Genomic DNA, 70,735 nt, shown 5'->3' on the forward strand with positions numbered 1-70,735 from the left:
CACTGGTGTGGGAAGGGGACAGTGGAAGCTCTGGCTAGGCCTGACCATGACATGCAAAGGAAATACCCACTGCGTGCTGGGGAAAAACCATGCCCTCATTCTCCCTGCCTGCATTGCCCCAAACATATTATAAAGCCAAGACAAACAGGGCAAGTGGAGCAGTCCAAGCCCTTCCTCTTGCCTGCACACAAACTGGCTGGGACACAGGTTCCAACCTCCCTCTCTGCTACCCCCACCCACGGCTGTTTTTGTCAGGCTGGCTGCCCCAGCCCAGCCCCAGTCCTGGGCACAGTGGTGGGCAAAGGCTGCCAGCAGGGCTGGAAGATGGCTCCCCACCCACCGCTGCTCTAAAGCAACTCAGCTGCAGATTCAGTCCCCTGAGTGGCAGCAAAAGGGAGAATCCCCGCTGCCACAGCCAGCTTGGGCTGAGAGATGTTGGGCCATGAGATGCCAGGAGCGGGAGCACAGCCCTGTGTAGGCTCACCTGCAAAGTGAGTGTAGGCTGTGTCTTGCAGGTAGGTGCCACAGCCAAAGTCAATCAGCTTTGCCTGCCCGGTGGCCAGGTCAACCAGGATGTTCGCTGGTTTGATGTCGCGGTGCAGGACCCCGCAGCTGGTGCAGTGCCGCACGGCCTCCAGCACCTGGCGGAACAGCGGCTGCGCCACCTCCTCGCGCAGGAACCCCCGTGCCCGAATGAAATGCAGGAGGTCCTGAGACTGCTCTGGCCGCTCCAGCACCATCACTATGTCGCTGGGGAGCTCAAGCCACTCCAGCAGCTTTACGACACCGGGGAAGCCAGTGGACACCTTGTCCTGCAGCACAACCTCCAGGGGAGCGCTGGTGCCGTCGGGCTGCGGGAGGAGCACGATGCCGTCAGTGGGGCCGATGCCGGGCCAGGGCTGGGCAACCCCTCAGCCAGCCCGGGATGCTCTGCGCCCTGCGCTGGCCCCACGCCCGCTCCCCCTCGAGACGTCCTGGCGGCTTCCACCATGCCGGGGCTCGGCTCACCCACGCTTGGCACGGCCCGGCTTCTCCCGCGGTCCCGGCTCACTCACCAGCTCGCTCCAGTGCCGGATGCGGTTCCGTGGCACCCTTTTGATGGCGACCTGCAAGCCAAGGGGAGCAGTGGGCTCAGCTCAACGCCCGCCCTGCCCAGCCCCATCTTCCTCCTCCTCCTCCTGCACCCCCTCCTCCTCCGCCCGCCGCCGGCCCCGCCGCTCACCGGGGCGCCGTCCGAGAGCCGCGTTGCCGAGCAGACGCTGCCGAATCCTCCGCGCCCCAGCAGGGAACCCAGGCGGTACCGCTCCTGCAGGGCCTCCTGCGCCTTCCCTGCGGGCGGGACGCGGCTGTCAGCGCTCGGCCCGGGGCCAGCAACGGCCCCCGAGCGCCCCTCACCCGCCCCGGCCCGGCCATCCCCCGGCGTTCGGTTTTTGGAACGCGACACGGGAGGCTCGGGGCCGGCGGCTGCGCTGCCGAGCGGCGGAGCTCGGGCCGGGCAAGCCGCAGCGGAGGCGGCGGGAGAGGCAACGCCGCCTGTGTCCTCCGCGGGCCCCGGGAGGAGCCGGGGCCGGGGCCGGGCTCGGGGCCGGGGCCGGGGCCGGGGCCGGGGCCGGGGCCGGGCCAGGCGGAGCCAAAAGCCGGCGAAACTGCCCCAGCCCCAGGCATTGATGCCCGCCCAGCAGCGCCAGCGCCAGCACGGCCAGAGCCGGGCTGAGGCCAGGCGGCGGCGGGACGGCCGGGGGCGGGCACGGGGCAGCCCCGCCCGGGGCCGGGGGCGGGCCGGGGGCATGGCCCAGCCCGGCACGGGGAGAGGGAGGCGGGGAGAGGAGAGGGACGGCGGGAAAGGGAGAGCGGGAGAGGTACGGGGCAGCGGGAGAGGGAGAGGAGAAGAGACTCTAAAGTTTCTTCTGTCGCTGCTGCTGCTGCCGCTGCTGCTGCCGCTGCTGCTGCCGCTGCTGCAACTGAAGCTCCGGGGCCGTTTGTCCCCGTGTCCGTTTGTCCGTTGCCCGCTCGCCCCCGCCCCGAGCCCCACGTTCCCCGAGGGCAGCCCCTGAGCCTGTCCAAACACTGGAACTTTGCCGAGTTCAGCCAAGAGCCAGAGTCTGGACTCCTGCACAGTGGCTCAGGAATCCCCTCGGTCACTCCTGTGCGTTGTCCCTGCTGAGGGTCAAACACTCTCAGAGCGCATTCCCTGAATGCAGAATTTGTACCTGACCCAAGCACTGCACTTACCTCTCCAGCATTGATTTCCAAGAAAAACAGGGGAAGCCAAAGTGTGTCTAGGTCATGGTATCTTAAAATGTCTAAAACTTGCCAACTCATGGATCTTAGAAGTGATCTTAGAAGTGAGATCTGTTTGGAATTAATGGGATGGACAACTAGTGCAAGATGGAAAAGGGGAGCATAAAAACAAATCGAGAAAAACGTCTTGAATTGTTTCAATTTTCATTTAATTTCTTAAAAGCTCTTTCAGTTTTTCCAGAATCTTCTCCTCAGTCCTGTTTGCTTTTTCCAAGAACCTTTCCCGGAGAACGAGGTGCAGCTTGTGTCACAAGGTGTGCCACCAACTGCAGCTTTCCACACTGTGGGTGCAGCACAACACTTGCAGCAAAGCAGGAGAAATATTTGAAGAATTTGACAGCTTGTTCTTTTCTTTTCCTTGTGGGCTGGGCAGTTGTGCCATTGGTAAGGTTTTCATTGTTACTGTTCTACCCTAAGAAAACATGACAGGCTACCAAGAACTCCTGGGGAATGCAAGCCTGACTGAATGCAGAGAAACAATCTGCAGAGCCTGCAGCCAGAAGTGGAGAGCTGTGTGATCATCATTCCAACACCCCCAAGGACATCTTGAAAATGATCTAGAAGATGAAAATGGGCTGACAGGGAGTTTGTTTCTGTCTTCAGTCCAGATTCTTCTACATCTGAAAACAATTCCACAGTCTCCATCTAAATCAAGAGTACAATCAGTTCATAAAAAGCACCAGAACAAACTGTAGCTCTCAGGAGATGACTGAAAGAATCTGAAAAGGGAAAATGCAGGAGAAATGTATTTCTCAGCACTGCAGTACTTGCCTACCTGAAACCCTCCTCCATTTCCTCTGCATGCCTGGATCTGTTGGTGTCAGTTCTGTATTCGCTGGTGCCTCCAGCCCTGAATCCCCTCATCTACAGCCTGAGGAACCAGGAGCTCAAGGCTGCAGTGAGGAGACTGATCACTGGACATCTTAGGAACCATTAAAGTGATTGCCAGTTTCGGCAAATCACTTGTAATAAAAGTCATCTTTTCTAGCTCTTTTGGTTTGGTTCTTTGATTTCCCTGTTGTTTTCCTTTTTAAATATTCTTCCTAAAGCTAGACGATTGTTTCTGCCATCTCTGACTTTGTTTCTCTCCACCTTCCCTGTGGCCACAGACTGTGCCAATGAGGGGCTGCAGTCTCAAAGGTTTTAAAGGAATTAAAGGATATCCCAGCAAAGTTTTCTGCAGAGATCCCTCTATTCTTGCCTTCTCTGGAGCTGCAGCAGCAATGTCGGTGTGCAGAGCTGGGGCAGATCAGTGCTGGCACAGCAGCTGTGCCCAGCAGCAGCAGCAGCAGCACTTGGTGTTGCCAGTGCTGCTGCCGTGGCCCTGCCCCGCTGCCCTGGTGGCCCTGGTGTTGCTGCAGGGCCTGAGTGCTCTCGGGGCCGGGCACAGTCCTGGGGGTGGCAGTGCCGGGGCTGCAGCAGGGACAGGCCATGGGCACTGCTGGGGCAGCGCTGACGCCTCAGGCCAGGCCCTGGGGGCTCCAGGCTCCTTGCCCAGGCTCTCTCAAGAACACGGCCAGGCCAATGCTCAGCACAGAAAAGCCCCAGGGTGAGCAGCCCCAGGCTGGCCGTGGGCAGGCTGGGGGCAAACAGCATGGCTGGGGCTCTGCAAGGGCCCTGGGGGAGACGGGAAGGAGCAGCAGAGCAGGGGCTGATCCATCCCCAGTGTGCTGCACAGCCCAGGGCAGCATCCCAGAGCATCCTCATGGAGCTGCCAACAACATCCCCCCTCTGCAGCCCTGGCCTCTCCCCCAGCTCACAGAGGTGCTGCATCCTTGCAGGCACAGCCACGGCAGCACTGGCTCAGGAGCCCCTGTTTGCATTGCACAGAGCAGGCAGGAGCACCCCCATGCTGCTGCTGTGGGGACATGAACCTGAGGGAGCACAAATGCCATCAGCCCCTGGGGCCAGCAAGGGTGGGGGACCCCAGGGAAACCACTCAGCTTTGTCCTGGCCTCTGCAGTCAGCCAGAAAGTTTGTTCCCATTAGCTGGGAGATTCCTGTCCCACTGCAGATGCTGTTGCTCAGAGCCAGGGCTGCCTGACAGCCACCCCCAAACTGCCCTGAGCATTTCCTTGGCTTCAGCTTTGCTTTTTTCCCCCTTTTTTTGGTACAAATTTCTTCCTGTTGCCCACCCCTGTTCTCTCCCCTGCAAACAGCCCATCCCCGTTTGCCCTTTCCTCTCTGGCCCCACTCCCCATTGCAGTTCCTGACTTGGCACCATGGGAACGTCCCTTGGGGAGCAGGATCATCCCCCAGGTGCTGCAGGAATTGTCTGCAGGCTCCTGCAGTGCCTGGTGCTGCTCCCTTGCCAGAGGCACCCCAAGCCAGGGGGGCACATCTGGGCTGCTGTGTCTGCCTGTGGGGCTCCCTGTTCTGGGCAATGAGGAGGAGCTGCAGAGGCTCTGAGGACTGACAGGATGGGCTTTGGGCCTGGGAGGAGAAGCTGAGGGACCTGGGCTGCTGGAGCTTCTGAAGAGGAGGCCCAGGGCTCATTGTGCAACTGCTGCAAGGGTGGTTTCAGAGAATCCCAGAATCAGCAAGGTTGGAAAAGTCCTTGGAGATCATCAAGTCCAACCTGTGCCCTGACACCACCTTGTCTCCCCCGGGCCTCCTCTTCTCCAGGATAAACAACCCCAGCTCCCTCAGCCTCTCTTCACAGGATTTTTGCTCCAGACCCTTCACCAGCCTTGTTGCTCTTCTCTGGACACACTCCAGCCCCTCCAATTCTTGCTAAATTTGGGGTCCCAGAACTGGACACAGCATCCGAGGTGCTGCCCAACCAGCGCCCAGCACAAGGGAAGAATTGCTGTCCTGGTCCTGCTGGTGACACCATTCCTGGTCCATAGGAGTGCCAGGGGTTGGATGAGGGAAATGGTCGGGAGGGGGCAGGAGACACAGTCTGATTGACTCTCAGCCATGAAGGGTCTTGATTTTCATAGCTATTCAGTCTGCATTAGAAGGTGCTGGGGCTCAATATCAACTGGACATTGCTGATATCAATCTATAAACAGGAAAAAAATTAAACAGAACAAACTGTTCTCTCTGCATTGTTTTCAAGACAGTATATACACTTTGAATACACTTCAGATATCTGTCTAATTAATTAGAGAAAACTTGAAAACTTCTGTTATTCCAAATGGCTTTTCTTCTTTGGGCATGTTGAACAAATGTTTATGAGCTTTTGTCACTGAATTCCTGAACTGAAGAGCTCAAGAAAGAAGAGGCCTTGGGAGTAGGAAAATTCATCATCAACCTCCAAGTGGCTGAGGATCCATCCCCATCAGAGCAGCAATGAACAGAAATGGGCACAGCTTTGTGGCTGCCCCAGCTTTGGGATAGGCCCTGGGCCTGGAGCAGGAGCAGCTCTTGAGGGCCCCAAGGCCGGGGCTTTTGTGCTGCCCTGGGCACATGGGATGGCAGCAGGGGCTGCAGAGCTCTCAGCACCTGAGCCAGAGGGGAGCAGGGCAGCCAGGGAGCCTCCTTTGGCCTTGGCCCAGCACCTTCCGCCATGGCTGGGGCTGAGTCCTGTGTGAGCTGCAGCTGCTGCTGTGCCCTTGGCAGGGGCTGAGGCCGTGGGGCCAGTGGCCAGAGCAGCCTGGCCTGAGCAGAGCTGTGGGGCCAGAGCCGGCTGGGCTGGGCTGGGGAGGGGCCCTTGGTGCTGCCCAGAGCTCAGGGCAGCTGGCAGAGCTTGCAGGGAGCTGGGCTGGGCTCAGAGAGCCTGCCCCAGAAACCATCAGTGTCCATCTCAGCCTGGCTGAGCGTGCAGGGGCAGGACTCAGGCCAGGCCTTGTGGGGCAGGGCCAGCGCCTGTGCAAGGCATTGCAAACAGGCAAGTGCCCCAGAGAGGAGGCTGCTCTGTGCCCTTGGGGGCACGGACAGAGCAGGGAGGGAGCCCAGGACATTTGTCACCGCCAGGCTCTGTGCTCAGCCCTTGGCAGCCCTGGCTGCTGAGCCCAGCTTTGCCCTGGGCTGAGTTTGGCTGTGGCCCAGCTCCATCCTCCTGCGGGGCTCAGGGCCTGTTCCCGGCCATGGCCAGCCCTGGCCGGCCTCTCTGCTGGCCCAGAGGCCGGCAGAGCCCGGGGCAGGGCTGTCTGTGCAGGCCCACAGGTGCCTGGGGCTGTGCAGGAGCTGGCAGAGGCTGCCCAGCAGGGAGGCCATGGGGCACAGAGCCCCAAGGCTGCTGTGGGCACCACGGCACAGGGGCCGTTCCCAGCCTCAATGCTCCTGGCCTGGGCTGGGCCTGCACAGGGGCTGGGCCACCATGGCTGGGCCAGCACAGGGCCACCAAGGGGCCACGCATCCGCTGCCGAGGCTGACAGCAAGGCCAGGTACACACAAGAAATTGCTGAGCATCGCCTGTGCTGGCCAGGGCTGACTGTGCCACAGGCAGAGCTCAGCTGCCCTGGGGGGCTGCAGGAAGAGTCAGGAGCCCAAAGAGCCTCCATGGCTGTGTTGGAGACCAAGGCTGGAGCAGGGAAATGCAGGGCTGCTGCAGGATGGGGAGAGCATGGAATTCCAGCACACACCTCAGCTCTCTGATGATCCCAGCACCATGCTGGGCCCTGTTTCAGACTGGAGCAGAGCAGATGTTAATGGGACAGGAGCCCTGCAGGGCTCTCAGGGACCTGCAGCTTGCAAGGTGCTCTGCTCTCCCTCAGGTGCTCTCAGAGAGATCCAATCCCAGCTGGGCACCTCAGGGTACAAGTGGCACTGCCTGTTTATGGGCACACAGCTGATGTCTGCCTGGAAAGGGGCACAGGTTTTAACACTTGTTACTTTCATAATAAACAAGTGAATCTTTATTATCTGGGTCACTTGAGTGCTTTGAAGAAATGGCAAAGTATTCCCACCATGAGCAGGAATTTCCTGGATCTACTGGATTCTTCAACTGATGGCAGGAGAAGAAATTCTGATCTTCCCTTCTACGTGAGCCACCAATATTCAGTCTAATATTTCATGACCCTGTCCTTCAGGTGTTTGCAGCTCTCCTGTTAAAATGGCCGTGTCTAAGGACATCTCTTCATTAGGGCAGCTGGATCTATGCCCTTGCCTTGCTCCCAGATTATTTCCTGCAGCTGTTCTCAGGTCATTCCAATGTGCATCCCAGGCTTCATGCTTCGAGCTTCAGGGACTTGCCCAATTTCTCTGAAGTTTAAATACCTCTCTAGTCAGCATCTTAGTTGTAGTTTTATCTTTTCTATCACCTCTTCTTAAGTCTCTGTCTAAAATCCTTCCTGTATGGCAATCCCTTGTGGATGGTGGACATGTCAGATGTTGCTGGGATATCACAAGGTAGTTAGGGAAGGGGTTTGATATTTCTTAAATTTTATCATGTTCATATTTTTTATATTGGCCATGAAGAGAAACCCTTCTGTGCCTCTGAGTCTCACCAATTCCTGGTCCCTCAAAGGGCACAAACCTGATGAGTTGTGGTTCCCACTCCAGTGGCTGCACTTGGACCTCCCTCCATAGCCAAAGCAGAGCTCCCTTGTCCCAGAAAGTGCCTGACAATGCAGGGATGAAGGAAACAGGACAGGGATGAAGGAAACAGGACAGGCTGCGGGAATCAGGGGCAGGGCAGAGCCAGGGAGAAGAATGACTTTTGCATTTGATGGAGCTGTGCCTTCTCTTGGCTTTGTTGGCTGACAATAAATGAACATCCCTCTGTGTCTCAGGCAGATCCTTCTCCAAGGAAAGCAGGTGGGAGTTGGAGCCAAGGAGCTGAAAGCTGCAGGTGCAGCCTGGGCTGGAGGGAGCTCAGATTTGCACAAGGCTGCTCTGAGTGCCAGGGCTTGGATGGGGGAAATGGTGGGGAGGGGGTAGGGACAGAGTCTGATTGATTTTCAGCCATGAAGGGTGTTTGCTATATCTATTCATATCTATTCAAACTGCATGAGGAGGTACTTGGATTCAGTGCCAATTGGAGATTGCAGATATCAATTTATGATCAGGAAAAAAAATAGGACCTAAAAAATGTAAATATTCTTTGTAATATTGTAAATATTCTCTCTTTGTAAATATTCATTCAATTATACATTCACTTTGAATACACTTATGAAATGTGTTGAATTAACCACACAAGATTTGAAAGCTAAAATCAAATTATTCCCAAAGGCTTGGCTTGTTAAGGTGTTTTCAATGTTAATGAGCCCTGGGACACTGAATTCCTGCACTGAAGAGCTGCAGGCTGAACAAGCCTCTGGAGCAGTGAAATCCAGCAGCAGCCTCCAAGTTGCTGAAGATGTCAGCAGCCCCGACTGAGGCCATCCCTGCCCAGAGACCGTGGGGGAATGGGCAGACAAGGAGAGCGTCCCTGGGGCTGGGCCAGCAGAACTCAGAAGCACCAGCGGCTCCAGCTGGGAAATGGAGTGTGGAATGTGGATGGGAAAGCCCTGCCTGTGCTGTGCCAAGCAGGACAGACAAGCCCTGACTCCCATCCCCCAAACAACTGTCTCAAGGAGACATTTAAAAGGAATTACAATTGTTTGTGTCCTCTGAGTTGGAGGCACTGGAGAAATACCAGTACAAGAGATTCTGAGGAGCTCAAAGCAGCTTTTATTGGCAACTCTAGAAAATCAGAGAAACTATGGCAAAAGGTTTAATATGACATTCAATCAACAAAAAAACATTTCTGAAGCATTAACTTGGCCATTCCACTTGACAAACTCTAAGCCTGATAAACTTTAAGTTCATCAAAATTCGACAGAGGAGAGAAATAGAAGTCGACATAGAAAGAGAGAAAAATAAGATTTAAGAAGCACACACAGAGATACCAACTCCTGGATTCCAGCAGCGTTCAGACAGAAATTCCAAGAGGCTGCAGAGTCAAGATGTGTGCTTGCCTTGTGGTCAGCCTTCAATACCCCTTGGTCTTGCTGGGCCCTTCCCCCAGGTGGGACTTGGGCTCATTTGGTCACTCAGGAGCTGGGCTGGAGCTCCAGAGGTGGCTGTGGAGCATTGCCTGTGCTGTGCCAGGGACTGGCAGCCACAGCTGGGCTGGGATAAAGGCACTGGGGGGATTGGGGTTCCAGGGCAGGGCAGCGCTGGGGTTCTGGGGCAGGGCAAGGCAGGACCTGCTTCTTCCTCCCCCACACACAAGATGTTTCCAGCCAACAATCTCCTCCAGCCTGTCACAACAGGGAATGTTGGAGGTGAAACTTCAATTTTGGCAATGATCACCTGGCCAAGAGGGACAGTTCTTTTCCACAGGATTGAAAACCACCTTTTCCATAGGATTTGTTACTCATTTCTGGTTTGATTGCCTGGGTTTGGTTTGGTATGGTATGGTTTTGTTGTTGGATTGTTTCCTCTGTGTGCCTGAAGTGTCCAGTCAGGAGCAGAGTGACTCTTGCCGAGGAATTTTTGTGGTGCTGTCACTTAATATCAAATATGTTTTTTGCTGATATCTTTCCTGGGATTTTTTCAGTGCTCTCAAGCCCTCGTTTGTAACAGGATGAAGGAGCCCTGCCCAGGCTCTGGCCCTGGGGGATACAGGGACGCTGCCGGGGGTCCCTGTCCCCCTGTCCCACCCCCCAGGGCCTCGGCCCCCCGTCCCCGTGTCAGGCTCTGGGGTCGATCTCGTGGAACATCCTCTGGGGGAGGCTGCGGCGCTGGGGGTGGGGAGACAGGGGTCTATTGAGAGTCTCTTGTATCATGTGGTGGAAACCCAGAAAAATAACGATCAGGAGAAGCAGGGTTTATTGAGAACATTCCTGCATAGCAGACAAGATATAGCCTTGTGCAAATGACTCCATGCAGCATTCACATATTTATTTCCTTCTTTTCCTCTTCCAGGGGAAGCAGAGTTGCTTTATTTACTCCAAGCAATATTTTCTCCCTCCTCCCTGGCAAAGAACAAGCTCCCATCCTGACAAGTGCTCACAGGTTTACTTAAGGCTCGTCACACCCATGCTCAAGAGAGTGAAGCAGCTTAATTTATCACTTGTTCCAATGATTAACTTGCCCAGCTGCCAGGTTCAAGAGCCCCAGAGTGCTGCCTCAGGTTGTACAGGATCACAGAAGGAAAAGCTCCATGGAATTAAGCTGCTGCCACACTGGCCCTCTTTGCCTGTCAAACCCATTCAGCTGCTCTTGCTCTGCCCTGTCAAAATCCTCCATAAAATACAAGTGAAAATCCCTCCTCACCTGTGAGAAAACACAGTTGGGTTCTGCTCAGGGCATTTCAAATTAGTTGGGGTAGTTGTGACCTCCCCTTGCAAAGGCAGCATTTCAGGAAAACCAAAAGTTTCTTTTCAGGGACTCACCAGGCTCAGGACACCTTCCGCTAACAAGGTTGCTCCAAGCCCCATCCAACCTGGCCCTGAACACTTCCAAAGGTGACACAACCACAGCTTCTCTGGAACCTGTTTTGCTCCTCCCAGCTCTAAAATCGCACTCAACTTAGCAGCCTCAGAGATAGATTTCTATTCAATAGCTGCATTTTTCTAGGAAGGAAATATGGCAAACCTTGTTTGCATCTGACTTGGCAAAATCAACACAAGCTCTGAAGAAAGGGCTGCGGCCCACTTTTCTTCCTTTTCCCCATTTGGTGGAACATTTTCATTCTGTTGTTGTTTGGAGCATCATTTTAATCGATCTGGCTGAGGCCGCTGAAAATAGTACAGCAAGTTACTTGTGTGAGGGGTGGAAAACTGAGCTCTTGCACATCCAGTGTTTCTGTTGTTGGAAGTCTTCAATCCCACCTCTCGCTGGGATGAAATAGGTGCTACTCATCCAATTTCTAAAGTATCACGCATCGAGCTGACACTATTTGAAGACTTAAAAATAAGCGCAAATTTAAACAAACCTCTGATCCCTTCCATTTCCTCTGTTCCACAGTTGATGACAAAAGACAGGAGAGAAAGATTGTTTTGGGAACAATGTTTTCAGGAGTCTAAAAAGAATATCAAACCTGCTCTGCCACACTCTCAGCTGTTACAGCCCCAAAAAGCACCGGTTGTCTTTGCTCACAGAGTCATAATTGTGATGGGATTTCTACCACACCACAGGACAGCCAATTTTTTTTTTGTTTTTTTTTGTTTTTTTTTTTCCTGGGAATAACTACAGCACTTCTGGGTAGCAAGGCAGACATGTGCCTCTTCTAATGGCCCTTGAAAGTGGATGTGTGAAATGAGGTAGACAAAGCCAAAGGCCAGCTGAACCTGGGATCTCTGAATGGGTCTTAACATTCTTCCCAGGAAGATGAGTGGCAATCACTGTTCTGCCAGGGAAACGGCATCTGCTGGCAATGTGGTCTAGAAAATATGCTTTCTGCTCCTCTCAGAGCCAAAATTCCTACCCATTTCTTCGAAGTCCTTCTTAGACAAGGACCATGTTCAGCTGAGTGACAGTGAAGCAAAATGGCAAGCCAGGAGTACATTGCCCTGCACACAACATCCTCCATTCCCATGGATGGTTTCTCACTGGCGCACAGGAGGAAGGGAAACCCAAATGCATCGTTGTACACCAAGTCAGACGTGTTGAGGGATGAACAGATCTCACGGGGATATGGAAACCTCCCCTGAAAAGCAGTTCAGAGAAATCCTGAGCTGTTTTGTGCTGCTAGGCATGAAGATGCTCAGGATCTTCCACAGGTGCTCAGCAGGCAGCAGGATTGTGCCTGGATGTCACTCTGGAAATGCCAGTGGCTCAGCTGAGAGCTCTGGCAGTGACTGACACTGCATTGAGAGGGGCCACAGTCCTGCAAGGGTCTTTCATCAGGAGCAAAGAGCAGCCTGGAGGGTGGGCAATGCTGGATCTGTACCACTGCGTGCTCATCCTTCACCTGAATGTGGAGCTGCCCCCAAAGTTGCCATGGATCACTTTTTCTTTTTCTCCTCTTGGGTATATTTTGGAGCAGCTGTTCTATGTGGCTTCTGATGATGATCCTGTGGGAAGCAGCCATTTGCCTGCTGTGCTATCCTCACAACTAGTACTAACTCTTCATTCCCTTTGGTTTTATTTGGGGTTTTTTTATCTAGTTGTTTGATTGGTTTGCTGCATGGGTTTGTTTGTTTGTTTGTGTTTATGTCTGATTTGGCTTGAGTTTTTTGTTTGCTTTTTCATAAATGACTGGTGAAGTTGGCAAAGCCAAACTCAAGATAATGTAAACCAGGATCAGCTTTTCAGAAATTCCTTTTGGCTGGGTTTAGCTGCATCCCCTAGGCTCAGGATCACTAGTATATTTTCAGGTTTTGCTCTGCATCATCAGCCTGCCCAGACTCCGGTTGGTGTTTCACAAATGGAGAAGACAATGGACATTGTGCCAAGCTTCCTTTGCAACAGAAAAACCTGGGTCAGCATGACAGAAAAGAAGAAAAATAAATCACCAGTTAGAACAGAACCAGTGTCCCACCATCTTCCCATCCACTGTTATTAATTTTGTACATTTAGAGACAAAGCTGGGTCTAAAGCTTGCATCTCTCAGTTCCTGATGCTATTTGCTACCCTTCAGCCTTGACTGGCCCTGATGTGACTGACTGCTGGGCAAGTGGGGCTGGGGATGCTCAGCCTGGAGAGAGGAGACACTGGGAGGCCTCCCTGTGGCTGTGCAGGACTGGAACGCTCCCACAGGAAAGAAGGGGACAGAGTGTTCAGCAGGGCCTGTGCTGACAGGACAAGGGGGATGGCTTTCAACTGCAGGAGGTTGATGGAAGCTGCATCTAAGGAAGCTGCTCTTTTCCACTGGGGGTGGTGGGGCACTGGCCCAGGCTGTGCACAGAGGCTGTGCATGCCCCATCCTTGGGAACAGGGCTCTCAGCAGCCTGCTCTGGGGGAAGATTGCTCAGCTTGGAACAAGATGTTTCTTCAGGCTCCCTTCCAAGCCCAACTGTTCAGGGACTCCATCATTCCATGGTCTCCACTGTCCACTTCAGATGGAGCCTGGGAACTGTGATGTCACAGCCCACGCTCCAGCTGGAACGTCCAGCGCCCAGCAAAGGGCACAACACAACCGTTGGCCGCTGTGTTGACACGCTCTGCACCCTGCTCCTGCCCTCGCCTTTCACTCTTCTTATCCCCCCGATACCCCGATCATTCCTGACAGCTCCTGAGTGCCTGGATTTCATCATCCAGCCCTGCAGGATGCTCCCATTTGTCCTGAGGAAGGTATGGTGCCATTCCATGGAGGTGGACACCCCCCACCTGCCCAGGTGGGCTGGAGCTCTGTGGGGATGGAGTGGGACAGGGAGCCCACTCTGAGGTTTTGCTACCTCTGCAGGCTGCCCCAGACGGAGAGGAGGAGATGGAGGTGGATACAAAGATTGATATGGATGAGGAGATGGAAATTGACGGAGAAGACTCTGGAGAGGAAGAGATGGAAGTGGATGTGGATGAGGAAGAGGAGATGGATGTTGATATGGAAGAGTCCATTGAGGACATGGACATTGATTGAAAAGGTGAGGAAGAGGTCGTGATCTTGGGCTGAAGAGCAATGCCAGCAGCAGGACAGGCAGAGTGGGTCTCCTGCTGCCAGGCTGGGGCTGGGCTGGGTGCTCCCTGCTCAGGGACATTGTAGCCAGGGCACTGGATTCTGGTGGCCATCCACAGCCTGTCCTGTGCCTGCTTTGCTCCGCACAAGCTCCATCCCAGACCCAGCCAGGCTCAGTTCTGGTAGCAGAGTCCTGCTGCTGTGCCAGTGTCTGCCAGCCTGGGGGCACATGCAAGAACCCTCTGTGCCTGACTGGAGTGACCGTGGCACTTGCTTTTCTTCCAGGAACAGTGGACATCACAGACAGGGACACCTGCAATCAATAAAAGGTTTTTTTCCATTTTCTCAAGCCATGCGTTGGGCGCCACTAACTGTATTTGTCCTGGTTTAGGGCAAGTTTGGGAGATAACCCCCAAAGGGGCTTCTCTACAAAAGCAGATTCAATTGCCCCTCCCCCCTCCAACCAGTTCAGGAGAAAATATCTCCTTGCAGAAAAATGGAAAGAAACCTGTTGATTAAACAATAGAAACCAAACAATATTAAGCAATAAAACTTCTCACTGATCCAAGGAAAGCAAACTCAGAATAGTCCCCTCCCCGGGTTGCAGCTTGGCTCACTCAGTCTTTGATCAGTCTCTCTGGTGCTGGAAATGCTGCTGCCCAGGCCCGGCCAGGGGCCACAGGTGGAGCTGCCGGTGCTCTTCTGGGTGTTCAGTGCAGAGCAGGCTTGAACAGGTCCAAGAAAAAAGGAAAAAATCACAATCCGGAGAACTTCCTTGCCTCAGCTAGCTAAAACTAACTAAAAGCAAGAAAAAGGGAAAAAAGGAGCTCTGTCCGGCTGTCTGTCCATCCGCAGACAACACAGTCCAGGAGCAGGAATGTGGAGGACTGAGAGCAGTCTGAAAACAAACTGTGCGCTTCTACCCTGCCCTCCTCACTGTTTGGAAGAGAGTCTTAAAGGTGTAAAAATTATTCTTCAGTATAAAGAGAACAAGACGATTGGGGATTAAAGCGTCATATAGTCAACCCAGGACATTCCACCCCTTATCCTCATATCGTCACCTTACTACTAAAACTAATATATATTTTAAGTCTACAAACACATACATTATACATCTAATATACAGCTATAGACAGACAATGGTGGCAACATTCAGCAAACAGTGATATTTATACATGGTTCTCACCCAACAATCAGATCTCCCTGAGGTACACATCGTGTTCTTCCATCTTTTTGCATTATCCACCATGTGCAACCTGGTCCCTGAGCAAAAACAACCCCGCGAATGGGTTTGTCTGTACTCGAGGCAGGATTGATCCAAACTGTCTTCCCTAACAAACCCCTGACATGTACCACTGGGACTTTGTTTCCATCTATACTGTGCAAAGGCTCATATTGGGCAGGGCCCACTCGGTTAGTAGAGCCTCGGGTATTAACTAACCAGGTGGCCTTTGCCAGATGCTGCTCCCAATTTTTGAAAGATCCCCCACCTAAGGCTTTTAAGGTGCTTTTTAGCAGCCCATTGTACCTTTCCACTTTGCCCGCAGCTGGTGCATGGTAGGGGATACGGTACACGCACTCAATGCCATATTCTCTGGTCCAGGTGCTGATAAGGCTGTTCTTGAAATGAGTCCCATTGTCTGACTCAATCCTCTCAGGGGTACCATGTCTCCACAGGACTTGCTTTTCAAGACACAGGATGGTGTTACGGGCAGTAGCATGAGGCACAGGGTAGGTCTCCAACCATCCCGTGGTGGCTTCTACCATTGTGAGCACGTAGCGCTTGCCTTGGCGTGTCTGGGGCAGTGTGATGTAGTCAATCTGCCAGGCCTCGCCATACTTGTACTTGGACCACCGCCCACCATACCATAGGGGCTTCACCCTCTTGGCCTGTTTGATGGCAGCACACGTCTCACAGTCATGGATTACCTGAGAAATACTGTCCATGGTTAAATCCACCCCTCAGTCTCGTGCCCACTTATAGGTGGCATCTCTCTGCCTTGATGACCTGAGGCATCATGGGCCCCTCGAGCTAGGAATAACTCTCCCTTGTGCTCCCAGTCTAGGTCTATCTTGGACACGCCTATCTTTGCAGCCTGGTCTATCTGCTCATTGTTTTTGTGCTCCTCATTGGCTCTACTCTTGGGGACATGGGCATCTACATGGCGGACCTTCACAGGTAGCCTCCCTACCCTGGTAGCGATGTCTTTCCACTCTTCAACAGCCCAAACTGGTTTTCCTCTACGCTGCCAATTAGCCTCTTTCCACCTCTCCAGCCATCCCCACAGAGCGTTGGCTGCCATCCATGAATCAGTGTAGAGGTAGAGCTTTGGCCACCTCTCTCTTTCAGCAATGTCTAAGGCCAGTTGAACAGCTTTGAGTTCAGCAAGTTGGCTTGATCCACCTTCTCCTTCAGTGGCCTCTGCAACTTGTCATGTGGGGCTCCATACGGCTGCTTTCCACTTCTGATTCATTCCTACCATGCGACAGGAACCATCTGTAAAAAGAGCATATTGTGTTTCTTCCGCTGGCAATTGGTTATATGGAGGAGCTTCTTCAGCACGTGTCACTTCTTGTTCCTCTTCATCAGTGAGACTGAAGTTTTCACCTTCTGCCCAGTTTGTAATTATTTCCAGAATCCCAGGGCAATTCAGCTTTCCAATACGGGCACGCTGTATTATGAGAGCAATCCACTTACTCCATGTAGCACTGGTGGCATGGTGGGTAGAGGGAACCTTTGCTTTGAACATCCACCCCAGTACTGGTAGTCGGGGTGCGAGGAGGAGTTGTGCTTTGGTGCCTATTACCTCTGAGGCAGCTTGGACTCCTTCATAGGCTGCTAAAATTTCCTTCTCTGTTGGAATATGGTTGGCTTCAGACCCTCTTTAGCTTCGACTCCAAAATCTTAGTGGTTAGCCTCGAGTCTCCCCAGGCACCTTCTGCCACAGGCTCCAGGACAAACCATGGTTCCCGGCTGCAGAGTAGACCACATTCTTCACATCTGGTCCTGTCCTGACTGGGCCAAGGGCTACCGCGTGAGCGATCTCCTGCTTAATCTGGACGAAGGCTTGTTGCTGCTCAGGGCTCCAGCGGACAATGTTCTTCTTACTGGTGACTAGATAGAGAGGGCTCACGAAATGACTGTACTCAGGAATGTGCATTCTCCAAAAACCTATGGCACCTAGGAAAGCTTGTGTTTCCTTCTTGTTGGATGGTGGAGACATTGCTGTGATCTTGTTGATGACATCAGTGGGAATCTAACGTCGTCCGTCTTGCCACTTCACTCCCAGAAACTGGATCTCTTGAGCAGGTCCCTTGACTTTGCTCTTCTTGATGGCAAAGCCGGCTTTCAGGAGAATCTGGATGATTTTCTCTCCTTTCTCAAACACTTCTGCTGCCGTCTTCCCCCATACAATGATGTCATCAATATAGTGCAGATGTTTTGGAGCTTCTCCAGGTGAAGGCAAACTGTGGCCTGCATTCTGCTGCCAGCGGAGTGGAGAAAAATGCATTGGCAATATCAATAGTTGTTGGGAGCTTTGTAACAAGCTAGCTCCGAGCTAAAGGTCGCAGTGAGATTAATTTGACCGAGATAGAGAATGAGGGGAGTTGCCATTCCAATTAAACTGTGTCCTTGGCCCACAGATGAAGAAATGCACAGAAACAGGTGGTAAAGCAAAACAGCTTGGGAAAAGTAGTGATAGTTACACCAAAACAGCACGTAGATAGCTGATAACTAATTAGCCAATGGTGAGCTGGGATTTTGCACTATGCATGAGCTAATTAAAGGGTGTATAATAATTGGTGATTCGGGAATAAAGACGAGACTTGTAGATCATCATCTGGTGAGCGAGTCTTCCTTCTCCATCAAATGGCTGACCCCGACGTGAACCCGTAAGACGACTACGGACGGACACGGCTGCCACGGATCGGGAAGTAGGAGCGGGTCCCTCTGAAGCAAGGGGGGGACGGCAAACGATCCACTGCGAGTTCACGGCCCTGGGAGCTATATAGATAGTCCCAGCCTACGTGCTGCTGGAGTCTGAAAGCCTTGCAACAGCGCTGATTAGAAATGGAAAGGCAAGCAGCATATGATTTATTTACTTGCTTTTTAAAAAAGCAGCAGATTAAGGACATAGGCTTGCAGAAAGAGCTCCCACAGTTGTTAGCTTACGAGTATGCACAAGGAGTTTCTCAAAATCCTTATATAGTACATGAATTAACAGAGTGGCGTAAGTTCGGGACCAGGAAAGCGACAGGGGCCGCGGGAGAGCCCGGGGCGGACGCGGCGGCGAGAACGCGTATGGTGGCGGCGGCATGCTCGGTGCTGGCGGCGGTCCCAGCGGTGCAGCGGAGGAGCGGACCGAGCGCTGCGGAGGCGGCATGCTCGGTGCTGGCGGCGGTTACGCGCACCGCGGGTCCAGTGACACGCACGGTGACAAAAACTCGCACGGCAGCTGTCCGTAGGGAAAGAGCACAGATCGCGAGGGAAGTGCCAGCCGGGGCCGGGCCAGCCAAGGCGAGACGCGGGGGCCGAATACGCGGCAGCGTCAAGCGCAGTGCCGGTGGTAGCGGCGGCAGACGCGCACCAGTAACGCGAAACCCGAAAGCTGGAGCTGGGAGGGCTTTTTCACTTTTTGCAAGCGCACAAAAGCACCAGCGGTGTGGGACATGCTCCCGCAGGCTGCGGGTGTTGGCGCAGAGCCAGGGGGAACCAGCCCGAGCGGAAATCCAGGCAGAGCGGAGCCCAAAGGAGATCGCGGCTGCGCGGGTCCGGGCGAGGGCGTTCCTTTCCGCACCCCCGAAGTGGCCCAGGCTGAAGCTGTGCCCAAGCAGGCGGACACGGGCGCGGGCAGACATTCCTCAGGGCACCGCCCTGTCACAGCTTCCTGGCAACCACAGCAGCCAGCCCATCGCAGCAATTCAAACAAGTGTCTGAGAAAAAACAGGTCAGGAATTTTCTTCAAGATCAGGATGGAAAACTTCTGCAAATTCACACAGTGCTTCATCATGCAGCAGATGTTATACGGGGCATTTCACCCAACTGTTCCACAGGCTTTACAGTTAGTTTACCAGTTTTTTTGAAAATGTGTTTGCTTTTCTAAAAGTGATTGAGTATTTGGGTTTGATAGCTTTAAGTTTGATGACTTCATTGCCTTTCCCTTGCCTGAAGCGGGAGCAACCTTTTAGGGGGGCAGAGTCTAAGTAAACTTCCTAGTTTCTGTTTGGACTACATGTGAGAAGATTTAAACTGTAATATTTCTGTATACTATAGTCTTTATGGTCTTTGCTCTCTTCTATTCATTAAGAGATGGCATTAGATAAATGGATGTAAATGTGCTAATTGTTTTTGTACTGTCCTTATTTTAAGTGAAATTATTTGTGTTTAAAATTATCTGTCATCTTTCTCAGTTTTGTTTTTAAATATCTATGCAAACTGTCCAGCTTTACCAGCCTGTTATCCTTCAGTTAATGATTGTTGTCAATCAGTAAGAAATCTCAGTGTAACAAAATGCCAGAGGAACTGCTTTTATTGTAAAAAATTATTCCCAGGGAAACAAAATGTCGTGTAAAGATGAAAGTATTAGTAAAGATTCAATTACCCAAGGTGTCTTGGAAGACAGAGCATTTGGAAAAGGTCAATCAGACCCTGTTATGGGGTCATCAGTCGATTCCCCAATGATTCAAAGTTTTAAGAATTATTTATATTAAGTTTATAACCTTAGTTATTTTTAGTTTTTGTAAGTAATGCTGATAGATAGTGATTGTTGTTAATATTACATGAATGCTTAGAAAAGGGGTTGTCTTAACTTCCTTGAACACTTGCTGTTGATAAGTTGATTACATTATGTGAATTCTCTGATTTTTGTGATAAGAATTATTATTAAGGTATTGTTGTAGTATTTACAGCCAGCTTTCATGTGTTTTTCTATTTTTTTTGTGTGATCACCTGCAAGACACGTGTCTCTTCAAGATCCTGTCTTTTATTTCCTAACTATTTAGATGTTTCTGAAAGTTTTTATCCAAATTGCCAGTTTTGTGGTTCTTTTAATTATTATTACAGGAATACTCCAGCAGAGAATTCAAGAAGTTTGCTGTGTTTGGAAAATCTCTGTCTTGACAGAAACTTCAGAAAGATTCAATTGTTTGATAGTTTGATTAGTTTGTAACCCTAAGGTTTCTTGTTTATAACAGTTGTTTTTAAAAAGTCCTGTTTAAAAAATGTGTTAAGTGACACTCACCAATTAGAGTTTGGGCTCTGGCCAAGCTCTAGCTCTATTTGGATGGAGTGACTGACAATCAACCCAGATGTTTTCTGCATCAAAAAGTATTCAAGTCCTTTTGACTTGGCGATTTGACCATCTATGATAGCTGAGCCATTTTCAGAGGGAGTTGGGGGAAACATGAATCCGGACATGATTTCTCCAATTCTCTGTCATTTTAAGGTTTATCAGCTGTCGCAGATTCTGGGATAAAAGTTCAGTGTTGTAGTGTTTAGTAATTTTCTGATCTTGTATGTGTTGTTGATTGTGTGTATTATCTAAATTGATTCCTAATTACTCTTATCTTAACATTTCTCTATGTAACATTGCAAAATGAAACCAGGACCCATTCTTCACCTCCAGGATTTTGAGAAGATTCTTCAGTCCTGCAGGGACGTGGGATTTGTTTGTGTTTTAACAGGTGCAAAGTCCAGATGGATTTCAATGAAGAATGTGTAACTCTATCAAGAGCAAGAGAAACGTTGACCATTCAACAAGCAAAGAAGACAGACAGATATTGGACATGCTGTCTCAAGATGTACAAAGTGTAAATCATGCAGTATTGCAGAATAGAGCAGCAATGTATGCTATAGGGATATTAGGTGTAATAGTATTGCTAATGCTTGCATTACCATGCTTGCTTAATTGCGTACAAAGAATAGTGAGTCAGATGATGGGAAGGGCTTGGAAAACAACACTTCTGGCCCAAAAAGAAAACGGGGGAAATGTTGGGAGCTTTGTAACAAGCTAGCTCCGAGCTAAAGGTCACTGTGAGATTAATTTGACCGAGATAGAGAATGAGGGGAGTTGCCATTCCAATTAAACTGTGTCCTTGGCCCACGGATGAAGAAATGCACAGACACAGGTGGTAAAGCCAAACAGCCTGGGAAAGTAGTAAGTAGTTATACCAAAACAGCACGTAGATAGCTGATAACTAATTAGCCAACGGTGAGCTGGGATTTTGCAATATGCATGAGCTAATTAGAAGGTGTATAATAATTGGCGATTTGGGAATAAAGACGAGACTTGTCGATCATCATATGGTGAGCGAGTCTTCCTTCTCCATCAGTTCTGCCCTCTTCCTGATGATGCTGTGCACGGATGGAGCCCTGCCGTGCTTTCAGGATGCTATTCTTGAAAACTTCCAGCATTCCCAGCCCCTGTGCTCTCCATGGATGCCTGCCATGGAATCCCTCTCAGCTGGGTTCAGAGCATCCTCAGATTGGCTCTTCTAAAATCAGGGGTGGCACAGTTTCTGGAGGATTCCCATGCAGAAAGACTTAATTGTACTTGTGATTGGAAATCCAGTTTTGTTTGATCAGCTGCTCTTACAAAGAATATGTACCAAACCCTGGAATGGTGAAAAGCCACTGAGCAGGAGATGCAGCATGGTGCTTCATTGGGAGGGGCAGGCAGGCCATGCACATTCAGGGCATCCCCCCCATCAGAAGGACATGAATGTTGTCCCTCTCATCCCTCCACCGCACAACCAGGCCTGACATCTCCTCCTCTGGAGTGGAGTTTTTCCTGTTATAACGTCATCTCATGCTTGGTCAGCACGTGAGAAGAGGCTGCAATGGCTTGTGATGCCACCTCCATGCCAAACACAGCTCCATTGGGTGCTGTTCCTCTTTCACAGGTTAACTTCCCATCAATTGACCAATCCATTGTCTCCTAAGGGTCACATTCCCACCAGTTCATCCATAAGGTTTCCTTCACTGTCTGTTCTTCATTGTCTTGCTGACGTGCACAGCAGCGGATCAAATGTGGCAGGGCCTTAGACACGACGTGGCTCCTGACACACAGGCTCCTTGTGCCACTGCTGGCCTTCCGTGTGCTCAGCAAGATCTGTAACTGCACAGGGTTGTGGAACTGCACCTTCAGCACAGGGACCGTGCCAGCCTGATCTGCCCTCGTTCCTGTGCACAAAACACGGCGTGGCAGAGAACGGCAGCAGGGGCCTGTGTGTCCCAGGGCCCCGGATTTGTTCTGCTGCAGCTCCACAGGGATGCAGGCAAAGTGAAGAAGCCAAACCGTTTATTAATGAAATCCAAAAACAAGGGGTGATATGGGAGGGGAAGAGGGAATGGGCGGTGTCTGAGGGCTGGAGGGAGGGAGGTATCTACAGGCAGGGAAAGGCCAGAAGCCATGCGAGCTTCCCACAGGCTCAGCTGTACCAATCATCAGCTGTGCCTGGAGCTCCAGCGGCAATGGGAGATGGTGTCCTGTTCAGTGTCTCCTGGTGCTGTTCTTGGGACACTGGTTCACCGCATCCTGAAGATGGACCTAATTCTTCAGCTCTTCTGGCAAACCGGGCGTGAATATTCAGGTTTCAGTGGGACAGACTAGTGTCTTTCCTTGGGACTGAAATGGCTGGAACAAAGAAGAGAGCCACAGTCAGCACCCACATCTGCATGAATCCTAGGAGAGCCTCCTGCCAAGGTGTGCTGCTTTGTGCACCCCAGACGTCATGTTTTGGGAGAAGCTGCTGGCAGCTTCCTCCGTGTCTGCTAGGAAACCAATCAATGGCTGCCTTTGGGAATTGATAATCTGGAAAGCTGTACACAAAAGCCTCTGTGAAAAACACATCTTAAAAACAAAAGAAACTCAGGGAACTTTCTCTTTTCCCTTCTGGCCGACAAAGAGGTAACACTGCTGGCCCAGCCAAGGCCTGGCTGAGGTCCGTGAAGAAGAAGTCCTAGATGGGAAAGATGAGGAGATGCCTTTAGTTTTAGGCCAAAATTCTCTTGTAATTCTCCTGTATATGGAGAATGATACTTTTTTCCCTATAACGCATGAAGGTATGGGGAGATGAAAGTGTTCAAATGGTAGGTATTGAGCAAAGACCTCCATGCTAAAGTCAGCAGATGTTAACATAGCTGTGATTCTTTGAGAAGTTTCAACAGAGACAGAGAGAAGAGTGATGAAGATCCTGTGTCCCCAGGAACAGAAGATCTCTCTTGCTAGAGATGAAGATGATTTTAGAGAACAAGAACTTTGCTTTTGAACAGCTCATCTTTAAAACAGTAGCCCATAAGTTGACATGCCACATAAACCCAGCTGTGGGAAAAGCTTGTGGAAAATGGGACTAATTTCAGCATTGCACATTTCCCTGGGTGGCTGCTATTCATGGAAATTGAGAGCCACGAGAGAACTGTTTTCTTATGGAGAAGTCTCCATAACATTAATAAGAGGGACTTCTCTCCTTAAGCAAAGAGACAAAAGACTATTGCAGAGGTAGTAAACTGACTCAACATTTTGGTTTGGTCTCTTTACATTGTCAGTGGGAAAGAAAAGGTTGTAGGGGGAGGAGAAGTGTTCTGAAGGTTTTGTTATGACTCTTATTACTCTTTCTTTTAGTTACTCTTAAATTGTTCTTCATACCCTTTTAAAGGCTCGAGCCTGCTTTGGCTTTCTCTTAATTCTATCTCAAAGGGGAAATGAGTAAATACATTCTGGTGAGCGAACTGCTGATTAACCAGCACTGAACCCACCACAGCAACTGGCACATTGGCCAGGAAATCCTAAATTGGCAAAGCAAAACCACTACATCAAGGGTGTCCCACTCAGCTCTTCTATCGGCCAGAAGAGAGGAGGGGCCCACGGGATCAGCCACAAGACGCTGGCCACGAATCCCCCCAGCAGTGTCCCTGCAATCGCTCTGTGTGCTCTGGCCACGCCATCCCTCATGCACACAAGGAGCGAAGCCCACCCCAGCCGGGACAGGGATGGCAGCTCCCTGCCCGGGCATTGCAGCAACAAAAGCCCTTTTATTGAGCTGACGGGAGGGCAGGGGTCTGCACCCCACCAAAATGCTTCTCTGCCATGTATAAATTTCAGTGGGTTGATGTAGGAATTGCATCAAAAATACCATCCATCTTTACCCTGCTGAGGTGATTGCATAGGCAGGGGGTTAGAAATACATTCTGTCAGATTCCTGTACTTGAAGCTGATGTGCAGGAGCTGGCCAGAGCGATCTCCATGCCCTAAAGCAGCACTTCTTCCTCATGGCTTCCCTGCACAGGGCTCATTCCCTACTTGCCCTTCCTTCTTCTGCTAGAATGTGTCTAAAGCTTTTTTCAAGTCCCTCTCCTGTCAAGTTAGGCCCGCCAGGTTTTTCTTATGCTAACTGGTGCTAAGTACTTCCCTGTGTCTGTGCTAAGTACTTGTTTGCTTAAGTGAATTGCTTGTGCTTATGTCAGACAAAGGCCTTGTTTCATCCTCCCCTTCTCTTTATCCTGATGCAAATTCTTTTGCAAGATTCCCTCCACAGTCCACAGGACATATGTACTGTTATGCTGCTCTTTTAATTTTCTACCACATCCATAGGTTCATGATGGTTAAGAGGAGGGTTCATTTTTTTTTTTTAATTAGAACTGTTTTGCTGAGGAAGCTAAAAATCTGAGGAGCTGTTGGTGATTGCAGATTTGTCCATCACAAGAAGACATCTGACTCATGATGTTTTCTATCTTTCTCTATTTTAGTGATGATTTTGGTAACTTCTTTGATACCAATTTGAGTGTCCATAAGGCTCTGTGAGATGCATTTTTGACTTCTGCCACTAGCCATTCTATATTAGGCTGGTACAGTATTTGTTTTAGAACATCAATGATCCTTCCAGTTTGGAATTTGGGTGCTTCATGATACACATCGTACGCATTCTGCATATGCTCAAGAGAAGTTATTGTGTGGTGCAGCTCAAGTCACATCCACTTTTGGTTGTGAATTACAAATAGAGAAGTTGTTACCATTAGCAATTTCATTTAATGAATCTGTTGTAATAGTTGTGCAAGCAGATCTCACCCAGGCACATCCCCTTCCCACATAACATACCTGTGACTGTGCATGGGTTATTGGGCTCATTTCACAAATACAAGGGCTGCCCTCAGTGTGCAGACACCGATCCTCTCTGTCAAGCCCTGCATTTTTGCACACAAAATTCAGTGCATCCCTTGGCACACATGCTTTGATACTAAGAGTTTGCCAGTTTCCAGTTTTCTTGTTGAAAATGGCCCAGACATTATGCTGAACGGGACTGAGAGTTACATGAGTTCTTATAGCTCCAAGGGGCAAAACTGGAATTACACAGTATTTTGTTGCATTCTTAATGGTTAATGTAAAAGACTGCAGGGTTCTGTTCATTCTATGTGAAACTGACCAATTGCCACCAAGTGTGGAAGTGTTTTTCAAATTCCTTTGTGGTTTCATTTTTAGGCATGATTTAGTTAATTCTCTTGGCAATTTCCTCAGCTCTCCTTTTTTAAGTTTTCCTGAGATTACAGACTGTAGCCACAGCTGAGCTTGTCCACACTGAAATGCTAAAGAAATGTTACCCTGTAGTTTCCCATAAAGCCAACAACTGCTGGAAACAATCCTGCTGTGTATTGTTGGCCAGGGTGGTTAATAGGTTAGCTGCCAGGCTGTGGGTTTGGGCAAGTGTTAGCAGGGCTGATCTGAGAGGAGTTTGTGTCTGTCCAATATAAGAACTCACAGTGCTTCATTTATTGGCTAAGACTTCTTGATCAATAGAATTTCATATTCCCAGTTCAGACCCAAACCGTCCCCTTAAGCCTTTTTTAGACCTATGATTTGGTGTCTGGCAATGTATCCATGTCTCCCAGCCTTTTAGGCTTTGCTGTATGAACGGGTAGTATTGCTGTTTAATTTTGGTTCTATTAGCCTGTATCTTTACATCCAGCTTTTTCAGAGAGTACTGTGGATCTAAAAGCAACAATTGTTCATTTGTTTTTCTTACCACAGAGTGAGAGACTATATTATTTCACATATGGGTCCCATGCTATGCCATTGTTTGCTCATGTAAAGTTGTTTGTTTTAATTTTAAATGCCTATTGTGTGACCCATTCTGTTTTGTTCCTTGTCGAGTACCCAAGGCATGGTAACTGGTTTCTTCAGATACATTGCCTGCCTTTAGGCAAGCGTTTCAGAAACCTTCAGAAACCTTACACTGGCCCCTGGTAGTATTACAAATTACACTTACTTTACTAAATTTCCCAGTACAAATGGCTGAGTATTCTGAGTACCTCAGCCCATAAGAGGATGTAGTTGTGCTGTCAGGATTCCATTCATATCTGGGTTGCCATCACGCGGTCATGACATTGGGCATGATATACCCTAACAGGATGATTGTGCTTCCAGCTTCCCCTCCAACTGGATTGGTGACTATTTCTGATGGCCTGCAATATGCCAAGAATGAAATTCAGTTCTCAAAAGCAGATGCTCTGTGAGACCTGTTCCATGTACTAAGCATACCAACAGGACAATTTATTATTCTAGTGGCACAAGAGCTGCCTGCTGGAAACAATATGTGTTGGGTTGCATTCCTGGCAGGCTCAATTCCTGTATCTCTGTGTGATGATGGTCCTCCCACCCCACCTGTGCCCTGCAGAAGAAGGGAACTATCTTGTGCTAGGTTATAGTCTCCCATTTTAATTTGCATAGCGCAAAATCCTGATAGGAATCACATGAGAATGGATTCACACGCTGCTTGTTAGAAAGGTCACGGATGTGCATGGTCACAGTAATAATCACAACTAAAAGAGGTTTGTGAGTTTCAAATTCACACGCCATAGAGGTCCTGCTTTCAGGTGGGACAAGAAAGGCTGGCATGGAGTCAGGTTTTCCTCAATCTTCAACTGCTCAGTCATTAATCCTTAAAATGGTGTAAAGAGTTTTTACATTATTATTCCCTTTTAGCCAATTAGGTCCTGAATATTGTTGAGTGTTTCATCTAGCAGGATCTCGCAGGCCAAGGAGATCATGATGGTAGTGACAGTCACCTACTGTGGCTTGGATTCCGATCAGAAATATCAGGAAGACAATGATGGTGTGAAGCGCATCTTGGTTTCTTCTGTTCTTTCTGAGGTCCACTTGTGTACTCCTCTTGCCTTTTGCAGAAGTCTTTTAATTCTGGAACAGTGTAGCCAAGAGGTTAACGCTTCAAGCCTAAAAGGCTGTATTAGTGATTAAAAGTACTAAATAGAGTCCTTTCCATTTTGGGATAAGAGGCTTTCCCCCAGGGGATTTGATGTATACCTGGTCCCCAGGCTGGATTTGTGGAGAGGAGCATCCTCTTGCTCATCTGCTCAAATTTGCTGCAGCTGTTGTGTCAGTTGAACAACATGGCTCTGCAGATACCCCTTCCCAACTTGTACAATGTCTTCCCCTTGACAGTTATGCTTATATGGTCTTCTGTACAGTATTTCCAAGGGATTCAGATTTTCTTATGTTCTTGGTCTTCTCAAATCCATAATAAAGCCAAAAGTAGGGCCTGGGGCCAAGGTATGTTGGCCCCTTGCCCAGTTTTGACTATTTGTTGTTTTAGCAGATAATTCCTCTTTTCCACTTGGCTGCTGGCCTGCGGCCAATACAGCATGTGTAGGTGCCAGTTGATTTGGAGCTTATTGCAAAGTTGCTGTGCAATATTTGCTAGGAAACGTGGCTCTCGATCAGAGGAGATGTCTAAAGGCACTCTGAACCAGGGCATTATGCTGTTTAACCAAATCTTGACAACTTCTTTAGCTTTATTTTTTTGGGTCGGGAATGCTTCAGGTGGCGCTGAGAAGGCATCCGTGAAAGGTGAAAGGTATTTATAGCCCCCTTTTCTTGGCAATTGGGAAAAGTCAACTTGCCAGTGCTGTCCAGGATATTGTCCCTTGTCTACTATGCCAAGCTCAACTCTAGTCCTAGTTTGTGGATTGGTTCTAAGACATCATTTCACACCCTTGGGTTACCAGCTTTCCACTAGAGTACAGGTTGCATCTTGCTCTTGTCCTTCTCAAATAATTATGTAAGGCATCCTCTTCCCAGTGTATACAATTATGTTCATCTGTAATTAATTTTCACAATGCTTTTTCAGGTATAACTGTCTATACCTGAGGAGTTGCAAAAACAATATGTTTCCTTTCTGCTCATAAATTCCTTGCTAATTCTAGATCTTTCTGATTATACGACATACATCATTGTCATATTGTTCCTTACCTTTGGGAATTAGTGCCCAAAACTCAGCATGGCTTTGTTCTGCTGCTCTTTTTGCAACCTGTTGCCCCTTTTGGGGTCTGTTTCTCCTTTCTGATGTCCTTTGCAGTGCATAACTGCAACCACTTGAGGTACCAGTACTGCCTCCAGCAATTTTAAGATTTCTTCTTGATGCTTAATTTGCTTTCCTTGAGCTGTCAATAGTCCTTTTCTTTCCAAACTGCTTCATGGCACATATTACTCTGAAGACATACTTGGAATCTGTTCATATATTGATCCTTTTTCCTCAGGCTGGTCAGAAGGTACAGCTTAAAGTGATTATCTCTGCCTTCTGAGCTGACTTGCTCTGTGCTAATTGTATATCCTGATTTTCACTGATCTGCTCTTACAAAGCCACTCCCATCTGGGTACTGAGATTCTGCTCCTGGATTTGGGCTTTCTTTAAGATCTGGGCAGCTGGAATAAAGTGGACTTCATGGTTTTGATAAGTCATGCTACAAAGGTTCCTTGTCTGTCTGGTGAGTGGCCAGGAATGCTGCTGGATTAACTAGAGAAGAGATTAGTTTGGTAATACCACATTGTTCCACCAAAATTCCCTGATGTTTAAGCAATCTGGAGGGTGAAAGCCAACGCCCACCCTTTTGCTCAAGAAGTGCTGCTACTGAATGTGAGATAAATACAATTATTTGTTGACCTCGAGTGAATTCTCAGGCTTCTTGGATGTTTGAAACAAGAGCAGCAACTGCTCACAGTCAGGCTGTCCCCTACTCACTTCATCCAGTTGTTTAGAGAAGTAGGCTATTGCTCTCTTCTATGGGCCAATTGTTTGGGCCACTACAAGGACTACAATCTCTATGCCCCCTACACAACAAACAAGGGATCAGAGGGTTACAAGGAGCATAGGGCATCAGTCACTTTGCTTTCCCTGCCACTCCCGTCATCAGAAAATGGAAATGCAGGTAGAGCTACTGCACTTGGTTCCTGTCAGCTTGTAAATCTCATTTGTGTCAGAGTCACTCTGGCCTTTCTCACCATCTACTTCTTCCTTGTCCCTCACCTGCCAAGCCCCTCTGGGTGACAATGCAAATGCAGTTCCACATATTCACACTCTTTCATACAACACAAAAGGGTACTTAGGGGCTTTCCCACAAACTAGAAAATTGTCTGAGTGCTTAAGGTGCTCCGAGCATCCAAAAGATATCATCCTATTGCTGGAAAAATTCCCAGCTAGGCTGCCAGGGACCTATGTCCTCCAGAACCTCCTCAGAGTATTTTAAGTTCTCTAGACAATCAATTTCCAATCTGCAAGACCATTGTCCTGGTTCGGGGCTTGTTTGGGACATAACCCCCAAAGGGGCTTCTCTACAAAAGCAGCTCCAATTGCCCCTCCCCCCTCCAACCAGTTTGGGAGAAAATATCCCCTTGGAGAAAAAGTGGAAAGAAACCTGTTTATTAAACAATAGAAACCAAACAATATTAAACAATAAAACTTCTCGCTACTCCAAAAAAAAAAAAAAAAGCAAACTCAGAACAGTCCCCTCCCCGGGTTGCAGCTCGGCTCACTCAGTCTCTGATCAGTCTCTCTGGTGCTGGAAACGCCACGGCCCAGGCCCGGCCAGGGGGCCACAGGTGGAGCTGCCGGTGCTCTTCTGGGAGTTCAGTGCAGAGCAGGCTTGAACAGGTCCAAGAAAAAGGAAGAATCACAGTCCAGGGAACTTCTTTGCCTCAGCTAGCTAAAACTAACTAAAAGCAAAAAAAGAAAAAAAAAAAAAAAAAAAAGGGTAAAAAGGAGCTCTGTCCGGCTGTCTGTCCATCCGCAGACAACACAGTCCAGGAGCAGGATTATGTAGGAGTGAGAGCAGTCTGAAAACAAACTGCGCGCTTCTTCCCTCCCTTCTTCACTGTCTGGAAGAGAATCTTAAAGGTGTAAAACTTATTATTCAGTATAAACAGAACAAGACGACTGGGGATAAAAGCATCATATAGTCAACCCAGGACAACCATACAACGCTGTTTCCCTCTGAGACTGTGTCTCCACTTCTTGCATTCTTAGAGATGAAACTTGGAACACACACTCAATTTTCTGACTACTTCTACTCCAATTAATAGCATTCCATCCCCAAAGGAAAAAGGTAACAGTGTTGAGCACATTCCCTTCCTTATCTTCACATAAGGAAAGAATAAACGATGTTGCATTGACAGATTTAACACATGGACACACACACGATATTATACCAGACTTAATAAACTCTCTAAACCAGCTCCCAGTCCAAATTCCAGCCACATTTAATCAGTGCCAGTTAGCATACCACTCCTGAACTCTGGGACTCTAACCCACCAAGGGGACGCTCGCCCCTGACCCGGGACCGTGTAGGTGGGACTCCCTGTGCCACCTGTGCAAGGCACCCATCAGACTTGAACCCACATGGTGTGAATGAGCTGTGTAGGCGGGGGCCTCTGTGTATGACAAACGAGTGAGTATTGCTTTATACCACGGGTAACAAAGGAACAGACAGAACAAATGCGATCGGTTAGTGATAAAGAGTTTTTCCATATGACATACTTCACATCCTTGTCTGTCCCAGCATGGATCCAGGGTCTGTGGAGGCACCAGTTTCTTGCCTGTGGAATGTTCTACCTCCCCCAAGAGGAAAGAGGCAGCTGGAGGAAGAGCTTGCCAGGCTGCTCTCCATCCTTTAGCAGCAGCCCTGGGTGAGTGGAGAAGTCCCGCCGAGCGCAAATGTGCCAAGGGAACAGCCGTGCACAGGAAGACTCGGTGGGAAGGATGATCCAGGAACCATGGGCCTGGCAGCGTGAGCTTGCTCCCGGGAAAGGCCTTGGAGCAGATCCTCCTGAGGGCCATCCCACGGCACGTGCAGGGAACCAGGGGGTCTGCTGGAGGCTGGGAAAGCTCTGCGGAGGGACAGGGACAGCTGGGGGTCCTGGCGGGGTGTTGAGGGCTCCTGTGCGGGTGTTTGGGGGGATTGGTGTTGGGGGGCAGGTTGGGGAAGGAGTTGTCTGGAAGGGGAGAGGTCTAGGCTGGAATTGGAGTCAGTTTGAAGACAGCATCTGTGGTTTGGTGGAGCATTGGTTATGGAGGGCAGAAAGAATACCTGTGACTATTTCTGTTCATGGTCCTGATTATCCTGCAGGGAAGAAGAGGACTTGCATTCTTTTAGAGCTTCTATTCCTTAAGGGAATGAGGATGTTACCATCCGTTCATTGAAAACCATTTGAAAGCAAAGAATGGCCTTCTGTTCACCTCTGGGTAGTGTGATGTTTGTAAAGTGACTCCCAATGCATGACATCAAGGCACATGAGTTGCTGCTTTGAGAGGGGAAGGCAATTTCCAACTCTCATGTTCTCAGGCCATCACAATTGATTGGGGGAGTTTGCAACTTTTTTGGAACTACTTGAGTTGAGAAATGGAAAGTAAAGCTTTCCTGAAGTGAGGAGTCTTTAATGCCAGATTCTTCTGTGTCATCACGGTAAAGAGGCTTTTGTGCTGCAGGAAATTACTTTAATGAGAAAACACTTCCAGCATGTAGTAAGAGCTTCTGACAGACACCAAGTGTTGCAGCAGAGCTCCAGGTGCTACTGCCAACAGCCCCTGCAGGGAGGAGCACAGCTCCCAGTGCACGTGGGCTTTGGCTCCCTGTGGCACAGAAGCCCCCCGGGGCACAGGTCTCTGGGGCAGGAGAGGGGCAGCAGCGCTGCCAGGGCTCGGGGGGTGGCAGCTCTGCTTGGGCGGGGACTCTGCCACACCTGCTGATGGCAGCGCTGCCCGGGCCCCAGGGCTCAGAGCAGCATTGGTGCCCTGGCCCACACGTTCCCTGTGCCTGTCACAGCCGCGGGTTTAGGATGGCCAGCAGCCAGGACGTGTCCCAAGGAGGCCGTGCCAGCTTCCGTGGAAGGCCCCGTGCCCTTGCCAGCGCGGCTGCCTCGGCAGCCCTGGCGGCTCCTTCTGCTGCCCTGAGCCCGCAGAGCAGGGCAGCGTTTGCTGATGGGCTGAGCCCTTCCTAAAGATCCTGTCGGGCTGCCTTAGACACTTGGGGCCAGGGATTCCTTCCAACCGGGGCCACTTTGGGTGGGCTGGGGGCGGCCCCAGGGCAGGTGGCAGTGTGTGCAAGGTTCCTTTGTGACACGCTGCAGCACGGTCATGGTGGCATGGAATGGAGGAGTGTGTCCTTTGTGACACGTGGTGACATAGGAGCTGGGGGTGACAAGAACACTCCACAGCGCTCGGAGCAGGCGACGGGACAGGACGGGACAGAGCGGTGCTGTGAGGAGCCCCCGCACAGCGCACTCGTTCCTGTCTGACCTGGAGCTTTTTTGAGGCGTTGTTCCTGCAGCTGACCTCAAGGCCAGACTCAGGACCTGGTGACCTGTGGCCTTCCGAGGCTTCTGTTCTGCAGGTGCCCTCGAGGGCAGAGCGTGGGACTTGGTGCTCCGGAGCTTTTCCAAGGCATCTGTCCTGCTACTAGCTCCAGTCACTGACATGGAGCAGAGACCCCCAAGAGACCCTAGGATGGCCTGGGTGGAGGAGGAGGAAGAAGGCTCTGGAGCTGACCCAGTACAGGAGACAGAAGAGGTGGTGCCATTCCATCCACCACAGGAGGGTGAGTGGCAGAGTTGGGCCACAGAACTGGAGCCTGCAGCCAGCTTGGCCCCATCCTGTGGCATATCCCATCCCATCCCATCCCATCCCATCCCATCCCATCCCATCCCATCCCATCCCATCCCGTCCAGTCCCATCCCATCCCATCCCCTGGGGAAATGCCCATGGACAGGACAGAAGAGGGCCCAGGCAGACACCCCACAGTGGCCGTGCTCCATCCCCCCGGGGCACCCCGGGGCTGTCCCTGCCTGGGGAGCGCAGGGCTGGGCTGTGTTCTCCGGCCTCTCCCGCAGCCCCTCAGCTCTGGCTGCGCTCGCTCTTTGCCAGATGCAGCCGTGGAGCGCACACAAGAGCAGCAATCCAGCCGTGGCCGCTTCCACAGAACAGCGCAGGTACCTGCAGCCATGCCCACCTGGGCTGGGCCTGCTGTCCCTGCTCAGCCGAGCACCGTGTGTGGAGCACTCCATGGAACATCCCTGGCTTCTTGCCCTTCTACAGCTCGTTTCAAAATTCATCAAGAGGATTCGGCAAGAAGAGACCATCACCAGGGTCGCTGCGTACAGACCATACTCGCCCATCTTCCAAAGCAAGACCAGTGCTGCCCTGCTGTATATGCTTGTAGAGGAAGATTGTTACCATCCAAAGCAAGTAAGCAGCCTGTGGCCAGCGTTTGATCCTCCCAGGAACTCCTTGGCCTCCCCAGCCACACCTGCTGGTCCTTGTGAGCCTTTGAGGCCATCACAGTCTGGTGGGATGGGAAGAACATCTCTGGGGAAGCTGGGGACATTGCTCCCTCTGGCAGCTTTCCAAGTTTCCCTGTGCCTTCTCCAGGTGCCCGCCATGGTGAGGTACATCCACCAGTGGCTCCTGGCCAATGATTCCGCTGAGCACAGGCTGGACATGGCCCTGCTGGATCTCACTGAAGCACTGACAAATGACGCAGTCATGACGCTCCTGCGTGTGGCCCCGTCCTGTGACAGGTAAGGGCCCAGCTGCCCAGAGGGCTCAGGGCTCCCCAGCCCATCACCCTGCACAGCCTGGCCCAGGTGTCTAAACAGCAGAGACTTCCAGGGCCCTCTGGCTGCTCCCTTTCCCAGCCCTGGCATGTCAGCCCCCAAGCCTGCTGCTGTGCTCCCTCCCTGCCCCTCAGGGCTCTGTCCCCACAGGGCTGGGCTGCCTGGCTGCTGCTGGCCAGGGGCAGAGGGCAGAGGCAGAACTGGCAGCCAGCTCAGCTCCCAGCGGTGCTGTGTCTGACACCCCCCTGAGACAGAGCTCTAACCCTGCAGAGCTGCCGCGGCCATGTGGAAAACCATCATGGGCTCAAGCAGGACTGCGGAGCTGGCACAGCTGGTGCTCCTGGATGTGCTGGGGAGCTGGCCGGAGCACAGCACGTGCACCTCCGATGGGGACAAAACGGGTGTCTTTGCCCTGGCTGTGAGTTTCTGCAAGTGGCCTTTGCTGGCCCCAAGGCTGCCACTCCAGCAGCTCTCCATCCTCCTTCCCCCACTGCATCTCCCTGCCTCAGGCACTGGCCTGAAACCTGGCCCAGGGGCAGCTTCAGGGCCACCAGGCCCCCTGCTCCCCCTGCGTCTCTCCGGGCCTCTCCCTGCCACGCTCGGGCCCTGCCACACGGACACCTCGGCACTGAGCGCTCTCTCTGGGCCTTTGTCCTTTGCAGGCAACTCTGGTGATGTGGAAGGTCCTCCAGGTGCCCTGTATCCCACGTATAATGAAGGTGTATTTCCCACACCTCTTTGTGCACCTGCTCTTCCAAGTGTTCTTCAGCACTCTGGATATGCCAGAAGAGGTGGATACCTTTTGGAAGGGATGCCAGGAAGAACACGGCCTTGCCACCAGCCCCAACAGGTGCTCCCATCCTAGAGCTCCTGACCCTGCCACGTGGCCTGGGAAGGAGCCAGTGCTCCCAGTGTGACCTGGGCTTTGCTCTGCACACAGGTTTGCAGTGCGGACCCTCAAGTCCCTGCTCTGCCTTCTCCGCTGTGAGGATGTGGTGGTGGCAATGGAACGCAAGGGTGCCTGGGACACGCTGCTCTGTGCTGACACCCACCACTATGCCGTGGGTCTGCTGGCCAGGTGAGACCCCCTTCTCCCCATTGCTCCAGCCACTTGTGCTCTGTGCCCAGGGTGCACCACACAGTCCCTGTGGCTGTGGGCCAGAGGCCCTTGTCACTGAGGGATGGCCAAGGAGACTGGAAAAGGCTGGGAGAGGAGGCTGCCCTGGAGCAACCAACTCCCAAATGGCCCAGGGCCCCTTGCTGGGAGGGTGGTGAGGAAAGATGTGAACTGTGTATGTCACTCCTGGCAGAGGTTTGCCCCACTGGCTCAGGGTCTTATTTCCTTTTTCCTCTTGTCAGAGAAATTCGCCTGTCATCCATACACTTTTGTTGTGTGATTGCATTCTACCTGCTCGGCCTGCTCAGCAAAGAGATGCCATACTGGGATTTCCCTGCCCTGGTGTTCCTTGTGGAGGTGAGCCTGAAGGCCAGCGCTGCCTGGCTGAGCTGCCTCCCAGCTCTCTGCCCTCTCGTAGCCGCAGCTGCCTGGGACGGTGCCCGTGCCCTGTGCTGCTGCCTGGGCCCAGCCCTGTGCGGTTCCGGGCTCCTGCTGGCCGGGTGCCCTGTCACTGCCCTGTGCCTTTCAGGTCCTCGAGTGCCTGGACTTGAGGGAATGCAGCGACAGTGTTCTGGAGATCATGACAAAGAACCTGCGGAGCGAGGACGGGGAGAGGCGTCACTTGGCACTCCGAGGCCTCGTGGTGCTGGGCAAGAATCCCTTGATGGTGAGAAGGGGGCAGTGGCTGAAGCCCTGCCAGCAGTGTGGGGCTGGAAAAGGCTGTCACTTGGGCTTGGCTGGGCTTTGGGCCCGGGGCAGCTGCTCCCAGCTCTCCTGCCTCCCGCTTCAGCTGCCCGAGTGCTTCGGGACGGGCTTTGGCCTCTAGGCCCTGCTGCAGCCGGGTGGCCATTCACAAACTTGTGTTCCACACAGGCCGAAAAAATGTGGATTCTGACTGAAAGTCTTGTGGAGCTCCTGGAGGAAAATGATAGTGATGTGATCAGGATGACCATTCTCCTACTCAGATATTTATTCCTGGATAATGGTACCCCAATACCCAGCTCCCTCGCCCTGCAGCTGGCTGAGGCGCTCCTGCCACTCTTTGACCGCGTAAGGCTCTGTGCCCACAGCCACGGCCACTGGCTGCTGCCCGGGCACTTGGTGCCCTGTGGAGATGCAGGCCTGTGCCCTGCTGGACCCGAAGCAGCTGATGCTGAGCTCTTTTGTTCTTGCTTTCATACAGGATGATAGCCAGGTGCAGCTGAGCTCCATGATGGTCTTTCAAGAGATGCTGGAGTTATTAACGGAAGATGGAAAACATGCCCTGAAGTCACCCGTGCACCACAGCCTGCTGCCACTCTACTTCCACTGCCATGAGGAGAATCAGATTGTTGCTGAGGTGAGGACTTGTGGCCGGCTGCTGTCTCCCTGGCAGGGGGCTGGGCTGCCTCCTGTCCTGGCGCTTTGCAGGCTGCAGCCTCCCCCAGGCTGTGGCACTGGGATGCTCCTGTGCCCTGGGCTGTGGGGCCATCTCCACGTTTCTGCTGCTCTCCAGTGTTCTCGGGAAACGCTGCTTTGTGCAGCCAAGTTCCTGAAGAGGAGGGATATAAAAAAGCTGGTGAAGGAGGAAAAACTGTGGAAGTTCAGCAAGTGCCTGGTAAGGACGACCGAGAATCCCCAACCTCAGCCTGGAGAAGGCCCCTGAGCGCGGTGCTCAGTGTGCGGGGCTGGCAGCTGTGCCCCTGCCCGCTGCTGCACCCAGAGGCCGCGCGGGCTCTTCTCCAGGCTGCTGTGGGCCCGAGCCGGGTGCCCATGGAGCCCCGGCGCGGCGGGGCTGCGGGGCGGCCCCGCGGCTCCCCGGGCAGCAGCCGGCCCTCTGCCCCCTGCGGAGCCCGGCGCCGGCGGCTGCTGGCCGCGCCTCAGGGCTGTGCGGGCAGGGGAGGCCGGGGCTGGGCGCAGGGAGCGCCCGCCACAGGGGCTGAGCCCGCGCCGAGCCTTCCCTGCTGCCGCTCTCTGCAGCTGGCAGAGGACACGAGCCGAGCGGCCGAGCAGCTGCGCCGGGCCCTGCGCTACCTGGAGAGCCCCCAGGAGCCCCTGCGAGAGGCGGCCATCAGGTTCATGGGTGAGCCCCGAGGCCGGGCTCCCTCCCCGGCCCGCCGCAGCTCGGCCCCAGCCCCGCCCGCTGCCCCGGCAGCGCCATCCGGGCCCGGCGCCGTGGAGCCCCGCCTGGCCCGGGCGCTGCTGCCGCCGTGACAGGCTCTGTGTTCACAGCGGTGGCCGGCCGGCACCTGAGGGGGCAGCCAGGAGAGCTCCTGATGATCTACACTGGTGAGTGAGGGCAGCGGGCTGACAGCAGTGGTTGGCGGGTGAAGACCTGCAAGCCCTTCCCCGGCTGTGGAGGGCTCTGCTCCCTGTGCAGAGGAAGGCTGGTCTGGGTAGAGCACACACAGATTTCAAGGCCATGTGGACGATCCGTAGCCAGCAGCTTCAGGCTGATCTCCTTGGTCCCTGCTCCCTCCTGGCCATGGCAAGAGCCGGCTGGGATGGCCCTGGCAGGGGGCTCTGCTCGCATCCCCACAGGTTCAGAATCTGACCGTGGCTCTGTTCCTTCCTCTTGCAGCCCTTGAAGAAATGGCCAATGACATCAGCCTTGGTGTTGGAAGCCTGGCCATTGAAACCTTGTGCATCCTGAGGTCAGCAGAGCGGGCTCCAATCTCCAGGTTCCAGAGGCTGCAAGATCAGCTGCGCAGGGTGTGGAAGGCTCGGCCGCGTCTCTCGCGTCTCCGCAGGCTGAGCTGCTGGAGCTCAGTGGAGAACTAATCCCAGAGGCTCTTTTTGCTGGGACCCCCTGAGTAATGGGGAATTTTTTTTTTCTTCTAAAATGTTCTCCTTTTTGTTTGCTTTTACTTTATAAATATAGAATGCGTTATAATACACAGGCTCCAGGATGTTTCTTTTGCTGCCCTGCATCCACAGGGCATAGATGAGGAGGGGGAAAATGGTGCTTGCACTCAGCCAGCTGCCCAGGCGTGCAGTGCTGCAGGGACAATGGCCAGAAGCCCCTTGGCCTGTGGTGGTTCTGCTGAAGCCTTTTTGCTGCCGGCAGAGCGGGTGGGCAGGGCTGGAGCTGCGGGGATCCCTGCTGGAGCGGTGCCTGGAGATGGCCACAAGGCCTGTGGCAGGCAGGAAGCGCCATCCGTGTCCTCCTGGCCGTGTGCTGCTGGCTGCATTGCTGAGGGCTCCCAGGTGTCCTGGCTGGGGCTCCTCTGGAGCTCCTGTGGGGCTGCGGCGCTGCTGCCGGGCAGCTTGGCCGGGCTGGGGGAGAGCCTGAGGGGCTGGGGCACTGGGAAGCCCTGAGCAATTGGGTGTCAGAGGCCATGAGCAGCCCCCTGGCAGCCGCCTTGTTCCTGACAGCCGGCTGCTCTGGCGCTTCCTCAGTGGGCATTTGGAGGGAACCCCTGGCATCAGGTGTGGAACCCTGGTCCCGGCCTTTCCGGGCTGTGAGGCCAGGAGTTGTGGGGCTGGGCGTGTGCCCTCCCTGTGCTCGAGACTGGAGCCCGCGGCCCCTCAGCCTTAGGCACTGAGCTCCAGTGCCTGCTTGCCGAGTCTTGTTCCTGTTGCCGTGGGGGAGGCCGAGCTCTCTGGCTTTAGGCAGGATTGAGCCAGAAGAGCAGCAACTCTGAGCCCAGAGGGGCTGAAGAAAGGCAAATAGAACAATTTTGGTGCCGACACCCAGGAAGGCTCTCCAAGTCCCGGGGAGATGGGTAGCCCTCAGGAAAGGAGCTCTCCACCACCAGACTTTTAAGTGGTCCTGAGACTAGACCAGTCTCCCTTGGAAAAGAGAGCCTTAATTCCAATAACGCATAAGCAAATTAGTTATTATGAGCGCGCAAATGAGGCTCCTATCAGAGTGGCGGCTTAGAGGAGAAAGGGAGTACCCATATAAAACTTCTTTGTGCACCAAGACCCTCGTGAGGAAAGGAGGCTGTGAGTATCACGAGGTTTTGGGTCTGGGGGGCTGCTGTGTGCATGTGTGAGTGTGTGTGGAGTATCTGAGACGGGGGCTGGGCAGCCTTGGACCCCCGAAGTGAGCGGGAGCTGCCGGTACCGCGTTTGCGAGATCTCCGCCAGGAGACCGGCCGAGAAAGGAAGAAAGCAAGAAGTGAACAAGGGAGGCCCCTGGGAGGGATTGACCAAGGAAGGAAGGGAGTCCCTGGTCCAAGAACCTGTGGGAAGGTCCGTGAGCAGGAGAGAGTGACTCAGTAAGGAGACTAAGGAGAAGAGTGATTGAATTAATTCAATTTGCTTTGAAGAGTTGATAGCTAGAGGTTTAGTATGTGATGAAATAGTGAGAAGAGGTAACCAGAAAAGTGTAAAATAAATGAAGAAAGGAAGGTAGAAATAGATTGAGAAAGAAGGAGAAAATTAAAAAAGAGAAGTGGAAATAGATTGAGAAAGAGAGAAAAATAAATAGGTGTAGAACAAGTAGTTTGAGAAGGTAGTGTGACAGAGGAGTAAGTGAGGCAGTGGAACCACGGGGTGAGTGTGAGAAACCAAGATTCTCCTGCTACTGGAGTTTGGTGCCGCAAGGGATAAGTCAGGGAAAAGTAAGTGCCTAAACCCAGGGGTTGCGGATTGTGTGAAAAATTCGCAGGAATTTGGAGGATCTGAGGACAGTGAAGGAAATTCTCAAGAAGAGAGCATTCCTCAAGACAGCCCGCTGGGGATGATGATACAGTTTTAAGATGAATGAGAATCCCGAAGGGGAAAAAGTAAGCAGAAAATGATTAAGTATTGTATGTTTGAATAGACAAAGGAAATGATCCAGAAAAGTAATTTCTATTGGCCTAAGTTTGGATTATTTGAGGATTGGATTTGCCAGGCTCTAGATATATATGTGAATTCCAAAGAGCCTGTTAATCAGGAAGAGAGTGAGTATGCTGCCTTACAGATCCCGGAGGGGAGAAGTGGGTTTGTTGTTCAGAAGCAAGAAGGTAAGGGTTACCCGTTGTATCCTTTATTAAGCAAAGAGCAAGTGGTCAAATGGAACAGGCAGGAGCTGTGAGACCTATTGAATCATCTCCCACCCCCCTATGGACAACCTAAGCAGCTAGCTCAGCCTCAAGTCCCTGAGGGTCCCCCTGTGAATCCAAAGGCACCTCTTATTCAAGAGGAACCAGTGGCACAGAGCACCAGAGGCAGGGGGAGGCAAGGGGAGGAGAATGATGGAGATGAGGGGGAAGAAAGGGAAAATCGATTATTACCCACATAGAGGCGTTCCAATGGCAAATGCAGGACAGGGACCACCTATTAGTTATGTGAGTGCAACCCTAAATACAGGGGATGTCAGGGAGTCTAAGAAGGAGATGGGCGAGATGCAGAGGACCCCGTTGGAGTGGCAAAATAGTTGGATGAGGTTTTGGCACCAAACACATATACCCGGGTGGAGTTGCAGTCTATCCTAGGAATTTTGTTTACCAGAGAAGAAAGAGAGATGATCTGACAGGCAGGGATGAGGATTTGGGACAGAGAACATCAGGGACCAGAGCGGGGTGATCAGAAATGGCCTGTGCAGGATCCAAATTGGAATAATCAGGATGTGGGGCATAAGCAGAATATGAGTGATCTTCGGTGGACAATTATTCGAGGAATTTGGGAGGCAGTGCCCAGGGGACAAAATATGGGAAAAGCTTTGAGTGAGCATCAAAGAAAGGATGAGTCCCCGGCAGCATGGTTAGAGAGATGAAAGGAGGACTTGCAATTATATTCAGGTATAGGTGCTGATTCTGCAGCTGGGCAGGTTCTTTTCAAACCTCGGTTTGTGGCGAAATCTTGGGGAGACATCAGAAAGAAGCTGGAGAAATGAGAAGATTGGCGGGACAGGGGGCTTCAGGAGTTCCTGAGAGAAGCACAAAAGGTGTATGTAAAGAGGGATGAGGAGAAGCAGAGGGCAGATGCAAGAATCTTGGTGGCAGCAGTTAAAGAAATGCAGGCAGCTTTGAATAGAGAAAAACCCTCAGGAAAGAACAAACAGCAGACATCAGGTCCTCTTTTTAGAAACCCAGGACCCACGTGCTTTTTCTGCCACAAGAAGGGACACTTCCAAAATTCTTGCCCTGCCTTTATGGGTACAGGACCCACCTGTTTTTATTGTCATAACAAGGGACACCTACAAAAAAGTTGTAGGAAAAAGCAGCAAGATGAGGAAAATTTTCAGGAAGATTAGGGTGGTCAGGGGCTCTATTAAATGAAGGGGACTGAAACACAACCAGAAGAGCCCTTGATAAAGTTAAAAATAGGTCCCCATAGCGAAGAAATTATATTTTTAGTGGACATGGGAGATTCTAGGTCAACAGTAAGGAAATTACCACAGGGATGTAAGATAAGTCAGGAGAAAATTCCAGTAATTGGAGTTAAGGGAGAGGCTTTTGCAGTTCCTGTATTTAAAGGGGTGCAAATAGAGACAGATGACAGATTTGGAGTGAGTGACTTATTGTTGCTCCCGGAGGCTGAGAATAATTTGTTGGGCAGAGATTCAACAATAGCCTTGGGAATACAGATAAACCCCTGTGAAGGAAAACTCAAAATCTATTCTTTAAATGAAGAGGATAATCTGGAAATTAATAATACCTTTTGGCATTCAGGTGAAGTAGGGAGGTTGAACATTCCGCCCATTCAAGTTGAAATACAAAATCCAGAAATACCAATCTGAGTGAAGCAATAAACAATATCACTGGAGGGGCGGAGGGGATTAAAACAAGTAACTGAAAATTTAATACGGCAAGGAATATTAGAACCTTGCATGCCACCCCATAATACTCCCATTTTACCGGTAAAGAAATCTGACGGGAGCTACAGACTGGTTCAAGATTTAAGGGCAATAAATCAAAGAACTATTCCTCATTTTCCCATAGTTGCTAACCCATATCCTTTGTTGAGTCAATTGCCCCCTAATTACACCTGGTACGGTGTAGTGGATTTGAAAGATGCCTTTTGGACTTGCCCTTTGGATGAGGGCAGTAGAGACTATTTTGCCTTTGAGTGGGAAGATCCGGATACAGGTAGAAGGGAACAGCTTGGGTGGATGGTGCTACTGCAAGGTTTCACGGAGTCACCCAATCTTTTTGGGAGAGCATTAGAAAATCTCTTGAAATCTTTTGAGTTGCCCAAAGGTATCTTCTTAGTCAGTGGGAATGGCCTAGAAGGGGGGGGGGGGATTCATGCTCTGACTGTGGCTCTGTTCCTCTCCGTTCCAGCCCTTCAAGCCCTGAGGAGAGATGACAGCCCTTCCCCAGCATACATGTTAGTTCAACAGATAGTCAGTGGGAGAGCTGCAGAACGGGCTCAGAAGAACCAGAGTTTGTAGAAGACCTGCAAATGCCATGGAAGATGAGACTGCCTTGAGACCAGAAGAGACCAGCTGGAGCTCCAGGCACAGCTGATGATTGGCACAGCTGAGCCTGTGGGAAACTTGCATGGCTTCAGCCCTCTCCCTGCTTATAGATAGCTCCCTCCCTCCAGCCCTCAGACTCTGCCCATCCCTTCTTTTTCCCTCCATTCTCCCTCCCTTTTCACGGCTCTTTCCCTCTAGTCCTCAGATCCTGCCCTTCCCCTTTTCCCCACCCAGCTCACTCCTTTGCTTCGCCTTCCATGAATAAACAGTTTGGCTTCTTCACTTTGCCTGCATCCCTGTGGAGCTGCAGCAGAACAAATCCGGGGCCCTGGGACACACAGGCCCCTGCTGCCGTTCTCTGCCACGCCGTGTTTTGTGCACAGACCCAGAGGAACGAGGGCAGCTCAGGCTGGCACGGTCCCTGTGCTGAAGGTGCAGTTCCACAACCCTGTGCAGGTACAGATCCTGCTGAGCACACGGAAGGCCAGCAGTGGCACAAGGAGCCTGTGTGTCAGGAGCCAAGTCGTGTCTAAGGCCCTGCCACATTTGATCTGCTGCTGTGCACGTCAGCAAGATAATGAAGAACAGACAGTGAAGGAAACCTTATGGTTGAACTGGTGGGAATGTGACCCTTGAGAGAAACAATGGATTGGTCAATTGATGGGAAGTTAACCTGTGAAAGGGGAACAGCACACAGTGGAGCTGTGGTTGGCATGGAGGTGGTATCAGAAGCCATTGCGGCCTCATCTGATGCGCTGGCCAAGTGTGAGATGACGTCCTAAGTGGAAAAACTGCAGAGGAGGAGATGTCAGGCCTGGTTCTGGTGTGGGGGGATGAAAAGGCCAAAATGCACGCCCTGTTGATGCAGGGGATGCCCTGAAGGTGGGTGGCCTGCCTGCCACTCCCACTGGAGCACCATGCTGAGATACCCTGAGAGGAGCCCAGTGCTCCTTGCTCCTCTCTGCTGACACGTGAGCCTTTGTCTGGTTTCGGGGTGGCCCTGGCTGTGTGAGGGGGGCTACGTGGGCACGAGACAGCCTGTCCTGTCCCGCTGGGTCCCAGCAGTGCCTGGCAGCTGTCCTGCATCCATGTCAGGATGCTGGCCAAGAGCGGTCCTGGAAGCAGGAGGAAGGCACAGGTCAGGGCCCATGGTGTTCCCTCAGGATACAGCAGTCCCGAGGGGTCTCCCTAATTCAAAGAAATCTGCAGACAAATGCACTGTCCACCAAAAGCCCTTTTCTTGAGCTGACGGGAGGGCAGGGGTCTGCACCCCACCAAAATGCTTCTCTGCCATGTATAAATTTCAGTGGGTTGATGTAGGAATTGCATCAAAAATACCATCCATCTTTACCCTGCTGAGGTGATTGCATAGGCAGGGGGTTAGAAATACATTCTGTCAGATTCCTGTCCTTGAAGCTGATGTGCAGGCGCTGGCCAGAGTGGTCTCCATGCCCTAAAGCAGCACTTCTTCCTCATGCCTTCCCTGCACAGGGCTCATTGCCTACTTGCTCTTCCTTCTTCTGCTAGAATGTGTCTAAAGCTTTTTTCAAGTCCCTCTCCTGTCAAGTTAGGCCCGCCAGGTTTTTCTTATGCTAACTGGTGCTAAGTACTTCCCTGTGTCTGTGCTAAGTACTTGTTTGCTTATGTGAATTGCTTGTGCTTATGTCAAACAAAGGCCTTGTTTCATCCTCCCCTTCTCTTTACCCTGATGCAAATTCTTTTGCAAGATTCCCTCCACAGTCCACAGGACATATGTACTGTTATGCTGCTCTTTTAATTTTCTACCACATCCATAGGTTCATGATGGTTTAGAGGAGGGTTATTTTTTTTTTTTTAAATTAGTACTGGTTTGCTGAGGAAGCTAAAAATCTGAGGAGCTGTTGGTGATTCCAGATTTGTCCATCACAAGAAGAAATCTGACTCATGATGTTCTCTATCTTTCTCTATTTTGGTGATGATTTTGGTAATTTCTTTGATAGCAATTTGAGTGTCCATAAGGCTCTGTGAGATGCATTTTTGACTTCTGCCACTAGCCATTCTATATTAGGCTGGTACAGTATTTGTTTTAGAACATCAATGATCCTTCCAGTTTGGAATTTGGGTGCTTCATGATACACATCGTACGCATTCTGCATATGCTCAAGAGAAGTTATTGTGTGGTGCAGCTGAAGTCACATCCACTTTTTGTTGTGAATTGCAAATAGAGACGTTATCAATAGTAGTTCCATTTAATGAATCTGTTTTAATAGTTGTGCAAGCAGATCTCACCCAGGCACATCCCCTTCCCACATAACACACCTGTGACTGTGCATGGGTTACTGGGCTCATTTCACAAATACAAGGGCTGTCCTCAGTGTGCAGACACTGATCCTCTCTGTCAAGCCCTGCATTTTTGCACACAAAATTCAGTGCATCCCTTGGCACACATGCTTTGATACTAAGAGTTTGCCAGTTCCCAGTTTTCTTGTTGAAAATGGCCCAGACATTATGCTGAATGGGACTGAGAGTTACATGAGTTCTTATAGCTCCAAGGGCCAAAATTGGAATTACACAGTATTTTGTTGCATTCTTAATGGTTAATGTAAAAGACTGCAGTATTCCGTTCATTCTATGTGAAACTGACCAATTGCCACCAAGTGTGGAAGTCTTTTTCAAATTCCTTTGCGGTTTCATTTTTAGGCATGATTTAGTTAATTCTCTTGGCAATTTCCCCAGCTCTCCTTTTTTTAAGTTTTCCTGAGATTACAGACCATAGCCACAGCTGAGCTGGTCTACATTGAAATGCTAAAGAAATGTTACCCTGTAGTTTTCCCATAAAGCCAACAACTGCTGGAAACAATCCTGCTGTGTATTGTTGGCCAGGGTGGTTAATAGGTTAGCTGCCAGGCTGTGGGTTTGGGCAAGTGTTAGCAGGGCTGATCTGAGAGGAGTTTGTGTCTGTCCAATATAAGAACTCACAGTGCTTCATTTATTGGCTAAGACTTCTTGATCAATAGAATTTCATATTCCCCGTTCAGACCCAAACCGTCCCCTTAAGCCTTTTTTAGACCTATGATTTGGTGTCTGGGAATGCATCCATGACTCACACGCTGCTTTTTAGAAAGGTCACGGATGTGCATGGTCACTGTAGTAATCTCATCTAAAAGAGGTTTGTGAGTTTCAAATATACAAGCCATAGAGATCCTGCTTTCAGGTGGGTCAAGAAAGGCTGGCATGGAGTCAGGTTTTCATCAATCTTCAACTGCTCAGTCATTGATCCTTAAAATGGTGTAAAGTGTTTTTACATTATTAATCCCTTTTAGCCAATTAGGTCCTGAATATTTTTGAGTGTTCCATCTAGCAGGATCTAGCAGGCCAAGGAGATCATGATGGTAGTGACAGTCACCTACTGTGGCTTGGATTCCGATCAGAAATATCGGGAAGATGATGACGGTGTGAAGCGCATCTTGGTTTCTTCTGTTCTTTCTGAGGTCCACTTGTGTACTCCTCTTGCCTTTTGCAGAAGTCTTTTAATTCTGGAATAGTGTAGCCAAGAGGTTAACGCTTTAAGCTTTAAAGGCTGTATAAGTGATTAAAAGTACTAATTAGAGTCCTTTCCATTTTGGGATAAGAGGCTTTCCCCCAGGGGATTTGACGTATACCTGGTCCCCAGGCTGGACTTGTGGAGAGGAGCATCCTCTTGCTCCTCTGCTCAAAATGTGTTGATTTATTTTCTGCAGCTGTTGTGTCAGTTGCACAGCATGGTTCTGCAGATACCCGTCCCCAACTTGTACAGTATCTTCCCCTTGATAGTTATGCTTATATGGTCTTCTGTACAGTATTTCCAAGGGATTCAGATTTTCTTTTGTTCTTGGTCTCCTGGAATCCATAATAAAGATAAAGTTAGGGCCTGGGTTCAAGGTATGTTGGCCCCTTGTCCAGTTTTGACTATTTGCTGTTTTAGCATATAATTCCTCTTTTCCTCTTGGCTGCTGGCCTGGGGCCAATACAGCATGTGTAGGTGCCCGTTGATTTGGAGATTATTGCAAAGTTGCTGTGCAATATTTGCTATGAAACGTGGCCCTCGATCAGAGGAGATGTCTAAAGGCACTCTGAACCAGGCCATTATGTTGTTTAACAAAATCTTGACAACTCCTTTGGCTTTATTTCTTTGGGTCGGGAATGCCTTAGGTCACACTGAGAAGGTATCAGTGAAATGTAAAAGGTATTTATAGCCCCCTTTCCTTGGCAATTCAGAAGCGTCAACTTGCCAGTGCTATCTAGGATCTTCTCCCTTGTCTACTGTGCAAGCTCAACTCTAGTCCTAGTTTGTGGATTGGTTCTGAGACATTATTTCACACCCCTGGGTTTCCTGCTTTCCACTAGAGTACAGGTTGCATCTTACTCTTGTCCTTCTCAAATAATTATGTAAGGCATCCCCTTCCCACTGTATACAATTATGTTCATCCTTAATTAATTTTCACAATGCTCTTTCAGGTATAACTGTCTATCCCTGAGGAGTTGCAAAAACAATATGTTTCTGTTCTGCTCGTAAATTCCTTGCTAATTCTAGATCTTCCTGATTATATGACATACATCATTGTCATATTGTTCCTTACCTTTGGGAATTAGTGCCTGAACCTCAGCATGGCTTTGTTCTGCTGCTCTTTTTGCAACCTGTTGCCCCTTTTGGGGTCTGATGTCCTTTGCAGTGCACATCTGCAACCTCTTGAGGTACTAGTACTGCCTCCAGCAACTTTAAGATTTCTTCTTGATGCTTAATTTGCTTTCCTTGAGCTGTCAATAGTCCTTTTCTTTCCAAACTGATTCATGGCACATATTACTCTGAAGGCATACTTGGAATCTGTTCATATAGTGATCCTTTTTCCTAAGGCTGGTCAGAAGGTACGGGTTCAAGTATCTATCTTCTATCCCCTATTGCTCCATGCTAATTGTATATCCCGATTTTCACTGATCTGCTCTTACAAAGCCTCTCCCATCTGTGTACTGAGATTCTCCTGCTGGATTTGGGCTTTCTTTAAGATCTGGGCAGCTGGAATAAAGTGGACTTCATGGTCTTGATAGAGTCATGCTACAAAGGTTCCTTGTCTGTCTGGTGAGTGGCCAGGAATGCTGCTGGATTAACTAGAGAAGAGATTAGTTTGGTAATACCACATTGTTCCACCAAAACTGCCTGATGTTTAAGCAATCTGGAGGGTGAAAGCCAACGCCCACCCTTTTGCTCAAGAAGTGCTGCTACTGAATGTGAGATAAATACAATTATTTGTTGACCTCGAGTGAATTCTCAGGCTTCTTGGATGTTTGAAACAAGAGCAGCAACTGCTCACAGTCAGGCTGTCCCCTACTCACTTCATCCAGTTGTTTAGAGAAGTAGGCTATTGCTCTCTTCTATGGGCCAATTGTTTGGGCCACTACAAGGACTACAATCTCTACACCCCCTACACAACAAACAAGAGATCAGAGGGTTACAAGGAGCATAGGGCATCAGTCACTTTGCTTTCCCTGCCACTCCCGTCATTGGAAAGTGGAAATGCAGGTAGAGCTCCTGCACTTGGTTCCTGTCAGACTGTAAGTCTCATTCGTGTCAGAGTCACTCTGGCCTTTCTCACCATCTACTTCTTCCTTGTCCCTCACCTGCCAAGCCCCTCTGGGTGACAATGCAAATGCAGTTCCACATATTCACACTCTTTCATACAACACAAAAGGGTACTTAGGGGCTTTCCCACAAACTAGAAAATTGTCTGAGTGCTTAAGGTGCTCCAAGCATCCAAAAGATATCATCCTATTGCTGGAAAAATTCCCCGCTAGGCTGCCAGGGACCTATGTCCTCCAGAACCTCCTCAGAGTATTTTAAGTTCTCTAGACAATCAATTTCAATTTCCAATCTGCAAGACCATTGTCCTGGTTCGGGGCTTGTTTGGGACATAACCCCCAAAGGGGCTTCTCTACAAAAGCAGCTCCAATTGCCCCTCCCCCCTCCAACCAGTTTGGGAGAAAATACCCCCTTGGAGAAAAAGTGGAAAGAAACCTGTTTATTAAACAATAGAACCCAAACAATATTAAACAATAAAACTTCTCGCTACTCCAAAAAAAAAAAAAAAGCAAACTCAGAACAGTCCCCTCCCCGGGTTGCAGCTCGTCTCACTCAGTCTCTGATCAGTCTCTCTGGTGCTGGAAACGCCGCGGCCCAGGCCCGGCCAGGGGGCCACAGGTGGAGCTGCCGGTGCTCTTCTGGGTGTTCAGTGCAGAGCAGGCTTGAACAGGTGCAAGAAAAAGGAAAAATCACAGTCCAGGGAACTTCTTTGCCTCAGCTAGCTAAAACTAACTAAAAGCAAAAAAAAAAAAAACAAGAAAAAAAAAAAAGAAAAAGGGGAAAAAAGGAGCTCTGTCCGTCTGTCTGTCCATCCGCAGACAACACAGTCCAGGAGCAGGATTGTGTAGGAGTGAGAGCAGTCTGAAAACAAACTGCGCGCTTCTTCCCTCCCTTCTTCGTTGTCTGGAAGAGAATCTTAAAGGTGTAAAACTTATTATTTAGTATAAACAGAACAAGACGACTGGGGATAAAAGCATCATATAGTCAACCCAGGACAACCATACAACGCTGTTTCCCTCTGAGACTGTGTCTCCACTTCTTGCATTCTTAGAGATGAAACTTGGAACACACACTCAATTTTCTGACTACTTCTACTCCAATTAATAGCATTCCATCCCCAAAGGAAAAAGGTAACAGTGTTGAGCACATTCCCTTCCTTATCTTCACATAAGGAAAGAATAAACGATGTTGCATTGACAGATTTAACACATGGACACACACACGATATTATACCAGACTTAATAAACTCTCTAAACCAGCTCCCAATCCAAATTCCAGCCACATTTAATCAATGCCAGTTAGCATACCACTCCTGAACTCTGGGACTCTAACCCACCAAGGGGACGCTCGCCCCTGACCCGGGACCCTGCAGGTGGGACTCCCTGTGCCACCTGTGCAAGGCACCCATCAGACTTGAACCCACATGGTGTGAATGAGCTGTGTAGGCGGGGGCCTCTGTGTATGACAAACGAGTGAGTATTGCTTTATACCACGGGTAACAAAGGAACAGACAGAACAAATGCGATCGGTTAGTGATAAAGAGTTTTTCCATATGACATACTTCACATCCTTGTCTGTCCCAGCATGGATCCAGGGTCTGTGGAGGCACCAGTTTCTTGCCTGTGGAATGTTCTACCTCCCCCAAGAGGAAAGAGGCAGCTGGAGGAAGAGCTTGCCAGGCTGCTCTCCATCCTTTAGCAGCAGCCCTGGGTGAGTGGAGAAGTCCCGCCGAGCGCAAATGTGCCAAGGGAACAGCCGTGCACAGGAAGACTCGGTGGGAAGGATGATCCAGGAACCATGGGCCTGGCAGCGTGAGCTTGCTCCCGGGAAAGGCCTTGGAGCAGATCCTCCTGAGGGCCATCCCACGGCACGTGCAGGGAACCAGGGGGTCTGCTGGAGGCTGGGAAAGCTCTGCGGAGGGACAGGGACAGCTGGGGGTCCTGGTGGGGTGTTGAGGGCTCCTGTGCGGGTGTTTGGGGGGATTGGTGTTGGGGGCCAGGTTGGGGAAGGAGTTGTCTGGAAGGTGAGAGGTCTAGGCTGGAATTGGAGTCACTTTGAAGACAGCATCTGTGGTTTGGTGGAGCATTGGTTATGGAGGGCAGAAAGAATACCTGTGACTATTTCTGTTCATGGTCCTGATTATCCTGCAGGGAAGAAGAGGACTTGCATTCTTTTAGAGCTTCTATTCCTTAAGGGAATGAGGATGTTACCATCCGTTCATTGAAAACCATTTGAAAGCAAAGAATGGCCTTCTGTTCACCTCTGGCTAGTGTGATGTTTGTAAAGTGACTCCCAATGCATGACATCAAGGCACATGAGTTGCTGCTTTGAGAGGGGAAGGCAATTTCCAACTCTCATGTTCTCAGGCCATCACAATTGATTGGGGGAGTTTGCAACTTTTTTGGAACTACTTGAGTTGAGAAATGGAAAGTAAAGCTTTCCTGAAGTGAGGAGTCTTTAATGCCAGATTCTTCTGTGTCATCACGGTAAAGAGGCTTTTGTGCTGCAGGAAATTACTTTAATGAGAAAACACTTCCAGCATGTAGTAAGAGCTTCTGACAGACACCAAGTGTTGCAGCAGAGCTCCAGGTGCTACTGCCAACAGCCCCTGCAGGGAGGAGCACAGCTCCCAGTGCACGTGGGCTTTGGCTCCCTGTGGCACAGAAGCCCCCCGGGGCACAGGTCTCTGGGGCAGGAGAGGGGCAGCAGCGCTGCCAGGGCTCGGGGGGTGGCAGCTCTGCTTGGGCGGGGACTCTGCCACACCTGCTGATGGCAGCGCTGCCCGGGCCCCAGGGCTCAGAGCAGCATTGGTGCCCTGGCCCACACGTTCCCTGTGCCTGTCACAGCCGCGGGTTTAGGATGGCCAGCAGCCAGGACGTGTCCCAAGGAGGCCATGCCAGCTTCCGTGGAAGGCCCCGTGCCCTTGCCAGAGCGGCTGCCTCGGCAGCCCTGGGGTTCCTTCTGCTGCCCTGAGCCCGCAGAGCAGGGCAGCGTTTGCTGATGGGCTGAGCCCTTCCTAAAGATCCTGTCGGGCTGCCTTAGACACTTGGGGCCAGGAATTCCTTCCAACCGGGGCCACTTTGGGTGGGCTGGGGGCGGCCCCAGGGCAGGTGGCAGTGTGTGCAAGGTTCCTTTGTGACATGCTGCAGCACGGTCACGGTGGCATGGAATGGAGGAGTGTGTCCTTTGTGACACGTGGTGACATAGGAGCTGGGGGTGACAAGAACACTCCACAGCGCTCGGAGCAGGCAACGGGACAGGACGGGACAGAGCGGTGCTGTGAGGAGCCCCCGCACAGCACACTCGTTCCTGTCTGACCTGGAGCTTTTCTGAGGCGTTGTTCCTGCAGCTGACCTCGAGGCCAGACTCAGGACCTGGTGACCTGTGGCCTTCCGAGGCTTCTGTTCTGCAGGTGCCCTCGAGGGCAGAGCGTGGGACTTGGTGCGCCGGAGCTTTTCCAAGGCATCTGTCCTGCTACTAGCTCCAGTCACTGACATGGAGCAGAGACCCCCAAGAGACCCTAGGATGGCCTGGGTGGAGGAGGAGGAAGAAGGCTCTGGAGCTGACCCAGGACAGGAGACAGAAGAGGTGGTGCCATTCCATCCACCACAGGAGGGTGAGTGGCAGAGTTGGGCCATAGGACTAGAGCCTGCAGCCAGCTTGGCCCCATCCTGTGGCATATCCCATCCCATCCCATCCCATCCCATCCTGTCCCATCCCGTCCAGTCCCATCCCATCCCATCCCCTGGGGAAATGCCCATGGACAGGACAGAAGAGGGCCCAGGCAGACACCCCACAGTGGCCGTGCTCCATCCCCCCGGGGCATCCCGGGGCTGTCCCTGCCTGGGGAGCGCAGGGCTGGGCAGTGTTCTCCGGCCTCTCCCGCAGCCCCTCAGCTCTGGCTGCGCTCGCTCTTTGCCAGATGCAGCCGTGGAGCGCACACAAGAGCAGCAATCCAGCCGTGGCCGCTTCCACAGAACAGCGCAGGTACCTGCAGCCATGCCCACCTGGGCTGGGCCTGCTGTCCCTGCTCAGCCGAGCACCGTGTGTGGAGCACTCCATGGAACATCCCTGGCTCCTTGCCCTTCTCCTACAGCTCGTTTGCAAATTCATCAAGAGGATTCGGCAGGAAGAGACCATCACCAGGGGCGCTGCGTACAGACCATACTCGCCCATCTTCCAAAGCAAGACCAGTGCTGCCCTGCTGTATATGCTTGTAGAGGAAGATTGTTACCATCCAAAGCAAGTAAGCAGCCTGTGGCCAGCGTTTGATCCTCCCAGGAACTCCTTGGCCTCCCCAGCCACACCTGCTGGTCCTTGTGAGCCTTTGAGGCCATCACAGTCTGGTGGGATGGGAAGAACATCTCTGGGGAAGCTGGGGACATTGCTCCCTCTGGCAGCTTTCCAAGTCTCCCTGTGCCTTCTCCAGGTGCCCGCCATGGTGAGGTACATCCACCAGTGGCTCCTGGCCAATGATTCCGCTGAGCACAGGCTGGACATGGCCCTGCTGGATCTCACTGAAGCACTGACAAATGACGCAGTCATGACGCTCCTGCGTGTGGCCCCGTCCTGTGACAGGTAAGGGCCCAGCTGCCCAGAGGGCTCAGGGCTCCCCAGCCCATCATCCTGCACAGCCTGGCCCAGGTGTCTGAGCAGCAGAGACTTCCAGGGCCCTCTGGCTGCTCCCTTTCCCAGCCCTGGCATGTCAGCCCCCGAGCCTGCTGCCGTGCTCCCTCCCTGCCCCTCAGGGCTCTGTCCCCACAGGGCTGGGCTGCCTGGCTGCTGCTGGCCAGGGGCAGAGGGCAGAGGCAGAACTGGCAGCCAGCTCAGCTCCCAGCGGTGCTGTGTCTGACACCCCCCTGAGACAGAGCTCTAACCCTGCAGAGCTGCCGCGGCCATGTGGAAAACCATCATGGGCTCAAGCAGGACTGCGGAGCTGGCACAGCTGGTGCTCCTGGATGTGCTGGGGAGCTGGCCGGAGCACAGCACGTGCACCTCCGATGGGGACAAAACGGGTGTCTTTGCCCTGGCTGTGAGTTTCTGCAAGTGGCCTTTGCTGGCCCCAAGGCTGCCTCTCCAGCAGCTCTCCATCCTCCTTCCCCCACTGCATCTCCCTGCCTCAGGCACTGGCCTGAAACCTGGCCCAGGGGCAGCTTCAGGGCCACCAGGCCCCCTGCTCCCCCCGCGTCTCTCCGGGCCTCTCCCTGCCACGCTCGGGCCCTGCCACACGGACACCTCGGCACTGAGCGCTCTCTCTGGGCCTTTGTCCTTTGCAGGCAACTCTGGTGATGTGGAAGGTCCTCCAGGTGCCCTGTATCCCACGTATAATGAAGGTGTATTTCCCACACCTGTTTGTGCACCTGCTCTTCCAAGTGTTCTTCAGCACTCTGGATATGCCAGAAGAGGTGGATACCTTCTGGAAGGGATGCCAGGAAGAACACGGCCTTGCCACCAGCCCCAACAGGTGCTCCCATCCTAGAGCTCCTGACCCTGCCACGTGGCCTGGGAAGGAGCCAGTGCTCCCAGTGTGACCTGGGCTTTGCTCTGCACACAGGTTTGCAGTGCGGACCCTCAAGTCCCTGCTCTGCCTTCTCCGCTGTGAGGATGTGGTGGTGGCAATGGAACGCAAGGGTGCCTGGGACACGCTGCTCTGTGCTGACACCCACCACTATGCCGTGGGTCTGCTGGCCAGGTGAGACCCCCTTCTCCCCATTGCTCCAGCCACTTGTGCTCTGTGCCCAGGGTGCACCACACAGTCCCTGTGGCTGTGGGCCAGAGGCCCTTGTCACTGAGGGATGGCCAAGGAGACTGGAAAAGGCTGGGAGAGGAGGCTGCTCTGGAGCAACCAACTCCCAAATGGCCCAGGGCCCCTTGCTGGGAGGGTGGTGAGGAAAGATGTGAACTGTGTGTGTCACTCCTGGCAGAGGTTTGCCCCACTGGCTCAGGGTCTTGTTTCCTTTTTCCTCGTCAGAGAAATTCACCTGTCATCCATACACTTTTGTTGTGGGATTGCATTCTACCTGCTCGGCCTGCTCAGCAAAGAGATGCCATACTGGGATTTCCCTGCCCTGGTGTTCATTGTGGAGGTGAGCCTGAAGGCCAGCGCTGCCTGGCTGAGCTGCCTCCCAGCTCTCGGCCCTCTCGTAGCCGCAGCTGCCTGGGACGGTGCCCGTGCCCTGTGCTGCTGCCTGGGCCCTGCCCTGTGCGGTTCCGGGCTGCTGCTGGCCGGGTGCCCTGTCACTGCCCTGTGCCTTTCAGGTCCTCGAGTGCCTGGACTTGAGGGAATGCAGCGACAGTGTTCTGGAGATCATGACAAAGAACCTGCGGAGCGAGGACGGGGAGAGGCGTCACTTGGCACTCCGAGGCCTCGTGGTGCTGGGCAAGAATCCCTTGATGGTGAGAAGGGGGCAGTGGCTGAAGCCCTGCCGGCAGTGTGGGGCTGGAAAACGCTGTCACTTGGGCTTGGCTGGGCTTTGGGCCCGGGGCAGCTGCTCCCAGCTCTCCTGCCTCCCGCTTCAGCTGCCCGAGTGCTTCGGGACGGGCTTTGGCCTCTAGGCCCTGCTGCAGCCGGGTGGCCTTTCACAAACTTGAGTTCCACACAGGCCGAAAAAATGTGGAGCCTGACTGAAAGTCTTGTGGAGCTCCTGGAGGAAAATGATAGTGACGTGATCAGGATGACCATTCTCCTACTCAGATATTTATTCCTGGATAATGGTACCCCAATACCCAGCTCCCTCGCCCTGCAGCTGGCTGAGGCGCTCCTGCCACTCTTTGACCGCGTAAGGCTCTGTGCCCACAGCCACGGCCACTGGCTGCTGCCCGGGCACTTGGTGCCCTGTGGAGATGCAGGCCTGTGCCCTGCTGGACCCGAAGCAGCTGATGCTGAGCTCTTTTGTTCTTGCTTTCATACAGGATGATAGCCAGGTGCAGCTGAGCTCCATGATGGTCTTTCAAGAGATGCTGGAGTTATTAACGGAAGATGGAAAACATGCCCTGAAGTCACCCGTGCACCACAGCCTGCTGCCACTCTACTTCCACTGCCATGATGAGAATCAGATTGTTGCTGAGGTGAGGACTTGTGGCCGGCTGCTGTCTCCCTGGCAGGGGGCTGGGCTGCCTCCTGTCCTGGCGCCTTGCAGGCTGCAGCCTCCCCCAGGCTGTGGCACTGGGATGCTCCTGTGCCCTGGACTGTGGGGCCATCTCCACGTTTCTGCTGCTCTCCAGTGTTCTTGGGAAACGCTGCTTTGTGCAGCCAAGTTCCTGAAGAGGAGGGATATAAAAAAGCTGGTGAAGGAGGAAAAACTGTGGAAGTTCAGCAAGTGCCTGGTAAGGACGACCGAGAATCCCCAACCTCAGCCTGGAGAAGGCCCCTGAGCGCGGTGCTCAGTGTGCGGGGCTGGCAGCTGTGCCCCTGCCCGCTGCTGCACCCAGAGGCCGCGCGGGCTCTTCTCCAGGCTGCTGTGGGCCCGAGCCGGGTGCCCATGGAGCCCCGGCGCGGCGGGGCTGCGGGGCGGCCCCGCGGCTCCCCGGGCAGCAGCCGGCCCTCTGCCCCCTGCGGAGCCCGGCGCCAGCGGCTGCTGGCCGCGCCTCAGGGCTGTGCGGGCAGGGGAGGCCGGGGCTGGGCGCAGGGAGCGCCCGCCACAGGGGCTGAGCCCGCGCCGAGCCTTCCCTGCTGCCGCTCTCTGCAGCTGGCAGAGGACACGAGCCGAGCGGCCGAGCAGCTGCGCCGGGCCCTGCGCTACCTGGAGAGCCCCCAGGAGCCCCTGCGAGAGGCGGCCATCAGGTTCATGGGTGAGCCCCGAGGCCGGGCTCCCTCCCCGGCCCGCCGCAGCTCGGCCCCAGCCCCGCCCGCTGCCCCGGCAGCGCCATCCGGGCCCGGCGCCGTGGAGCCCCGCCTGGCCCGGGCGCTGCTGCCGCCGTGACAGGCTCTGTGTTCACAGCGGTGGCCGGCCGGCACCTGAGGGGGCAGCCAGGAGAGCTCCTGATGATCTACACTGGTGAGTGAGGGCAGCGGGCTGACAGCAGTGGTTGGCGGGTGAAGACCTGCAAGCCCTTCCCCGGCTGTGGAGGGCTCTGCTCCCTGTGCAGAGGAAGGCTGGTCTGGGTAGAGCACACACAGATTTCAAGGCCATGTGGACGATCCGTAGCCAGCAGCTTCAGGCTGATCTCCTTGGTCCCTGCTCCCTCCTGGCCATGGCAAGAGCCGGCTGGGATGGCCCTGGCAGGGGGCTCTGCTCGCATCCCCACAGGTTCAGAATCTGACCGTGGCTCTGTTCCTTCCTCTTGCAGCCCTTGAAGAAATGGCCAATGACATCAGCCTTGGTGTTGGAAGCCTGGCCATTGAAACCTTGTGCATCCTGAGGTCAGCAGAGTGGGCTCCAATCTCCAGGTTCCAGAGGCTGCAAGATCAGCTGCGCAGGGTGTGGAAGGCTCGGCCGCGTCTCTCGCGTCTCCGCAGGCTGAGCTGCTGGAGCTCAGTGGAGAACTAATCCCAGAGGCTCTTTTTGCTGGGACCCCCTGAGTAATGGGGAATTTTTTTTTTCTTCTAAAATGTTCTCCTTTTTGTTTGCTTTTACTTTATAAATATAGAATGCGTTATAATACACAGGCTCCAGGATGTTTCTTTTGCTGCCCTGCATCCACAGGGCATAGATGAGGAGGGGGAAAATGGTGCTTGCACTCAGCCAGCTGCCCAGGCGTGCAGTGCTGCAGGGACAATGGCCAGAAGCCCCTTGGCCTGTGGTGGTTCTGCTGAAGCCTTTTTGCTGCCAGCAGAGCGGGTGGGCAGGGCTGGAGCTGCGGGGATCCCTGCTGGAGCGGTGCCTGGAGATGGCCACAAGGCCTGTGGCAGGCAGGAAGCGCCATCCGTGTCCTCCTGGCCGTGTGCTGCTGGCTGCATTGCTGAGGGCTCCCAGGTGTCCTGGCTGGGGCTCCTCTGGAGCTCCTGTGGGGCTGCGGCGCTGCTGCCGGGCAGCTTGGCCGGGCTGGGGGAGAGCCTGAGGGGCTGGGGCACTGGGAAGCCCTGAGCAATTGGGTGTCAGAGGCCATGAGCAGCCCCCTGGCAGCCGCCTTGTTCCTGACAGCCGGCTGCTCTGGCGCTTCCTCAGTGGGCATTAGGAGGGAACCCCTGGCATCAGGTGTGGAACCCTGGTCCCGGCCTTTCCGGGCTGTGAGGCCAGGAGTTGTGGGGCTGGGCGTGTGCCCTCCCTGTGCTCGAGACTGGAGCCCGCGGCCCCTCAGCCTTAGGCACTGAGCTCCAGTGCCTGCTTGCCGAGTCTTGTTCCTGTTGCCGTGGGGGAGGCCGAGCTCTCTGGCTTTAGGCAGGATTGAGCCAGAAGAGCAGCAACTCTGAGCCCAGAGGGGCTGAAGAAAGGCAAATACAACAATTTTGGTGCCGACACCCAGGAAGGCTCTCCAAGTCCCGGGGAGATGGGTAGCCCTCGGGAAAGGAGCTCCCCACCACCAGACTTTTAAGTGGTCCTGAGACTAGACCAGTCTCCCTTGGAAAAGAGAGCCTTAATTCCAATAACGCATAAGCAAATTAGTTATTATGAGCGCGCAAATGAGGCTCCTATCAGAGTGGCGGCTTAGAGGAGAAAGGGAGTAGCCATATAAAACTTCTTTGTGCACCAAGACCCTCGTGAGGAAAGGAGGCTGTGAGTATCACGAGGTTTTGGGTCTGGGGGGCTGCTGTGTGCATGTGTGAGTGTGTGTGGAGTATCTGAGACGGGGGCTGGGCAGCCTTGGACCCCCGAAGTGAGCGGGAGCTGCCGGTACCGCGTTTGCGAGATCTCCGCCAGGAGACCGGCCGAGAAAGGAAGAAAGCAAGAAGTGAACAAGGGAGGCCCCTGGGAGGGATTGACCAAGGAAGGAAGGGAGTCCCTGGTCCAAGAACCTGTGGGAAGGTCCGTGAGCAGGAGAGAGTGACTCAGTAAGGAGACTAAGGAGAAGAGTGATTGAATTAATTCAATTTGCTTTGAAGAGTTGATAGCTAGAGGTTTAGTATGTGATGAAATAGTGAGAAGAGGTAACCAGAAAAGTGTAAAATAAATGAAGAAAGGAAGGTAGAAATAGATTGAGAAAGAAGGAGAAAATTAAAAAAGAGAAGTGGAAATAGATTGAGAAAGAGAGAAAAATAAATAGGTGTAGAACAAGTAGTTTGAGAAGGTAGTGTGACAGAGGAATAAGTGAGGCAGTGGAACCACGGGGTGAGTGTGAGAAACCAAGATTCTCCTGCTACTGGAGTTTGGTGCCGCAAGGGATAAGTCAGGGAAAAGTAAGTGCCTAAACCCAGGGGTTGCGGATTGTGTGAAAAATTCGCAGGAATTTGGAGGATCTGAGGACAGTGAAGGAAATTCTCAAGAAGAGAGCATTCCTCAAGACAGCCCGCTGGGGATGATGATACAGTTTTAAGATGAATGAGAATCCCGAAGGGGAAAAAGTAAGCAGAAAATGATTAAGTATTGTATGTTTGAATAGACAAAGGAAATGATCCAGAAAAGTAATTTCTATTGGCCTAAGTTTGGATTATTTGAGGATTGGATTTGCCAGGCTCTAGATATATATGTGAATTCCAAAGAGCCTGTTAATCAGGAAGAGAGTGAGTATGCTGCCTTACAGATCCCGGAGGGGAGAAGTGGGTTTGTTGTTCAGAAGCAAGAAGGTAAGGGTTACCCGTTGTATCCTTTATTAAGCAAAGAGCAAGTGGTCAAATGGAACAGGCAGGAGCTGTGAGACCTATTGAATCATCTCCCACCCCCCTATGGACAACCTAAGCAGCTAGCTCAGCCTCAAGTCCCTGAGGGTCCCCCTGTGAATCCAAAGGCACCTCTTATTCAAGAGGAACCAGTGGCACAGAGCACCAGAGGCAGGGGGAGGCAAGGGGAGGAGAATGATGGAGATGAGGGGGAAGAAAGGGAAAATCGATTATTACCCACATAGAGGCGTTCCAATGGCAAATGCAGGACAGGGACCACCTATTAGTTATGTGAGTGCAACCCTAAATACAGGGGATGTCAGGGAGTCTAAGAATGAGATGGGCGAGATGCAGAGGACCCCGTTGGAGTGGCAAAATAGTTGGATGAGGTTTTGGCACCAAACACATATACCCGGGTGGAGTTGCAGTCTATCCTAGGAATTTTGTTTACCAGAGAAGAAAGAGAGATGATCTGACAGGCAGGGTTGCAGATTTGGGACAGAGAACATCAGGGACCAGAGCGGCGTGATCAGAAATGGCCTGTGCAGGATCCAAATTGGAATAATCAGGATGTGGGGCATAAGCAGAATATGAGTGATCTTCGGTGGACAATTATTCGAGGAATTTGGGAGGCAGTGCCCTGGGGGCAAAATATGGGAAAAGCTTTGAGTGAGCATCAAAGAAAGGATGAGTCCCCGGCAGCATGGTTAGAGAGATGAAAGGAGGACTTGCAATTATATTCAGGTATAGATGCTAATTCTGCAGCTGGGCAGGTTCTTTTCAAACCTCGGTTTGTGGCGAAATCTTGGGGAGACATCAGAAAGAAGCTGGAGAAATGAGAAGATTGGCAGGACAGGGGGCTTCAGGAGTTCCTGAGAGAAGCACAAAAGGTGTATGTAAAGAGGGATGAGGAGAAGCAGAGGGCAGATGCAAGAATCTTGGTGGCAGCAGTTAAAGAAATGCAGGCAGCTTTGAATAGAGAAAAACCCTCAGGAAAGAACAAACAGCAGACGTCAGGTCCTCTTTTTAGAAACCCAGGACCCACGTGCTTTTTCTGCCACAAGAAGGGACACTTCCAAAATTCTTGCCCTGCCTTTATGGGTACAGGACCCACCTGTTTTTATTGTCATAACAAGGGACACCTACAAAAAAGTTGTAGGAAAAAGCAGCAAGATGAGGAAAATTTTCAGGAAGATTAGGGTGGTCAGGGGCTCTATTAAATGAAGGGGACTGAAACACAACCAGAAGAGCCCTTGATAAAGTTAAAAATAGGTCCCCATAGCGAAGAAATTATATTTTTAGTGGACATGGGAGATTCTAGGTCAACAGTAAGGAAATTACCACAGGGATGTAAGATAAGTCAGGAGAAAATTCCAGTAATTGGAGTTAAGGGAGAGGCTTTTGCAGTTCCTGTATTTAAAGGGGTGCAAATAGAGACAGATGAGAGATTTGGAGTGAGTGACTTATTGTTGCTCCCGGAGGCTGAGAATAATTTGTTGGGCAGAGATTCAACAATAGCCTTGGGAATACAGATAAACCCCTGTGAAGGAAAACTCAAAATCTATTCTTTAAATGAAGAGGATAATCTGGAAATTAATAATACCTTTTGGCATTCAGGTGAAGTAGGGAGGTTGAACATTCCGCCCATTCAAGTTGAAATACAAAATCCAGAAATACCAATCTGAGTGAAGCAATAAACAATATCACTGGAGGGGCGGAGGGGATTAAAACAAGTAACTGAAAATTTAATACGGCAAGGAATACTAGAACCTTGCATGCCACCTCATAATACTCCCATTTTACCGGTAAAGAAATCTGAGGAACGAGGGCAGCTCAAGCTGGCATGGTCCCTGTGCTGAAGCTGCAGTTCCACAACCCTGTGCAGGTACAGATCCTGCTGAGCACACGGAAGGCCAGCAGTGGCACAAGGAGCCTGTGTGTCAGGAGCCAAGTCGTGTCTAAGGCCCTGCCACATTTGATCCGCTGCTGTGCACGTCAGCAAGATAATGAAGAACAGACAGTGAAGGAAACCTTATGGTTGAACTGGTGGGAATGTGACCCTTGAGAGAAACAATGGATTGGTCAATTGATGGGAAGTTAACCTGTGAAAGGGGAACAGCACACAGTGGAGCTGTGGTTGGCATGGAGGTGGTATCAGAAGCCATTGCGGCCTCATCTGATGCGCTGGCCAAGTGTGAGATGACGTCCTAAGTGGAAAAACTGCAGAGGAGGAGATGTCAGGCCTGGTTCTGGTGTGGGGGGATGAAAAGGCCAAAATGCACGCCCTGTTGATGCAGGGGATGCCCTGAAGGTGGGTGGCCTGCCTGCCACTCCCACTGGAGCACCATGCTGAGATACCCTGAGAGGAGCCCAGTGCTCCTTGCTCCTCTCTGCTGACACGTGAGCCTTTGTCTGGTTTCGGGGTGGCCCTGGCTGTGTGAGGGGGGGTCCGTGGGCACAAGACAGCCGGTCCTGTCCCGCTGGGTCCCAGCAGTGCCTGGCAGCTGTCCTGCATCCATGTCAGGATGCTGGCCAAGAGCGGTCCTGGAAGCTGAGGCACAGGTCAGGGCCCATGGTGTTCCCTCAGGATACAGCAGTCCCGAGGGGTCTCCCTAATTCAAAGAAATCTGCAGACAAATGCACTGTCCACCAAAAGCCCTTTTCTTGAGCTGACGGGAGGGCAGGGGTCTGCACCCCACCAAAATGCTTCTCTGCCATGTATAAATTTCAGTGGGTTGATGTAGGAATTGCATCAAAAATACCATCCATCTTTACCCTGCTGAGGTGATTGCATAGGCAGGGGGTTAGAAATACATTCTGTCAGATTCCTGTCCTTGAAGCTGATGTGCAGGCGCTGGCCAGAGTGGTCTCCATGCCCTAAAGCAGCACTTCTTCCTCATGCCTTCCCTGCACAGGGCTCATTGCCTACTTGCTCTTCCTTCTTCTGCTAGAATGTGTCTAAAGCTTTTTTCAAGTCCCTCTCCTGTCAAGTTAGGCCCGCCAGGTTTTTCTTATGCTAACTGGTGCTAAGTACTTCCCTGTGTCTGTGCTAAGTACTTGTTTGCTTATGTGAATTGCTTGTGCTTATGTCAAACAAAGGCCTTGTTTCATCCTCCCCTTCTCTTTACCCTGATGCAAATTCTTTTGCAAGATTCCCTCCACAGTCCACAGGACATATGTACTGTTATGCTGCTCTTTTAATTTTCTACCACATCCATAGGTTCATGATGGTTTAGAGGAGGGTTATTTTTTTTTTTTTAAATTAGTACTGGTTTGCTGAGGAAGCTAAAAATCTGAGGAGCTGTTGGTGATTCCAGATTTGTCCATCACAAGAAGACATCTGACTCATGATGTTCTCTATCTTTCTCTATTTTGGTGATGATTTTGGTAATTTCTTTGATAGCAATTTGAGTGTCCATAAGGCTCTGTGAGATGCATTTTTGACTTCTGCCACTAGCCATTCTATATTAGGCTGGTACAGTATTTGTTTTGGAACATCAATGATCCTTCCAGTTTGGGATTTGGGTGCTTCATGATACACATCGTACGCATTCTGCATATGCTCAAGAGAAGTTATTGTGTGGTGCAGCTGAAGTCACATCCACTTTTTGTTGTGAATTGCAAATAGAGACGTTATCAATAGTAGTTCCATTTAATGAATCTGTTTTAATAGTTGTGCAAGCAGATCTCACCCAGGCACATCCCCTTCCCACATAACACACCTGTGACTGTGCATGGGTTACTGGGCTCATTTCACAAATACAAGGGCTGTCCTCAGTGTGCAGACACTGATCCTCTCTGTCAAGCCCTGCATTTTTGCACACAAAATTCAGTGCATCCCTTGGCACACATGCTTTGATACTAAGAGTTTGCCAGTTTCCAGTTTTCTTGTTGAAAATGGCCCAGACATTATGCTGAACGGGACTGAGAGTTACATGAGTTCTTATAGCTCCAAGGGCCAAAATTGGAATTACACAGTATTTTGTTGCATTCTTAATGGTTAATGTAAAAGACTGCAGTATTCCGTTCATTCTATGTGAAACTGACCAATTGCCACCAAGTGTGGAAGTCTTTTTCAAACTCCTTTGCGGTTTCATTTTTAGGCATGATTTAGTTAATTCTCTTGGCAATTTCCCCAGCTCTCCTTTTTTTAAGTTTTCCTGAGATTACAGACCATAGCCACAGCTGAGCTGGTCTACATTGAAATGCTAAAGAAATGTTACCCTGTAGTTTTCCCATAAAGCCAACGACTGCTGGAAACAATCCTGCTGTGTATTGTTGGCCAGGGTGGTTAATAGGTTAGCTGCCAGGCTGTGGGTTTGGGCAAGTGTTAGCAGGGCTGATCTGAGAGGAGTTTGTGTCTGTCCAATATAAGAACTCACAGTGCTTCATTTATTGGCTAAGACTTCTTGATCAATAGAATTTCATATTCCCAGTTCAGACCCAAACCGTCCCCTTAAGCCTTTTTTAGACCTATGATTTGGTGTCTGGGAATGCATCCATGACTCACACGCTGCTTTTTAGAAAGGTCACGGATGTGCATGGTCACTATAGTAATCTCATCTAAAAGAGGTTTGTGAGTTTCAAATATACAAGCCATAGAGATCCTGCTTTCAGGTGGGACAAGAAAGGCTGGCATGGAGTCAGGTTTTCATCAATCTTCAACTGCTTGGTCATTAATCCTTAAAATAGCATAAAGTGTTTTTACCTTATTGTTCCCTTTTAGCCAATTAGGTCCCAAATATTTTTGAATGTTCCATCTAGCAGGATCTCGCAGGCCAAGAAGATCATGATGGTAGTGACAGTCACCTACTGTGGCTTGGATTCTGATCAGAAATATCGGGAAGATGATGACGGTGTGAAGCGCATCTTGGTTTCTTCTGTTCTTTCTGAGGTCCAGTTGTGGACTCCTCTTGCCTTTTGCAGAAGTCTTTTAATTCTGGAACAGTGTAGCCAAGAGGTGAACGCTTCAAGCTTTAAAGGCTGTATAAGTGATTAATAGTACCAAATAGAGTCCTTTCCATTTTGGGATAGGAGGCTTTCCCCCAGGGGATTTGATGTATACCTGGTCCCCAGGCTGGATTTGTGGAGAGGAGCATCCTCTTGCTCCTCTGCTCAAAATGTGTTGATTTATTTGATGCAGTGTCCTGGTTTCGGGCAAGTTTGGGAGATAACCCCCAAAGGGGCTTCTCTGCAAAAGCAGATTCAATTGCCCCTCCCCCCTCCAACCGGTTCGGGAGAAAATATCTCCTTGGAGAAAAGTGGAAAGAAACCTGTTTATTAAACAATAGAAACCAAACAATATTAAACAATAAAACTTCTCACTGATCCAAGGAAAGCAAACTCAGAACAGTCCCCTCCCCGGGTTGCAGCTCGGCTCACTCAGTCTTTGATCAGTCTCTCTGGTGCTGGAAACGCCGTGGCCCAGGCCCAGCCAGGGGGGCCACAGGTGGAGCTGCCGGTGCTCTTCTGGGTGTTCAGTGCAGAGCAGGCTTGAACAGGTCCAAGAAAAAAGGAAAAAATCACAATCCGGAGAACTTCTTTGCCTCAGCTAGCTAAAACTAACTAAAAGCAAGAAAAAAGGGAAAAAGGAGCTCTGTCCGGCTGTCTGTCCATCCGCAGACAACACAGTCCAGGAGCAGGAATGTGGAGGACTGAGAGCAGTCTGAAAACAAACTGCGCGCTTCTTCCCTCCCCTCCTCACTGTCTGGAAGAGAGTCTTAAAGGTGTAAAACTTATTATTCAGTATAAATAGAACAAGACGATTGGGGATAAAAGCATCATACAGTCAACACAGGACATTCCACCCCTTATCCCCATATCGTCACCTTACTACTAAAACTAATATATATATTCTAACTCTACACACACACACATTATACATCTAATATACAGCTATACACAGACAATGGTGGCAACATTCAGCAAACAGTGATATTTATACATGGTTCTCACCCAACAATCAGATCTCCCTGAGGTACACATCGTGTTCTTCCATCTTTTTGCATTATCCACCATGTGCAACCTGGTCCCTGAGCAAAAACAACCCCGCAAATGGGTTTGTCTGTACTCGAGGCAGGATTGATCCAAACTGTCTTCCCTAACAAACCCCTGACATGTACCACTGGGACTTTGTTTCCATCTACTCTGTGCAAAGGCTCAGATTGGGCAGGGCCCACTCAGTTAGTAGAGCCTCGGGTATTAACTAATCAGGTGGCCTTTGCCAGATGCTGCTCCCAATTTTTGAAAGATCCCCTACCTAAGGCTTTTAAGGTGCTTTTAAGCAGCCCATTGTACCTTTCCACTTTGCCCAAAGCTGGTGCATGGTAGGGGATATGGTACACCCACTCAATGCCATATTCTCTGGTCCAGGTGCTGATAAGGCTGTTCTTGAAATGAGTCCCGCTGTCTGACTCAATCCTCTCAGGGGTACCATGTCTCCACAGGACTTGCTTTTCCAGGCGCAGGATGGTGTTCTGGGCAGTAGCATGAGGCACAGGATAGGTCTCCAACCACCCTGTGGTGGCTTCTACCATTGTCAGCACGTAGCGCTTGCCTTGGCGTGTCTGGGGCAGTGTGATGTAGTCAATCTGCCAGGCCTCGCCATACTTGTACTTGGACCACCGCCCACCATACCATAGGGGCTTCACCCTCTTGGCCTGTTTGATGGCAGCACACGTCTCACAGTCGTGGATAACCTGAGAAATACTGTCCATGGTTAAATCCACCCCTCGGTCTCGTGCCCACTTATAGGTGGCATCTCTCTGCCCTGATGACCTGAGGCATCGTGGGCCCATCGAGATAGGAATAACTCTCCCTTGTGCTCCCAATCTAGGTCTATCTTGGACACCCCTATCTTTGCAGCCTGGTCTACCTGCTCATTGTTTTGGTGCTCCTCATTGGCTCTACTCTTGGGGACATGGGCATCTACATGGCGGACCTTCACAGGTAGCCTCCCTACCCTGGTAGCGATGTCTTTCCACTCTTCAACAGCCCAAATTGGTTTTCCTCTACGCTGCCAATTAGCCACTTTCCACCTCTCCAGCCATCCCCACAGAGCGTTGGCTGCCATCCATGAATCAGTGTAGAGGTAGAGCTTTGGCCACCTCTCTCTTTCAGCAATGTCCAGGGCCAGTTGAACAGCTTTGAGTTCAGCAAGTTGGTCTGATCTACTTTTTCTTTCAGTTGTCTCTGCAACTTGTTGTGTGGGGCTCCATACGGCTGCTTTCTACTTCTGATTCATTCTTACCATGAGACAGGAACTATCAGTAAAAAGAGCATATTGTGTTTCTTCCGCTGGCAATTGGTTATATGGTGGAGCTTCTTCAGCATGTGTCACTTCTTGTTCCTCTTCATCAGTGAGACTGAAGTTTTTACCTTCTGGATAGTTTGTAATTATGTCCAGAATCCCAGGGTTGTTCAGCTTTTTAATATGGGCGTGCTGTGTTATGAGAGCAATCTACTTATTCCATGTAGCACTGGTGGTATGGTGGGTAGAGGGAACTTTTGCTTTGAGCATCCACCCCAGTACTGGTAGTCGGGGTGCCAAGAGGAATTGTGCTTCAGTGCTTATTACTTTTGAGGCAGCTTGGACTCCTTCATAGGCTGCTAAAAATTCTTTTTTTGTTGGAGTATAGTTGGCTTCAGACCCTCTGTAGCTTCGACTCCAAAATCTTAGTGGTTGGCCTCGAGTCTCCCCAGGCACCTTCTGCCACCAGCTCCAGGACAAACCATGGTTCCCGGCTGCAGAGTAGAGCATATTTTTCACATCTGGTTTTGTCTTGACTGGGCTAAGGGCTACCACATGAGCGATCTCCTGCTTAATCTGGACGAAGGCTTGCTGCTGTTCAGGGTCCCAGTGGAAAGTGTTCATCTTACAGGTGACTAGATAGAGAGGGCTCACAATCTGACTGTACTCAGGAATGTGCATTCTCCGAAAACCAATGGTGCCTAGGAAAGCTTGTGTTTCCTTCTTGTTGGATGGTGGAGACATTGCTGTTATCTTGTTGATGACATCAGTGGGAATCTGACGTCGTCCGTCTTGCCACTTCACTCCCAGAAACTGGATCTCTTGAGCAGGTCCCTTGACTTTGCTCTACTTGATGGCAAAGCCAGGTTTTAAGAGAATCTGGATGATTTTCTCTCCTTTCTCAAACACTTCTGCTGCTGTCTTCCCCCATACAATGATGTCATCAATATATTGCAGATGTTCTGGAGCTTCACCCTTTTCTAGTGTATTCTGGATCAGTCTATGGCAGATGGTAGGACGGTGCTTCCACCCCTGGGGCAGCCGGTTCCAAGTGTACTGCACACTTCTCTAGGTGAAGGCAAACTGAGGCCTGCATTCTGCTGCCAGCGGAATGGAGAAAAATGCATTGGCAATATCAATAGTGGCATACCACTTTGCTGCCTTAGACTCAAGCTCGTACTGGAGCTCTAATATGTCTGGCACAGCAGCGCTCAGTGGTGGAGTCACTTCATTCAATGCATGGTAGTCCACCGTCAGTCTCCATTCTCCTTCAGATTTACGCACAGGCCAGATGGGGCTGTTGAAGGGTGAGTGGGTTTTGCTGACTACCCCTTGGCTCTCCAGCTCTCACATCATCTTGTGGATGAGAATCACAGCATCTTGAGTGGTTTTATACTGTCGACGATGCACTGTGGAAGTGGCAATTGGTATCTGTTGCTCTTTTCTCTTCAGAGGCTCTATTGTAGATGGATTCTCAGATAGTCTAGGCAAGGTATTCAATTGCTGGACGCCCTCTGTCACTACAGCTACTATCTTAAATGCCTACTTCAGTCTTTTTGGGTCTTTGAAATACCTACTTCGGAGATAATTTATGCCCAAAATACATGGGGCTTCTGGGCCAGTCACAATAGGATGTTTCTTCTACTCATTTCTAGTCAAGCTCACATCAGCTTCTACTAAAGTGAAGTCTTGTGATCTCCCTGTTACACCAGCGATAGAAACGGATTCTGTCCTTACATGTCTTGATGGAATTAAGGTACACTGTGCACTAGTGTGGACTAAAGCTTTATACTCTTGTGGTTCTGATGTGCTAGGCTAACGAATCTACACTGTCCAGAAAACACGATTTTCCTTAGCCTCTACCTGGTTAGAGGCAGGGCTCTTCTAAGCTTGGTTATCTTTCTTTTCTTGGGCATATGTCTTAGAGGTTCCTTCAAGGGGATCGGACATGTCATCATCATTATTATACCTGGCAGTTCGGCTACGGGCAACTGGAGTTGCTTTTCTTGTGGTGGAACTTCTTCTCTGAGCTCTGTCTTCTTTCAATTCATGCACCTTTCAGGCCAGAGCAGCGGTGGATTTTCCATCCCACAGACTCAATTTTTTTTTATAATCGCGCAGGTAAAACCACAGCTCAGCTGGTGGGGTGTACTTTCTCTCTCCATCTGGGGAACGTCTGCGTTGGGTACCAGAACTTTTGATCTGTACTGCTGAGATTTGGAGAAGGTCTTCTTTAATCTCCTCACTGAGCTTCTTATGATTCTCCTCTATCTTATCCTCTAATCTCTGCAGACGTGTTTCCACTGCTGCGATTCTGGCATGTGTTGGGCCATGTACAGCATCTACATAAGCTCGGAGCTTCTTTGCCATGTTAAGCACGGTCTCATCCCTGTCATCCCACTTCATGATAGCTAGAGCAGAAGCATATTCATGTGGCCCAAGTCGTACCAGTTTTCGCCACATCACAGATGTGAATGGTACCAAGTCTGGATTCCTAGTTGTTATGTCATCTGAGAAGATAATCTCAGCCACTGCCATTTCTCTCAGGCGTTGAATCCCTTGTTCTATGGTCTTCCACTGTGTTTGCTGCATGTAGAGATCATTGGCACACAGGTATCTTTGCGCTACACTGTCCAAGACCCGTGCCCAGAGGCTGTGAGGGTTAGCTCCCCTCATCATGCCTTGGTCGATGACAGGATCATGTGACAGAGATCCCAAATGCCTCGCTTCCGTGCCGTCCAGAATTGTAGCCTCGTCTGCAGCATCCCAAAGACGGACTAACCAGCTAATTATGGATTCATCAGATGGTCGGGTGTAATCCTTCCTTAGGCCACGCAGGTCCTTCAGGGAGAAGGACTCAATATTGGCTTCTGATCTTGTGCCAGTTGCTCTGACTCCCGATTTTATGTCAGGAAATGTTGAGGGTCCTTCTCCTGCATCATCATCATCATCATCCACTGGTCGATCGGTCTTGTCTGTGCACTTCCCTCTTCTAGTGCTAGTAGCAACAGCCATTGGTTGAGGCTTATTGTCTGGTTTAACTGCTGGCTTAGGCTCACTATGTGGTTTAGCTGCTGGCTTTGAGCCTGGGGTGTTGGCTGCAGCCTGAGTGACTGCGATAGCTCTTGATGTATCTCCCTGCCCTCTTTCTTCTGTCTGCTGCCCTAGAGTATCTAGCAGTGTGTGATAAGCATATGCTAGGGCTTAGCTCACTGCAATGATCTTTTTCTCCTTAGGGTCATTATGATATTTCTCTTTCAGATATTTCTTCACCGTAGCTGGGTTCTGAATTTGTTCATGGGGAAAGTCCCAGACTATAGGGTCAGAGAATTCTTTCAGGATTTGGCCCATATTTTCCCATTCTCCACCCCACTCAGGATTCTCCACATGTGGGTCTACTTCTGGGTCAGGGGTCTCATCAGCCCTTCTAGACATCTCAGCCCTCATTCTAGAGAAGCTGCAGACCATATAGAGGAAGCTTACCAGATTAAATACCAGAAAGATGGTGTCTTTAACATTCAGGGGAAACTGAACATTCTCCAAAAGTGACGTAACAGATTCAAAGGAGAAGAAGGAAAGGAAAGGCTGGAAAGCCTCATTCCCCGCTCCTCCTCTAACTAGCTGGGTGTAATTACTAATAAATTCTCAAAACATACTGTTAGAACTGGGATGCAGGGTAGGACAAAGAAACCATAAACCACACATATCGTAAACAGACGCCAGTATCTTTGTAAACGCCCTATAAATCATTATCACCAAGGCCAGCACAATAGCTAATCTAATCCGTGTCTTTTTACTGCAAAAACTACATGATAGGGACAATAATTTTAGTGACCAGAAAGGTATTGAAACCTCAAAAAGGTCTAGAGACCAGAGCCACATAAAGGCCTCCCCAAGAGACATTACAAATTCAAACAACATGGCTACTGGGTACTTTAACTTACTACACAGCAAGCATAACCAACCCGCGATCAATAAAGGGGTTTTTCTACTTTCTCAAGCCCTACATTGGGCGCCACTACCTGTATTTGTCCTGGTTTAGGGCAAGTTTGGGAGATAACTCTTAAAGGGGCTTCTCTACAAAAGCAGATTCAATTGCCTTTCTTTTTTCTAACTGGTTCGGGAGAAAATATTTCTTTGGAGAAAAAGTGGAAAGAAACCTGTTTATTAAACAATAGAACCCAAACAATATTAAAGAATAAAACTTCTCACTGCTCCAAAAAAAAAGCAAACTCAGAACAGTCCCCTCCCCGGGTTGCAGCTCGGCTCACTCAGTCTCTGATCAGTCTCTCTGGTGCTGGAAACGCCGTGGCCCAGGCCCGGCCAGGGGTCCACAGGTGGAGCTGTTGGTGTTTTGGGTGTTCAGTCTAGAGCAGGCTTGAACAGGTCTAAGAAAAAAGGAAAAAAAATTGCAGTCTAGGGAACTTCCTTGCCTCAGCTATCTAAAACTAACTAAAAGTAAAAAAAAAAAAAAAGGAAAAAGGAGTTCTGTCCGGTTGTTTGTCCATCTGCAGAAAACACAGTTTAGGAGCAGGAATGTGGAGGAGTGAGAGCAGTCTGAAAACAAACTGCGCGCTTCTTCCCTCCCCTCTTCACTGTCTGGGAGAGTCTTAAAGGTGTAAAACTTATTATTTGGTATAAACAGAACAAGATGATTGGGGATAAAAGCATTATATAGTCAACTCAGGACATGTAGTTAAAAACATTTTGTGGATTTTAATTGTAATTTTTTTTTTGTTTTGCTTACATTTTCATGGTTTTTACGCTGTTGTAAAAAAGCCATGGGAGAAGCCTTTTTAATGAATAAAGGTAGTGGAGTTGTGAAGGCCAGTGGGCCAACAGGGAAAAGTCTACAACGCAACCCTGGATGGAAAACACCTCAAGCAATAACCACTCTTGTCAAGGTGAGAAGAAAGGCTTCTTCCAGCATGCCTTGCTGTGATATGCAGATTCAATGTATCCCATTGGCCCTTCCCACTCTCTCCACCCCTGTGCCCTCATCCCATTGGCCCTGGTGTACTGTCCCGCCCCTCAAGAACCCTATATAAAGCTGTGCTTTCCCTGCCTGAGTGGCTCCTAGTCCCCAGACTTTCCTGAAGAAGAAGCTCAATAAAGGCTCTCCT

At 50.9% G+C, this 70,735-nt stretch overlaps 2 long non-coding RNA genes across 2 annotated transcripts; both read left to right on the top strand.

Moving 5' to 3' along the window:
* The first annotated feature begins 13,268 nt into the window (after positions 1-13,268).
* LOC135288542 (uncharacterized) lies at positions 13,269-21,031 on the top strand. The gene is made up of 3 exons (XR_010351607.1): positions 13,269-13,410; positions 13,523-13,700; positions 20,417-21,031. It is a non-coding gene; the product is annotated as an uncharacterized LOC135288542 (long non-coding RNA).
* Positions 21,032-32,241: 11,210 nt separating this feature from the next.
* On the top strand, positions 32,242-33,250 carry LOC135288600 (uncharacterized). Its single transcript, XR_010351657.1, has 3 exons — positions 32,242-32,609; positions 32,936-33,000; positions 33,107-33,250. It is a non-coding gene; the product is annotated as an uncharacterized LOC135288600 (long non-coding RNA).
* The last annotated feature ends 37,485 nt before the right edge of the window (positions 33,251-70,735 follow it).

Source organism: Passer domesticus, chromosome 33 (genome assembly GCF_036417665.1).
Source record: "Passer domesticus isolate bPasDom1 chromosome 33, bPasDom1.hap1, whole genome shotgun sequence".
Lineage (NCBI taxonomy): Eukaryota > Metazoa > Chordata > Aves > Passeriformes > Passeridae > Passer > Passer domesticus.